Source organism: Giraffa tippelskirchi, chromosome 2, assembly GCF_054371585.1.
Source record: "Giraffa tippelskirchi isolate mGirTip1 chromosome 2, T2T-mGirTip1v1.2.pri, whole genome shotgun sequence".
Taxonomy (NCBI): domain Eukaryota; kingdom Metazoa; phylum Chordata; class Mammalia; order Artiodactyla; family Giraffidae; genus Giraffa; species Giraffa tippelskirchi.
In genome coordinates, this window is record NC_137276.1 from 13,554,853 (window position 1) to 13,626,941 (window position 72,089).

The 72,089-nt window shown below is 42.8% G+C and overlaps 2 long non-coding RNA genes across 2 annotated transcripts; one reads left to right on the forward strand and one right to left on the reverse strand.

The window, feature by feature from the left end:
* The first annotated feature begins 28,074 nt into the window (after window positions 1-28,074).
* On the forward strand, window positions 28,075-37,011 carry LOC145538591 (uncharacterized). Its single transcript, XR_014077066.1, has 2 exons — window positions 28,075-30,962; window positions 36,818-37,011. It is a non-coding gene; the product is annotated as an uncharacterized LOC145538591 (long non-coding RNA).
* LOC145538592 (uncharacterized) lies at window positions 36,478-38,926 on the reverse strand. Its single transcript, XR_014077067.1, has 2 exons — window positions 37,639-38,926; window positions 36,478-36,578 (listed from the first exon to the last, which is right to left on the reverse strand). It is a non-coding gene; the product is annotated as an uncharacterized LOC145538592 (long non-coding RNA).
* Between the last annotated feature and the right edge of the window lie 33,163 nt (window positions 38,927-72,089).

A 72,089-nucleotide genomic window follows, 5' to 3' on the forward strand; every position in this document is an offset into this window, starting at 1 on the left:
CCACGTCGGGGCAGTTAGTTTTCCATTTTCCTGGGAACAGTGACAGTGTAGACCATCTCTGAGTTGCCCCACCTGAGGAGAGAGGAAGTCTGGCATTTATCCTCTAACCCCACATCTGGATTTGCCTGAAGGTTATTCTCTAAACTTTGATCCCTTGGTCGTCTGGTTCAGAGAGAGCTCCCAAGAGCAGAGTCTTCGGTGAAAGTGAAAGTGTTAGTCATTCAGTCGTGTCTGACTCTTTGTGACTCCATGGACTGTAGCCCGCCAGGCTTCTCTGTCCATGTAATTGTCCAGGCAAGAATACTGGAGTAGGTAGCCATTCCCTTCTCCAGGGGATCTTCCCTACTCAGGGACTGAACCTGGGTCTCCTGCATTGCAGGCAGCCACCAGGGAAGCCCTAGAGTCTTCAGGACTTACAATCAAGTGCTATTGACAAGATTGGTAAGGGCTGAGGTCACAGGTGGGAATCTGGGTCTTCTACCATCCCATCTATGGTAGGCAAAACCCTCCAAAAATTGTCCACATCCTAATTCCTGGAATCTGTGAATGTTACCACATATGGCAAAAATGTTGCACATGTGATTAAATCAAGGCTCTTGAAGATATTATCCTAGATTGTCTGTGATGGTGGTGGTTTAGTCGCTAATACACGTCTGACTCTTTGCAACACTGTGGACTGTAGCCCACCAGGCTCCTCTGTTCATGGGATTCTTCAGGCAAGAATACTGGAGTGGGTTGGCCATTTCCTTCCCCAGGGGATCTTCCCAATCCAGGGATTGAACCCAAGTCTCTTGCATTGCAGACAGATTCTTTATTGACTAAGGACACTTCTGAGTGTCCTTATAAGGGAGGCAGAGGGAGATTTTGAACAGAAGAGGACAGGGCAATGTGACCTCAGAGGCAGAGCTTGGAGGGATGTGGTCACAAACCAAGGAGTGCTGGCAGTCAGAAGCTGAAAGAGTCAAAGAATGAACTCTTTCCCTGAGCCTCTATAGGGAGTGCTGAGGCTAGCTGGGACCTGGGACCTGGGAGCCTTTTTTGCAGTGCTTGTATCTAGAGAAACATCTCCTCCAGCTACAAATACAAAGAAACTATAAGGAGGCTAAAAATAACTACACACATTCTGTTGGGACAAATTACGGACAATAAGGTACAAAAAGGCCAAAAACCATCTGCCACTTCTGAGGTGCCAGGAGCAAAAGCAGGGTACTGGGCATGATCCCTGCACACAGCACCACAAGGGGGTGGGCAGACTGCTGAAGCCACCCCCTCTGGCCCAACCCACTGATCAGCCCCTACCCTCACCCTGTTCAGGAACCAGCTCATCCTCCCATGGGGAGTGAGCAAGGGCATCTTTACTAGTTCTCTCTCCCTCAGGCTGCAGCTAGGGCCTCACAAAGTCTTGCCAAAATTTCTCATCCGGCCTCTTCTCAATTACTGTTGGTGAAGAGTCCACAAACCCAGGTCAAATAACAGTTTGTCCAACATCTTGAGTTTGTCCCAGAAATACTGATTTTGAACTTGCAGCCTCCAGAACCAGAAGAGAATACATTTCTGCTGTTCTAAACCACCAAGTTTATGGTTATTTGTTACAGTGGCCACAGGGAACTCATGGAGGGTCCTCGGAAGAAAAGATTCTTTCAAAGAAGAGTGTCCTTTGGTAGACAGGGAAGAGACAGAGCCAGGGAGCTTGTGGGGGTGATTTCATCTGGAACTGGTGTCACTTCAACAGCACCCCCACTTCCTCTTTCCTTCCTCGGCCATCTCCCTATGTTCCATGAAATCTTCTGCAGATTTTTTTTTTCTCAGTAGTTTCATCTGCACCTGATGGTTGGACCTGCTCTGTCCTTAGCTAAAATTCTTGTTCTGCATTTTCCTGTATCTTGTACATGGAAGATTAGATTCAAGAGCGGTCTTTTGGTCTTTCTCTTGATTTTCTGGAAGCTTCCTACTGGTACACTTGAAAGTGCCCTCCATGTGCTCCCTTCCACCCCGGGCTCACTTGTAGTAGAATTTCACCTGGGGTCCAATTAGTATGATCACTTGGCTTTGAACATATCCATGACGTCTCTACTGACGTCTCTACTGTACAGAGAAAACACACTGTATTGCCTACAAAGAGGCCACAGTTAGACTTGGCTCTTGAAGTTGAAGAACTACCTCACCTCTGAAAATTCAAGGAGACGAAGGAAGGAAAAGGCATGAAGAAAATAAACTCTAAAACTTCTTGATTGCTTTGGACTTGGGACACAGATGGGAGTTCCTCTCATGCCAAAAAATCTATCAAATGGCACCAGCTGTGGGGTAAAGAAAGTCTAAAAGAATCACACATTGCCATTCACGGGAGGAGCTGTAGGAAGGAGGGAGGAAAAAGTTTTGCAGATCAGTCGATTTCTCAGTGAGTCATGTGGCCAGATGCGAAGCCCACGACTACATCTGCAGGCATATTGTAACTAGTATTAATATTCATGCGGAGACTATCAAGAAAGCTGTTTCCTCTGCATTTTTAGCAGTATGGTAGGTCTGGAGGAAAGTCATTTCTTTTGTGTTAAAGGAGTTTATGCTGCATTACTTTCAAGCTTCGTGAGGATTAATTTTAAAAGAGCACAGGGAGTGAAAATATTAGGCCTATGCAAGGGTAATATTCCAAATATTACACAATCAGCAAGGCCGGAACTGGCCAATCAGAGCAGGTGCTGTGCCCAGGTGTTAACCTTTTATTTGCTGGATCATGGGGAATCTGGGTATTTGTGTAGAATGCTGGGGTGGCTGGAGGTGGTGGCGGCTATTTGGGGACTCGGGGGGTGAGCTTGTAGCATGGCCATCCCTGTGTGTGCCAGCTAAATGTGGGCCCTCACCACACAACATGTAAAAATGTCAGTGTTAGTCACTCACTCTTTGCAACTCCGTGGACTATAGCCCACCAGGCTCCCAGTATTTTTGCCTGGAGAATTCCATGGATAGAGGGCCCTAGTGGGCTACAGTCCACAGGGTCGCAGAGTCTAACTTGACTGAACGACTTTCACTAAAAATGCCAAGCTTTCCTCTAACCTCTTCTTAACAAGGGAAGTAAAATCACATGCTAGAGATTCGTTAACCTAATGCATGTTCTTTGAACCCTACTGTGTGTCAGGCATCACGCTAAGAGCTAGAAACACAAAGATGTTTTCAACGAAGAACTAGTGGGAAAGTGTAATTATCTGTTTGCTATGTCCAAGTGCACATCCTATTTGGGTCTTGAGTAGTCTCAAGCAATGAAAAGTCTAATGCTAACTGCCTTGTGTAAAACAGAAAAAGGGAGATTTGTTGACTCAAATGACAGACATGTTGAGGAATGCGTATTACTGGGCACAGGGGACTGGGTGTGTGTCTGTGTGTCTGTGTGTGTTTTCCCACTTCACCTCCTTTGGCTGACATCTTGTTTGGGTGCCTGTGAAAGGAGACTCTGAGACAAGGACTGAAGTTCAAGTAATTTATCTGGAAGGGGACCCCAGAAGAGGAAGTGAGGGAGTGGGAAAGAGACGGATAGAGGAGGAGAGCCCGTGTGTATTTCGGTAAAGAGCTGAACACGTTCTGCTGGGGGCCATCTGAAGAACCACGTAAAATTCAGAAAAAAGTGAGTCGCTAAGTTGTGTCCAATTCTTTGCAACCCCCTGGACTGAAGCCCGCCAGCCCCCTCTGTCCATGGAATTCTCCAGATAAGAATACTGGAGTGGGTAGCCGTTCCCTTCTTCAGGGCATCCTCCCAACCCAGGGATAGAACCCATGTCTCCCTCATTGCAGGTACATTCTTTACTATCTGAGCCACCAGGGAAGCCCAAATTTTCCACCATGGAGGACGGGCGAGGCTAGGACACTTAGCCTTAGATCCCCACCTCCCACTGGTTGAGAGCTGCTCCAATGAGGCATTAGGAGCCCCTTGCTTCTGGATTGTGTCTGCTTGTGCCTGGATGGCCTTCCAGGACACACCTGACATGGGACCCCACCACAGGGTGTGAAGACCCACTCCTGCTCTCCTAGAAACAGGTGGGCCAAGGAGACATGGCACGTGCAGCACAAGTGTCCACTCACCTGGGCTTTCCTCGGTGGTGGCTCCAGTCCATGTGGCAGGGCGAGGTTCCCGTCACATTGTGACCTGGTAGGAACTGGACATCTGGAAATCAGCAGGAAGCCCAGGTGAGCCAAGCCCCCTCTCACTGGCATCCACAGAACTCAATTAGAGTAGAGAATGAATTCAGAGCTCCTACGTGATCATTTCAGAAGGTCACCTAGATCTTAAATTTAAAGTCATCCCCTAAACTAAGTTCAAGATTTGCTTTACTCTATCTTAAATGTGGGCAAAATTCCGTAGACCTTTACTGATTGTCTGTGTATACCTTGAGAGCACCAACGAATTCCCTCAAGCTTGAGGTGAGCCAAATTTGGGACTCAAGGAATAGTGGTTGGGGTCTCTTTCTGTAATCAGGTAACTATAAACCAACTTAACTTGAAAACTCTGAAGTCAACCTCCTGGTAGCCCCTTCACAAAATCCTTGCTGTGCTGCATTTGTATTCCCATAATATTGTATTGCAAGGTTTAAATGTCACATCAGGCTAGCACATTTGTTATATATCAGGAAAGAACAAAGTGAAAATTGCCAGGTTTTGCCTCTCATGGAAGTTTCATTTGTTCACTGGGGCTACCTGCCTGATATCAAGGTAAAATGTAACTCTTCCATACTGGTCCAATTTTAATGTCAACCTTCCTGGCGGTGAAGGTCCCTGTGGGACCTCAGCCACCTCCGCTGGACTGTATCCTAACCATTCAGCAACTCAGCTCTAGTAACCTTTAGATCCCTGGCTCAGGAATCCCCGAGGCTGTTTTTCCCTGGTGAAGTCAACCAATATACGTGGTGACAATCACGCTGATAGATATATTTTTTTCTTCACAAGTTTTTGCTTTTTTGTGAGGGGAAAGAGGATTGTTGGTCAGAATTCAAAGAGTGTTGCTTTTGGCTCGAGTGATCTTGACAGTTGTCTCAACTCCTCATTGTATTAGGTCTCTGTGGACAAAACCTGCTGATATTCTTCAGGCCTTTAAGGTCAAAAGAATTGCCTTCTGCCTCTTAGCCTGGTGGGCCCGATTATGTTTGAAAAATAGATTTTCCAGGTGGACTGCTAGTCACAGAGCCTCCCTGGTGGTATAAGGGACATTTAAGCTATGTTTTACCCACTGCCAAGAGCCAATAACAGAGCTCAGGGTTATTTTTTTTTCTCCTCCTGTGGGAGAAGGTGGTAAGGCCACAAGAGTGGTGGCTGATTATGCATTAGGGCATTCCTGCAACCTTATGTGGAATGACACTCTTCTTTCATTGCAAAGTCATTCAAGGTGGAGAGTACTTGCTCTAAAAACTCTCGAATTAATCTCTTGGTACCAATACCCTTTCAAATTTGTTTCTGGACTTTTATTAACTTTTACTTCAAACGTAATAGTCTAAGGGCTATGAAAACCCAGAGAGAAACTTGAGTGAACACCTACTATATCTTGAAGTGGTTATAATTTATATCCTGTGAGGAATGGCTTGCTGAAAGTGCATATTCATTTCCATTTCTAGGTTGGCTTTTTGGCTGATCTAATTCTTTATCACCATTTAGCTTATGAAACACCTATTGGTGCAGGCTGGAGTGACCTTTTGCATTCCTACTGACAGTTGATAGATAGATACGCATAAATTAGGATATGGAAGTTTCTTTTTTTGAAAATCAGTGGCTTTTAACCCTTCTGAGGGTTAAGAAACCAATTAAAATATATAATCTTTATTTAGAAAATTTTACCAAGTCTTAGTATGATATTTATTGACATTTTAGGTAGTACTTTAATACAATATAATATTGGTTAATGCATTCTCCTTTGTTATCTACTGCTTTCTACTAGTAAATAGAGCAGTCAATAACTATCTTATCCTTGTGCACTGATAAGCCTTAAGGATGATGTCACAGAAGAGATTATTTATGGCCATTTTATAAGTCATTCATTTATTAATACTTAAGTGGTTAATAGAATATGCTCTGAAATTATTCCACCGGATTTTGTATCCTGATGACTCTACTTACTATATATGTGGGCTTCTCTGATAACTCAGTTGGTAAAGAATCCACCTGCAATACAGGAGACCCTGGTTCGATTCCTGGGTCGGGAAGATCCGTTGGAGAAGGGATAGGCTACCCACTCCAGTATTCTTGGGCTTCTCTTGTGGCTCAGCTGGTAAAGAATCTGCCTGCAATGTGGGAGATCTGGGTTTGATCCCTGGGTTGGGAAGATCCCCTGGAGAATGGAAAGTCTACCCACTGCAGTATTCTGGCCTGGAGAATTCCATGGACTACACTGTCCATGGGGTCGCAAAAAGTCAGACACGACTGAGCGACTTTCACTTTCACCGTATATGTAACTTGGAGCAAGTTACTTCTCCTTTCTAAGCCTTGTTTTCTTAATCCGTGAACAATAATAATAGCAGTACCTGCCTTATAGTTATGAGGACTAAATGATAGCATGATTGAGAGCAGAGAACAGTGTCTGGCACACAGACAATGCTAGATAAGTCTTAGCTCTTCTAATTATTTGAAAGTTATTTTTAGTGTTGTTTGGCCTCCCTGGTGGCTCAGACGGTAAAGAATCTGACTGCAATGAGGAAGACCTGGATTTGATCCCTGGGTCAAGAAGATCCCCTGGAGAAAGGAATGGCTACCCACTCCTGTATTCTCCCCTGGAGAATTCCATGGACAGAGAGAGGATCCTGGCGGGCTACAGTCCATGGGGTCCACAAAGAGTCAGACACGACTGAGCAACTAACACTTTCACTTTCACTTTAGTGTTATTATTATTATTATAGTGTGCCACATGCTGTTTGAGGCTCTAGGGATACAATGATAAACAAGACACAAACTTATTAATTAAACAAATATGTTTTAAGCCCCTAATTGAGGTCCTAAGCTCTGGAGACACAGTACTGAGTCAAAGAGAGCCCCTCTTCCTCCCTGCAACCTAGCTGAGTAGACAGAAAATAAACACATCAGCAAAAATATGAGTGATGAAGGTAAGAGGGAGAAATAGGCTAACAGATGGAGAGTGAAGAGTGGAGGAACCTTAGGCTTCTCTGCTGTGGTAACATTTGAGCAGAAGTGGCGGGGGGCGGGCACTATGTGAGTATCTGGGGGAAGAGTTTCCTAGATGGGGGCACAGGACAAGCAAAGTGCAAAGCTCTAAACACCAAATGCAATGGTACTGGGAGCTCAGTAATAAAGGGAGGTGTCAGGGGAAGAGGCAAAAAAAGAGAGAAATCAAGGATGTCATCTAAATTTTTAACTTGAACCACTTGTGAATTGTGAAGTCATTTACCCACTGGGCAAGATGTGAGCTAGTGAGTAGATTTGAACTGGAAGTCTTCAAGAGTTTATTTTGTATATGTCCCATCTGAGATACCTGTTATATCCTCAAGTGCATATACCCATTAGGAGAATGACTGTATCCATCTAGAGCTTAGGGGAAAGGAAGAGGCAGGAAAGATAAATGTAGGAATAATCAGTATAGAGCCAGCATTTGAAGTCAGTGGCTAGATGAGATCAGTTTAGGTCATCGAACAGAACCTTGGGGTCCTTCAGCATCTACAGATTGAACAGAAGAGAAACCAGGGGAGGAGACAAAGGGGTTTAGAGAAGTGGGAGGAAAGCCTGGAGGATATGATATCTTGGAGCTCTGGAGAAGAAAATCTTTCAAGAAGAAAGGTGGAACATGTCACCTGTTTACTCCTGAGAGGTCAAGAAAGATGAGAACAAAAAAGTATTGGATTTGGAAAAATGGTAGCCCACTGGTGATCTTAGATGTTGGAAATGACAGAAGATAAAGGAGGGGAATGGAGATCCAATTTCGATCCCTTCTCGGAGAAGCTTAGCTGTAAAAAGGGGGAAAGATATGAAGAAATAATATTGAGAAATCTATGAAAATTGACAGAAGCTGGTAAGAGGGTAAAGAGACGTAACTTGTGATGCAGAAGAGATCAGAGCTGCCAGCCTAGGAAAACTGTGGACAGTTGCCACAGTGCTTAACGAAGGGACACAGTATTCCCAAGCACATCTTTAGGCTGAGAATATAGTTGGAACTCCAGACAGTGCTTGTGAAATTAAGGACATCTGGGATATGGACAGTCTTAAAGAGAATAGGATTCCTGTGGGATGGGCAAAAAATAGAAAAATGAAAATGAATATTTTAAGTATGTAGGACAAAGGTATATGGCATAGCACTCTTATTATTTCTGTATCACTAATGATTTTAAGACCCAGAAAAATAAGGAAAGTTATCAGATATTATAAGAGCAAAGCTGTTGTACATTAACAATAAAAATGACAATTTTTAAAATGCCTTCTTTGTGTGATTTCATAGCTTTATTTAATCATTAACCCTATATAGATCTTCCTTAACTTACAATGGAGTTTCAGTTACAAAGTCATGTCTGACTCTTTGCAACCCCATGGACTGCAGCCACCAGGCTCATCTGCCTCCACTCTCTCCCAGAGTTTACTCAAATTCATGTCCATTGAATCAGTGATGTTATCTAACCATCTCATCCTCTGACACCCCTTTATCCTTTTGCCTTCAATCTTTCCCAGCATCAGGGTCTTTTCCAAAGAGTCAGCTCTTCGCATTAGGTGGCTAAAGTATTGGAGCTTTAGCGTTAGCATCAGTCCTTCCAGTGAATATTCAGGGTTGATTTCCTTTAGGATTGACTGGTTTGATCTCCTTGCAGTTCAAGGATTTACTTCCCAATAAAACCATCTTAAATTGAAAATATTGTAAAAGAAAAATGTATTTAATACACGTAACCTACCAAACATCATAGATTAGCCCAGTCTACATTTAATGTGCTCACATTTACATTAGCCTACATGCATGCTCAGTCAACTTGTCTCTGACTCTTTGCAACCTCATGGACTGTATAGCCCACCAGGCTCCTCTGTCCACGGGATTTCTCAGGCAAGAATACTGGAGTTTATTGCCATTCTCTTCTCCAGGAGATCTTCCTGACTCAGGGATTGAACCCACGTCTCTCGTGTCTCCTGCATTGGCAGGCAGATTCTTTACCACTGTGCCAAGTGGGAAGCCCTTCCATTAGCCTACAATTGGGCAAAATCATCTAAATTATTTTATAATAAAGTGCTGAACATTTCACGTAATTTATGAAATACTGTGCAGGTACAGAATGGTAATAAGGGTATCAGTTTTTCGTCCTCACGACTGTGAGGCTGACAGGGAGCTGTGACTCGCTGACACAGCCCAACATCACGGGAGGGTATCATATAGCACATCACTAGAAAAAATTCAGCATTTGAAGTATGATTCCTACTGACTGTGTATAGCTTTATCACCATGATAAAGTGAAAAAATAGTTGTTGAACCACTTTAAGTCAAGGACTGTCTGTACCTTTGAAGTAGACTACCGTGGTAGAGTGTTAACAGCAGTGCTGTTGGAGCCAGAACATAGACCTGAGTATGAATCCTGGATCTGTCAGTGAGTATCCAGAGTTCTGGGCGCTTTTAAGCGCCTCAGTTTCCTCATCTGTACAATGGAAGTACCATTACTAGCTTACAGAGGGTGGCCAACAAGAAAAGGCCCAAACGACCTGTGTGTCAGACATTGGTATCTTATGTTGAGGGAGCCCATCAGAGGGTCAGCTAGCTTTCCAGTATAAGAAGCGAAGACAGTAGCAAATCAAGATGAATCTGACGCTAGTTTCCTTCTGCCACGCTTAAGGTAGCAAGATTTGTATTAGAGTCTGCCATTTTTATGTTCATGTACAGGAACTCTCAACTTCATAAATTTGTAAGGGTCCAAAACAAGGTAAGGGTCCTACTTTCCCCAGTAAAATCTCCCAAAAGATGCCCACAGCACCTTGAATTCTTATAGCTCAGACGAGTCACTATTAAGACCCCACATTTCTATTCCCACCAGTTGTGATGATCAAGAATCAACCATGCGTGTTCCCAAACCTATTTATGCTAGTTGTGCTGGCAACTGTTGATGCAAATATTATATGCTTATTATTTACATAACTATTTATGTAGCATGATGAAAGATTTGATGATGACAAGTTGCTACGATAAATTGCTATCAAATGAGGTGTATGTAAAAGATAAAAGACTGGAGGAAGAGCAAAAATGTAGAAAAATTGCTTTCTAAAAGGTCTCATTCTGCCTTAAAGAAACCAAAACTGGGACTTCTGGATGATGCATTATGGGTGGTTTTGAAAGAAAGACAGCTTAGAACTCTGATCAGCAGACCCTGACACAAAGAAAGGGTCTTGGCACAACATCAAAAGAGTGGCAAGTGAATGAACATCCATATGTTTTAGGTTAAAATTAAATCTTTAAGGTATGTATGTATCACATTTTATGATTCACTGCTTTAATTAACTTTTCCAGTTGACTTGCCAACTGGCAGTTCCAACTTCACTGGGTAACAGTAAAACTGTAATGTTTATTTTTCAGTTACTATGAATGTACACTCATTGTTTAAACCACTGTAAAAATTGAAAATGCATAAATAAAAAAATAAACCTTAACTAATCCAATCAAATACTAGCAATAATTTAATATAGTTCCTTCTAGTCATTTTTTTTCAAAAATATATTTTTTGAAATAAAATTATTACTGTTATATTTATTTTTTGTCTTCTGTTTTTTCATGAACTATTTTATCATAAGCATCCCCCATGTTAATATTCATCTGTACACTATTTTAGGGCTTCCCTGGTGGTTCAGTGGTAAAGAGTCTGCCTGCCAGTGCTAGAGGTGGTAGGTTCCATACCTGGGTCAAGAACGTCCCCTGGAGAAGGGAATGGCAACCCACTCCAATATTCTTGCCTGGAAAATCCCAAGGACAGAGGAGCCTGGCGGGCTATAGCACACACAGTTGTAAAGAGTCGGACTCGACTAAGCAACTGAGCACAGAGCACAACACTATTTTATTTTTTTTCTTTAAAAAATTTTGGAATATTAATAACATTTCTAATAAAAATGATATTCATCTGTTAACTTCAAACGATACAAAAATTATATAGAAAAAGCAAATCACCATGAAGCCAATGACTTAGAAACAGCCAATGTTAAATTTTTATTAACATTTTCCTAGATTTCATTTTTCATAAATATGTATATGAAAAAATATATGGATATGTTGCATATTATTTTTAAAGAAATGGTTTATATTGTAATTATTTTAAACTTACTGAGAAGTTGCAAAGATACCATACCCTCATCCAAACTCTCCTCCTATTAATATTTTATATTACCATGGTAGGTTTGTTACATCTAAGAAATTAACTTCAGTAAATTACTGTTATCTAAACTCCAAAATTTAGATTTTACCAGTTTTTCCACTATTGTCCTTTTTTTTTTTTTTTTACAATGCAAGGTACCATCTTGGGTTTAGCATACAATAGAAAATTTTTACCTCTTTTTAAGAGAAAAAAACTGAATAAACATAAAGCAATCTTAAACCACAGATTAATGTTTCTCTACTGTAAGAGTTTGTTTCCTAAATGATCACTCTAAATTTTAAATTGTGTTGTGTGCTAAACCACTTCAGTCTTGTCCGATTCTTTGCAAGCCTCATGGACTGTAGCGCGCCAGGCTCTTCTATCCATGGGATTCTTCAGGCAAGAATACTGGAGTGGGTTGCCATGCCTCCTCCAGGGGATTGTCCCAACCCAGGGATCGAACCCATGTCTCTTATGTCTTCTGCATTGGCAGCCAGGCTCTTTACCACTAGTGCCACCTGGGAAGCCCAAATTTTAAAATAAGTATTATGAAAAAATTAAGAGGTTGGAGTCATTAAGTTTTTAATTACACAATTTATTCATCTACTAAAAAGATAAAATTACTTCTTTTATATTTCTTACTATCTCTCTTCCCAACACCCACCCTTAGTTTCATTGCTTTTGTAGCTTTGCAGACTTTTTCCAGATGAATAATGTGTACATTCTGTTCTGCAATTAAATTCTCACGTTAGATCTTGGACCATATTTAGTTGGATTCATGACTCATCACTAGTCTTTTCAGCCACAACTTCCCCTTGCTTAAATTCTGTATTTCATTCACCTCTTGGTTGGCTGGTTCCCTCTGTTAGAAATTCTTTTGAAAATGGGTTATGGATGCTGTATTTCACCACTTTTTCATGCTTGAGAATATCTGCATGTGACTTTTTATATTCAAACAATCAATTGTCTTGTCTTAATGTTTTAGCAAATCATTTTGTTTTCCTTAGAATCTTGTAAAAATTCTACATCACCTTCTGACATGGAAAATTTATAGCACGTCCAAGACCAACCTCATGGTTTCCTTCGCTGGTGGCTTGTGTTTACTCCCTGACAGTTTGAAGAATTCTTTATTCCTTAGGGAATATAGTCAATAATATCGTAATAATTTTGTATGGTGACAGATAGCAACTAGACTTATTGTAGTGATCATTTTGTAATTTATGCAAATATCAGATCACTATGTCATATATCTGAAATGAATATAATCTTGTAAGTCAAGTATACCTCAATAAAAAATATATTCTAAAAAATTCCTTCCTCTTGAGTTTACTATTTGAACCAAGACACATCTCCATGAGGACTCCACTATCAATTTTTCTCTGGAACATAGTGAGTAGATCTACTTCTGCCTTTCAAAGATTTTTGGTTTTCACTATTATGCCTCAAAAGCACTTTTCCTGTTCTTTTGGAGTATCACTTCAGGGAAGCCAATTAATTATCCTTATATTGGATTATCCTCATCTTCCATCTTCTTTTACGTTGCTTTACTCTGCTTTTACTTTTGTGTTCACTATGATGATCTCAAGAATTTCTCCATTCCAGTCATCTAATTTTTATTTGCATCTATTCTTTTCCTTGCTAATTTAAATGTATTGTAATGTTCTTGTTTTAGTTATCAGTGTTTCAATTGTTGCACTATTCTTTTTCTTCTCACTCTGTTATTTTATTATTCATTTTGCTGTTTTGCCTTATTGATTTTCTAAGTTTTTCTACACTATAGAACAATCTCCTGGAATAATTCATTCTGTTTCTTAAATTGTTTTCATCCAGCCTGAATTTCTCATCTATGTTTTGCTTCCTCTTTCTCTTTCCATTTCCTTCTTTCTTTCATTCTTCCTTTCTTTCATTCTTCCCTCCTTTCTTTCTTTCAGTGTAAAAAGATTCCCACCTGAATTAACACATCCATCACTTCACATACTTAGCTTTTTTCTTTGATGATAACATTTAATTTCTACTCTCCTCAGTCAGTTCAGTTCAGTTGCTCAGTCATGTCTGACTCTTTGCGACTCCATGAACCGCAGCACTCCAGGCCTCCCTGTCCATCACCAACTCCCAGAGTCCATCCAAACCCATGTCCATTGAGTCAGTGATGCCATCCAACCATCACATCCTCTGTCGTCCCCTTCTCCTCCTGCCCTCAATCTTTCCCAGCATCAGGATCTTTTTCAATGAGTCAGCTCTTAGCATCAGGTGGCCAAAGTATTGGAGTTTCAGCTTCAACATCAGTCCTTCCAATGAACACCCAGGACTGATCTCCTTTAGGATGGACTGGTTGGATCTCCTTGCAGTCCAAGGGACTCTCAAGAGTCTTCTCCAACACCACAGTTCAAAAGCATCAATTCTTCGGCGCTGAGCTTTCTTTATAGTCCAACTCTCACATCCATACATAACCACTGCCACATTTAGTAGTTTATGATATGAATTTATAGGTTTTTCTCTGTTTAGTAACTACTGATGAACTTTTATCCTTTTACAGAAACTAATTGTGTACATTTCACTAGGTGCTGGGTTGAATATACTCAAACAATTTAACTTTAATTCTCTACTATTATCCTACAGCTTGTTAATGTTTTCTTGTGAATCATCAACATTTATTTAACAATCTTTCTTTTTTTTGGCCATTTAAGTTTTTCCTCAATTTTTTGCTATAATAAATAACACCACTATAAACATCCTTGATAATAAATTTTTCTTCACATATTAAATTATTCCCTTGTGATGGATTTCTAAAGAGAAGTTACTGAGTCAAAAGGCATAGACCTATTTTTTAAGATTCTTCATCCAAGTTGCCAATTTGCTTTCTATATTTGTTATATTTCAAAATATAGTGCAAACAGCTAACATTCAAAGTCTCAAAAACAAATTTCTTGCAATGGGTTTCAGAAGAAGTAGAAACAAATTAACAAGAAATAAAGATAACTGTTCATTTGAAAACGTACGTTAACAAGGATGAGTATGGTTTTGCAGCCAAAACGGTATGAAAGCTGTGATCAACGAGGACAGCTGAGAGCAGATCTAAAACCTGATGAGAAGAAGATGAATCCCCATTCAGCAAGGTGGAATGTGGACCAGAGTCACCAAGAAGGAAATTGGGTTGGGAGGGTGGTGTCAAAAATCACTCCAAGTTTACATGTTAATTGCATCTATAAAAAGTACTTAGGGATAGCACTTTTTTTTTTGGCATCTGCTGCAACAACAAAATAGTTTATTTTCACTCAATTTTTCTCTCCCATAAAGAAAAATCAACAAAGTATTATCATGTTTCTTAAATACAACTGAACTCATCTTATTAGGGAAAAGTGAAGAAGGATGTGTCATCTTATTAGAAATGACATGATGTATATGCAGCCATATGTTTTCAAAGGGTTTTCTGTCAGTGTTAATCAAAACTCCTCCAAATTTATGAACCTCCAGAGCAGCATGTCAACCATATGGGACCATATGGGAAATATCTCCCCTTCAATATTGCAAATTTGAATTAATAATAAACATAACATAGTGAACCTAAATGAGAAAAACATATCAATGTTGAATCTCAGAAAAGTAGAAACTTATAAAAAAATTCCCCTGGGTGTTAATTTTGTTAGCATTCTGTCTAATATCTCTTTCACACTGCTCTAGTTTTTTCACTCTGCCTGCTCATTTATTGGACAGAGAATTGGTTGCAACCTATTTCATGATCGCTACTAAAGTATCAAATAATCAGTAACTCATATTTCCCCCCTTTGCTTTGCATTTTGTGGGAAAACAGAAAACTTGGACTGTAAAGAAACCAGGAAGAATATCCCTGTTATAATTTAGTGTCTAAAATCTGACCATTGAGATCTTTCCCAATCTGCATCCATGGCCTTCCCACATCAAATTACTATTATTTATATATTACTACATTATTAATTCTTCACTACATTACTCTATTAATTACTACCTTCCTACATTAATTGCTATATTGTTAATTTAATATTATATATTACAAATCACTATTATTATAATACTATTATCTTATTTGCCTAGCAGTCACCATCTCCTTTCTGTTATTTCAGGAAATAATATTGTTTTAGGGTCTGTGTTATGTAACTTAGACTGATTTCTAACATTGACTGGATATGGGCATGTGTTAGGGTATCATCAGGCAAGCAAGTTCTTTTTAGTTGGAGGAAACAATTTTGATTCTCACACATGGATCTTAAATATGAACTTTCAGAAGACTGGGGGGAGGTGGTGGTCATAATTGGGAACAGGCTGAAAATGAGCCAGAAATGTACAGCTGTTGACCATAAACTTACTACAATGGGCAGGGGCTAGGAACTAGAACAGGGGCAGGGAAAGAGGGGCTAATCTCTCTTTATAGTATTTTCTCTATTGTTCAGAGAAGGATTTGGGTGAGGACAGAGATGTTGATAGTGATGATGATTTTGCTGATGATGATACTGTCTATTTTGAGTCATCATAATACTAAGAAAATACACAAATATTATAATGATTTTAGAAACAGTGTGGCATAACATGCTAATCATGGAATCAAGATTGCCGGGAGAAAAATCAATAACCTCAGATATGCAGATGACACCACCCTTATGGCAGAAAGTGAAGAGGAACTAAAGGGCCTCTTAATGAAAGTGAAAGAGAAGAGTGAAAAAGCTGGCTTAAAATTCAACATTCAAAAAACGAAGATCATGGCATCTGGTCCCATCACTTCATGGCAGATAGATGGGGAAACAATGGAAACAGTGACAGACTTTATTTTCTTGGGCTCCAAAATCACCACAGATGGTGACTGCAGCCATGAAATTAAAAGACAGTTGCTCCTTGGAAGAAAAGCTATGACCACCCCAGACAGCATATTAAAAAGCAGAGACATGACTTTGCCAACAAAGGTCTGTCTCGTCAAGGCTATGGCTTTTCCAATGGTCATGTATGGATGTGAGAGTTGGACCATAAAGAAAGCTGAGCACCAAAGAATTGATGCTATTGAACTGTGGTGTTGGAGAAGACTCTTGTGAGTCCCTTGGACTGCAAAGAGATCCAACCAGTCCATCCTAAAGGAGATCAGTCCTGGGTGTTCATTGGAAGGACTGATGTTGAAGCTGAAACTCCAATACTTTGGCCATGTGATGCAAAGAACTGACTCATTGGAAAAGACCCTGATGCTGGGAAAGACTGAAGGCAGGAGGAGAAGAGGATGACAGAGCATGAGATGGTTGGATGGCATCACTGACTTGATGGGGATAGTTTGAGCAAGCTCTGGGAATTGATAATGGACAGGAAAGCCCTCCATGCTACAGTCCATGGGGTCAAAAAGAGTTGGACACGACTGAACAACTGAACTGATACACATGCTAAAATGATACCTGGTGAGCCAGCCCTTCTATAATCCCTTCACATTGAATTTGGTTGGATCTGTCATTTGCTCCTGGTCCACAGAATATGGCATAGGTGAAAGGACTTACCAGATGTAATGAAAGTTCAAAAACAGACTGATTTTAAGTTAATGACAAACAAGGTTGTCCTGGGTGGGCCTGACTTCATCAGGTGAAAGGCTCAGAAGAGATTCTCCTCCTGGCCATGAAGAAGTCAGCTGCCATATTGTGGAAGGTTCTGTGAAGAGGCCATATGGCAAGACACTGCCATGGCCTCTAGGAACTGAGAGCAGCCTTGGGATGAGAGCCAACAAGAAATGAGGACATCAGTCTTACAGTAGCAAGGAACCTAACTCTGCCAACAGCACATGGGCTTCGAGGAGGTCTCTGAGGTCCACCAAGGAAAACAGCTTAGTCAACATTTTGATCACATTTTTTTGAAATCCTGAGCACAAGACCCAGATGGTTGAGCCACAGAAACCATGAAATAATAAATGTATGTTGTTTTAAGCCTCTACATTGGTAGCAATTTGTAACATAGCAATAGATACCTTCCCTTGTTAGCTTAGTTGGCAAAGAGGCTGCCTGCAATGCAGCAGACCCGGGTTAGATTCCTGGGTCAGGAAGATTCCCTGGAGAAGGAAATGGCAACCCACTCCAGCATTCTTGCCTAGAGAATCCCATGGACAGAGGAGCCTGGCAGGTTACAGTCTATGGGGTCACAAGAGTCAGACACGACTGAGTGACTTAGCACACAGCACACAAAGGACCAAATAATATAAAAGTCTTATCTGGGGATTTGATCATGGATTTGGGATTACTCATTAGAAAGCTGGGGTATAATTCTTTCTTCAACATTACTTATACACATAAAACTTTTATAGGAAGAGAATTAGTTATTTTCCAAGACCACAGATGATAAAACAAAAAGATATCTTCATTAATTTTTTTTTCAAGGACTCATCTCAGAGACTCTGGTTTAACTGATTTCAGGTACTATTTGGGCATCAGTGTTTGTCAAATTTGCTCAGAAGATTCTAATGTGCTGTGCTGGGTTGTCAGCTTCTTCACGGGAAGAAATATGCTCCTCCACAGTTGATTGCAAACAGTATTAAAGTCTGTACTCTGCAGGCAAAGTGTCTTAAGTCAAAGTGGACTTCAGAAATGCTGATTCAATAGCTAAGTGAATGGGGAGAGAATGCCAGGCTTGCCAGGATAGATCTGGTATGATATGTGAAAGGAAGCAACCTAGAGAAATTCTGATGGGAGGTCCAGGGGCTATTGAATAAACTTGAAGGAATGGGGTTGCTCAGTTCCTTCTTGGTAAAGTCTTGATTCCACATCAAGCTACTCTCCTCAAGCCTACCTGAGTCCCATCTAAGTAGTTAGGGTATTCTTGTCCTTCCTTTGGCCTCCATATTTGGCCTAGCATGTTTTATTTTTTGTTGTTAATCATTTCTTCTCCATATTCTTTCTGTTCCTTAGAAAAATTTACTTAGCCAAAAGCCTTCCTGGCTAAAATAAATGATATCTAAAGAGAAAAAAAAATCCTGAACCATAGGAGATGTCAGTTCAGTAGCTGGAAGTATATTTGGGAATCGTCTCTGAGTTTGTAGAAGGTTGCAAGGAAGATCTTAGACTAACTGGCAATACATAATTTGTAATAAGTGATTGGCACAGTGGACTAGAAGATCTGCCCATAACGAACAAGTAAGTCTCCATCTTAAAGAGCCGGGTAAGTCAGGATAAGCCAGGTTTTGCTGCAGTAACAAACAGTTCTAACATCTCAATGACTTAAAAAAATAAAGACAGGTTTATTTCTAGCTAATGTTCCATAGTTCTCTTAGTATGAGTGGTTGGGGCCTTTCCTGTGTGTCATTCTCAGTCAAAGACTGGTTGATGGAAACTCAGCCATGCTGGGTTTTGCCGATCAGTGTCAGATGAAAAGGGGAGGGGCAGACCACTGGCTCTTGAAGGCTTCTGCCAGGAAATTACACATGTCACTTCCACTCACATTTGATTGGCCAAGGCAAGTCATGAGACTTCAAAGGTCAAAAAGTACAATTCTATCCTATACCTATACTGAGGAAGAGAATCAAGTGTTTTGGGGAAGTAGCACTAATAAATACCACAAGGATTTAGCCCAGAGTTTCTCTGAGGCCCCAGACTTCTACAATACTTCCAGAGGTCTATGAATCCACACTGGCTAAAAGCACTGTCTAAAGATCCCCAATTACTATATATTGGACAAATGTTGTTCTATTTAGAATAGCTATAGAAGTGTTTTACTGAATTTCAAATTACTGTTGAACTCTAATTTTTACTCTTGATGTATTACTTTTCAAAGAACTTGCATTAAAATTACAACTAAAGTTATGATTAGGGAGGTTTTGAAGTTAAAAAAAAAAGTCCTGGTGTTTGAGAAGGTCAGGAGTCATGAAATTAACTATTTACCTGACTCATTGCCATAAGTCAGCCAGATGGTTTTCTCAGGTAATTTCTTTCACAATTCAGGTTGCATGATTATGCTGAAATAAGTGTTTCATGAATATGGAAGGGGTTGATTGAGACATACACTCTACCTCTAATCCATCTATTACTGTTGCTACTATATAAACTATGCATGGTAGTTTCATTCGTCAAATTCTTCACAGATTCCAGGATATATCTGAATATACAGTTGCCTGTGAGATGGCAATGTAGTAGAGGCACTAAAACTCTAGATTTTGAATAAATAGGTAATTTTCCATGTATTTTTAAGCTGAAATCAGTTGTAGACATGTAGCTAATATTCATACATTTTTGTGATCAACTTGGTAAAAATTCATTTGAATTAAGAAGTTAACTACCTTCTGAATGTCCATCTGTAATTCATGGTTCCTGCTAGGCAGGAGTGGGAATCAAAAATCTTTGTTCTTAAATCTTTTGAGAAATATTCTATCATGTTATTTTCTTTCTGCTTTTGAATTCACCCTGCTGCCAGTCCCTTTCACTGGTGCTGGTTGAAAAGATGTGGAATAAAACCAGCATATTTTGAGGGGACACTCCCTCTGCACCTGTTCTTTTCTTCTGATAAAGACTGGCCACAAAGGAACCAAGTGTGAGGAGAATTCTCAGTGCTCTCCCCTACTTACCCTTTCCTCGGTCTCTGGAATTTTCTTACACTATTGGTTATGCCATATGATATCCTGCAGAACTCCTTCACTCACGAGAATTTTCCCTAGGCTTGGAACCCAGCATCCACCTGCAAACTGCCCAATGATTCAAAAACAGCGTTCTTCTCTCGGATGGCTATGTACAGTTTTGAAAAATTCTGCCCTGGATCTAGAAAGAGAGAGCAATCCCATGAAATTGGCATCTTTTAATAATTTCTTCATCAGACGAAAATGAACAGTTTCCAGATACAACTGGATACGCCACAAAGAGAAAAATAAACTGGAAAACATCTTAAGCCCTCCACTGCAGGTGTGTTGGCAAAAATTTCCACACAACTTTTGCATGATTCCTGGTACTGAAAGAAAAAAATGTTTACACTGACAGCTCTTGAATTGAGAAGAGTGATATTAAGGAATATCCTCTGGTTTTTTTTTCACTTAGTTTTTGTTTTATTGTAAAAATGACCTAAAAGTTGTAAAAATACTCTACAAATACAAAAAATAATAAAAGGAAAGTGCATCCCCCAGTAATCTCATTACTCAAAGATAACTATTAACATTTGCTGTATATTTTTCAACACTTTTTCTATGCATTAAAAAAACATGCATTGTAACTGAAACTTTAGTATGCTGAATTCTGTGTTTAAGGTGTAAGCTTTATAGCTGTTGATTCAGCTTTAGTTTATTATTCTCATACTCTATTGACTTTTAATGAACTTCATCAGACAAGGACCAAGAATGGGATGTTAAAAATATCCAATTCAAAAATCAGTCTATCAATTTTGTATTGTATTCTAATAGGGTGTGTTCTGTGTATTTTAATTTTTAATACTTAAATGTACACAAACTGATATACTTTAATTGTACATTGTAGATTTTTAAAAATCTTGAGGGTATTTTGCATAATATGACCACTTTAAAATTATTTTTCTTGTCTCTCTAGTACAAGAAGATTATTTGGAGGAAAAAATAGAATTCAGAAGATATTAAGATATTAAGAACTGTGACTTTTGCCAACATACAATGACCTCTTTCAGCTCAACTGAAATTTTATTGTTGTTGCTTGAATTGGACTTTGAGGCTAAAACTTCTACCCTTGATTTATTTTATTTATAATTTCTTGCTAGCTTTGCTCCTTTGCTCATTTTTAAACAAACTGTAGGATGTTTTGGTTTTGTTTCACGGTAGAGAGGATAATAGGAAGAGAGATGGATTTTGTTTTTTTAACCCAATTAAGGGCTTCATCTTTCATAAAGGTGTTAAGCATTCATTTTTACTGATTTGAGTTGCATAATATGCTACCTACATCTCTGATTATGCTTGTTTTAAAACTTATTTTTGCTCTAACTTTGCTCTGTGGACCAGATCTGGCTAGTCTTTTTTTCTCTAGGCAGGGATTGTTAGTCTTGGTTCTCAGACCCCCTTGAACATCAGGTTTCTGAAGATTTCCTGAGATAGGGCAAAACTCATGTGTGTGTGTGTTTGTGGGGAGAAGATCTACATTTCTCCTTACCTTTTCCTCCCCTCAAACCACCAATACATTCCCCTCTTGACTTTGACCTGCTGAGAAAATAGAAGTCATCAGAAGAGAATGTACCCCACCCTCACCACCTAATCTGCCAAGCTACCTGTTCGGGTCCCACTGATCTGAAGGTTGTGGAAGAGGAAGGAGCCTCTGTTTGAGAAGCTCCGGGAGAATGGATCCTCAGGGTGAGAAAGCGGAGGATGTCTGGGAAGACGTGGTGGATGCAGAAGGCTGTGGAGGCTGGCCCACTCTGAGTCGGGGGGGCACACAGAAAAGTGGGTGGGGGCGGAGGGGGCGGGAGGGGATGATGTCAGCCAGGGTGGGTACTGGACCCTCCAGGATGAGGTTTTAGGGGATGAAGGGAAACCTGGGAGCCAGAGAGGTGAAAAAGGCCCCGGGGAAGATGATCCCTAAAGCTTCCAGGGCAGATCGGCAGCCCAGCTGAGATGCTGGCATGGGAGGAGGAGCAGTGTGGGCAGCAGCTCACTGCCAACTCAATTATGAAGGCCAACAGAGGGGGGTCTTTTAAATAAGTTTTTTAAATTAAAAACACAGCCCCTCTCCTAACTCTACCATCTCAAGAGAGCTAATCCCTTGATTTGGAAGAAAGCAAAACAAAACCTTTCACAGGTGTACAGTTTCCATGTTACAGGGAAGTACACTGATTGTTCTAAAATATTTAAACATTAGATCTATCACTTGAAGCACCTCTTCCACACCTCTATGTAGCTTTCGAAATTCAGTACAGCATGAAACCTCAGTTAGGTGGATGGGCCATAGTTTCCTGAAATGTTCCCAAACACAGGACACTTGTCTTGTTTGGCATCATGAGATGGAGCTGACCAAACCTGTCTGAGCGCACAGTCTCTCAGCGGTCAGGAATGATCCCCAAAAGCAACCACTTCAGCTACATCCTGCTGCTGCCCTCCGAGTGCCAGCTCTGCTCCAAGGCTGACCTGACACTGTCACCCCCTCACCGGACACATAGACATGCAGGGCAGTCTGCTCAGTTGCTCAGGACCCATTTGAACATCTGTGGTGGAGCTGGGGTGAGACAGGGCTCAAAGGTCTGGCGTCTGCTGGGGAAAGCAGGTCCCATGAGCTGAGATGTTCCCAAATCCAGCAATAACGTACGCAGAGTGCCAGGCAGACAGGAACACATAGAGGCTACCCTGGTGTGTGATGCAGCTGAAAATGAAAGCACACAAAGTGCCACTTGGACCATGTCATTTGGGAAAAAAAAGTTTTATGTTTTCATTTATTTTATTTTATTTTTTGGTCGTACCATGCGCCTTGTGGGATCTTAGTTCCCTGACCAGGGATGGAATCCAGTCTCTTGGCAGTGAAAGCTGAGAATCTTAACCACTGGACCACCAGGGAACTCCCTGGAAAAATTTTAAAAGCATTTAGAAAATAGTGTCTCCAGATTAATTCATTTTGTTCTTTTTTAATCACTAGTGAGAGAAACCATTTCTCTCATTTACTTTTTCTGGATGTCCATTAAGTTTCATGGAAATTCATTCATTCTTCATCTTGGAATCCCTGGTAGCTAGTAGAATGCCTGGTACATACCGGATGCTGGAGAAATATCTGCTGAATGGGTTGAATGAAGGCCAAGGAGACACTGATGGAGTGGCAGAGCCTGTCCCTGCCAAGTTCCAGAACTATGTGCCCCTGCTCGCTGGGCAAGGGTTCCTTGATCCCCTTTGGGCAGATGAACCTCATTTTGCCCCAGGTTCTAACTTATCAAGTCCCCATCTCCACTCCAGTCTCTCCCTACCTACTTCCTAGTATAGTAGTTGGATGATAGGAGTAGCCTCCAAGTGTGCCCAACTGCCCCAGCCCCTCCTTACTCCGCATCCTCCCCTTTTCTGTGTCATCTTCCTAAAGCGCTATTGCATTGTTCCAAAGTCTTTCCTGATTCTCCATCAGCTGCAGGAAAGACCCTAAATCCATAGTTTTTCATAAAGGGCTCTTTACAACCCATCTTACTTCCTTTCTTGGGTTTCTTACCAAATCACTGCCCTGGTCCCTCACCCCCAGTTCTTTGCCCCATGGACCCCCAACATGAGAAAAGCTCCATGGTGCCTGAACACCATGCGCTTGCACTGTTTTGCCTTGTTCAGGGATCTCTTCTGCGTGGAATGTTTCTGCTGGCCTTGCCCAGTGACATAAAGATAGAATATTTCTCTGAACTGTTTTTTTTTATCTCCTCAATTCCATTCCAGCCTCAGCCCCATAGAATGAATGGGTTCTTCATACAAATCTCCTGAGCCTTTATATGTCCTTTCTCCCCTACCACCCTCCCCTCTGTGTGTGTGTCTGTCTGAGAACTAGAAGTAAATAGGTAAAGAATTCCTCTTTGCAGCACTAGGGCCATGTTCAGCACTTGGAACACAGTTGTCACTGAGGCTGGTGTGATTTTGTAGTTAAATGTCATCTCTCTGGGTCACGATTTCACCTGTTGCAATACTTACTGGCATTTTTCATCAATGTCTGTGTTCTCTTCTTCCACCTACTTCAGGTTGAGCAAAAAAAACAAATGCCAAGTCAAGCCTTTCCCACATATTAGGCCTAACTCGTACTTTCACAAAGAAGAAAATCTCTCGATTCTGTCTTTGAGTGCCACATGACCTCTCAGGAAAAACGAGGCCATTGTGTGGCAGAAGTCAGGAAGGCTTAACGCGGTCTGAATGCCAACCAGGCTATCTGTGTTCACAATCAGACCTACCATCCCCACACACAGGACGATGTTGGTTTGACCTCAGCAGAAATCAGATCTGCTCTACATGGTGATGATGATAGCAAACATATGGAATTGATTAAATGAATAAATAACCCTACTTAGTTTTGCATAAGAATATGTGGTACCCAGGTCAAAGATAATCCTTAATTTTTCTATGCATAATAGATTCCAAAGTGTAAACATCACCAGTAGCCTGAACCAAACTAGATGCTTTAAGTCAACAGTCAAAGGTGTGATTGTAAACTCAGAAATATTGACAGTGTTTGTGAATATCACTTCTCTAAATTAGGTGAGAGGTCCGCAGCTGATGTGGGTGCCTAATTTATCTGAAATCTCAGTGTCGAGTCTTGGTCAGCCTCAGAAATTTGATCACAGCCTGCTTTCTACTTCTCAGCTGTAGATAATTTTCTAGATTTTTCATCTGCTCTCTTTCGATTTAAAAATGTCACACAACATTGAAATCCACCAGAAACTAGTCATTCCCTGCTAAAATGTCTTATTTTTCTCCTTTGAAGCCACAAACGTTTAAAGTTTGTCAACGTCTCAAGGTGATACCTGCGTATAGAAGTCTTATCAATTTTATTTCATTCTTTAATTTTGAAAAGTTTTAAGAGGCATTCACTCAGTGACTGCTGGCTGTGAGTCATTGGGTCCTTTCTTTCTGTCTGAACTGGCTAGTTCTGGGCCTTAGGAACCAGAGCCAGGGTGGTTGGGGTGTGCGCCGTTGAGAAGTTCTGAGTAACAAGCCGTGAAAGGCAGGTGACCAGGGAAGGCATGGTGTCAAAACAGGTAGAGAGTCACTGGCCAGAGGGGTCAGCATTAGGAGGGCAGGTGGTGAGATTCAGCAAGATTCCCTATGGTGGTTGAATAGTGTCCCCTCTCCCTCCCAAAAGATACACCCTGGTCCTAATCCCAGGTCCCTGTGAGTGGGACCTTATTTGGAAATAGGATCTTTACAGATGTAATTATGTGAAGGATCTCAGAATGAGATCACCCTGGATCTGGGTGGACCCTAAATCCAATGACTGGTGTCATTAAGAGGAAGAAGAGGCAGATCAGAGACACAGAGACTTGGGACTTCCCTGGTGGTCCAGTGGTTAAAATTCCACACTTCCAATACAGAGGGGCGTGTTTCATCCTTGATCAGCTAGCTAAGATCCCACATGCCTCTTGGTCAAAAAACCAAAAAGCATAAAACAGAAACAATGTTGTAACAAATTCAATAAAGACTTTTAAAATGGTCCACATCAAAAATATCTTTAAAAAGAGAGAGAGAGACAGAGACTCAGAAGGGAAGGCTACTGAAGACAGAAGCAAAGATTGGAATGATATGTCTACAAGCCAAGGGACATCAGGATTGCTCACAGCCGCCAGAAACTAGAGGAGAGGCATGAAACAGATTATCCCTCAGAGGGTCCAGAGAGAATAACCCTGCTGACACCTTCATTTCCAACTTCTGGCTTCCAGGACAGTGAGAGAATAAAGTCACCAAGTTTTTGATAATTTGTCACAGCAGTCGTGGGACTCTAAGACACTCCCCCACATACATACACACTTTCCATGCACAGAATTCTCCAAAATTGTAAGCTACATGAGGGCAAGGGTTTGGTCTTGCTCCCTCTGCATGTCTAGTCCTAGAGTAGTGGCCAGCATTTAGCAAGTACCCAGTCAATATCAGCTGAATGAATGAATCAAATCTCTTGTTCCTGCCTCTCTCTAAGACAGATCAGAACCTTAGTAGTAGACAATGGTAGGTCAATCATTTAGCACAGACTCTGATCATCTTGAGTACAATGAGCCTTTAGAAAAAGTTAAGTAAGCTTTTATCATATTTATTTATGTAAATCAGTAAAAGAAAACTATTCTGCTTTATTTCAGCTCAGGTACAATGCTAGAGGCAGATAAAATAGGTTCATGATTTGAATCATTCAATTTTCTTTCCATCAACAAGTATTTCTTAAGCACTCAAACAGTGGTAAGCTTCATCCTGAAAGTAAGGATCCAAGGTACAAATAGGAATCTAGGGAATTTTCAGCCTAATGGAAGAGGAAATAGCAGTTAATCAAACAGCATACTAATCAGTCATTGCAAATACAGTAAGAGTGATGGAAGAAAGTACTATATACTCTGTCCACAGGTTGCTTGATGAATATGTGTCCCTGAAAATAGCCCTCAAGGTCTATGGGGCAAGGGCCATTTCTCCTTTTGCTCACCTCTGTTTTCCTCATGCTTAGCTCAGTTCAGGGTCCAGATAGGTTTTGTTAATTAAGTAAATAAGTAGTATTGCTCTATCATCTAGAATCCCAGTCACAGTACTTTTACCCCCCTTCCAACTGACTTGCACTACAGGAAAAAGAATGCATCTTTCTACCATGACCAGAGATACAGAATAAATCAGCATCCCACATGGCCAAAAGTCAATGCAAAGCCACAGACAGTTTGTTCTCAAGGACATGGAAGACTTCATGTAGTAAAAGGAAACTTCACCCGAGGAGTTGGACCATAAAGAAGGCTGAGGGCTAAAGAAGTGATACTTTTGAATTGTGGTGCTGGAGAAGACTCCTGAGAGTCCCTTGGACTACCAAGAGATCAAACCAGTCAATCCTAAAGGAAATCAACCCTGAATATTCATCAAAAGGACTGATGTTGAGCCTGAAGCTCCAATAGTTTGGCCACCTGATGTGAAGAGCAGACTCATTGGAAAAGACCCTGATGCTGGGAAAGATTGAGGGCAGGAAGAGAAGGGGGTGGCAGAAGATGAGATAGTTAGATAGTATCACTGACTCAGTGGACGTGAATTTGAGCAAACTCTGGGAGATAGTGAAGAACAGGGGAGCCTGGCATTCTGCAATCCATGTAGTCGCAAAGAGTCGGACACAACTTAGTGACTGGACAACAACAACAACATCTGAGGAACCACCAGCATCCTGCCAGGCCATCTGCTTTGGCAGCTTCAGGCACCTGTCCAAACATGTGGCAACTAAACAGAGCTTATGTCTACTGTCACCATCACTGTGGGCTGGATGGCATTTGCCAGCCAAAAGACAAGAGCTATCAAGGCAAAGTTTTGATTAGGTACACTTTTTAAAGTGTTTATTATTTCTGGTTTTGGTACTATTAGTCCAAGACTGTATGTAGGTAGTTATCAATCAACTGATGTCCTCACAAGGCACCTACTAAATGTAGGGTGTGGCACTCAAGTCTGAGGAAAACACAGAAGCAGGAGCTGAGATTTCTGTCTTCAGGTTAGCTTCTACCTGGGACACATTTACAACTCTGCTCATAGTATCCATTCTCTCTTCTCCTTTCATGATGTCACTCCTCCCCCACCCTTCGGTGGATCCGACTCCACCCCCTGCTCAGGATTGGAACACGTGGCTTAGATCAACCTGATGAGTGCAGCATATTGTCCTATCCATGATCAAGGAGCTTTTGAGTGAGAGTGAAGTACCCAGATCTTTCTGTCTCCTACTCACAGGAAACTGAAAGATTGGAGCCCTGGGAATCACTGGCAGTCACCTTACATCCATGTGGGACTACAGAAAGAAATCAACACCAAAGATATTGAACTAAGGAATATATACTATATACTTAGTTGCTCAGTCGTATCTGACTCTTAGAGACCCCATGGACTGTAGCCCATCAGGATCCTCTGTCCACGGGATTTCTCAGGCAAGAACACTGGACTGGGTTGCCATTTCCTTCCCCAAGGGATCTTCCTGGCCAAGGGATCTAACCTGCTGCTCCTGCCACGTCTCCTGCATTGCAAGCAGATTCTTTAACCGCTGAGCCACTGAGGAAGCCCCGAACTCAGGAACAGAAAGAGAGAAACTGGATCTCAGGCACAGCATTTGAACTCTGGATTAAGACTTGCCTAAAATCAGAACCCCCCCGCCCAGATTCTTTCAGTGACAAGAACCAACAAATTATTTCCTTCTTTTCTTTTTTCTTAAGTCAGTTTGGTTTGCATTTTCTGTCACTTGCCATCAAAAGAATCTTACCTGACACAGAGACAATATGAAAAGGGCGTTAGCAATAAATGCCAAAGGTCAGATAGTATGTCCACTGTGGGCTACAGATGGAGGTGGCAGAAAAAGAATGTCCTGAGCTCAGTGGGGTGAGCTCGTGAGAGTAGAAGAGCGTGGCTGAGAGACTCCTAGAGGGCAGAGGTGGGGAACAATCTGAGGGAGGCTGATGTCAGTCCATTGACTAGCTGAGCAATGAGTTTGGAATTTAACCTGTGGCCCTTGGATCTTTTGTGCTGAGTAATGACCTATGAGGAGGAAATTGATCCTAAGGATCATCAATTTTGTCAATCAGTTCTCCACACAATTAGGAGAGAGAGACAGATTGGCTTGAAAGGCAACTTAATGCTTTGTTTGTTTACCCGTCCTTCATGGAGGCTTTTAGCACATTAGCGGATACTTTACATTGTGGTGTTCTCTTTGGTGACGGAATACAAACACAACAAGCGGCCCTCACCTTGCCCAGGAGGGCAGAGAGTCAGGTGACTCTACCATTAGCTCTCAGGAAGACCGCGGCAGCCTGTCAATAACCGTCTAGGCCACTTTGGGGGAGGTTGGGCCTGATGGCCAACCACCAGGCTGGCTCTGGATAAACCTTAGTCTTGAAAATGCATCCGAGACAAAGTGATGGCAATCTGGGAAGCCATCCAGGTCAGAGTGTCCTAAGTCTGGTAACTAAAGAATCCTTAAATAAGAGCTCAATTTCACTTTCCTAGAAGAGCACAGAGGGTGTACTTTAGGCATTTGACTATGGCTCGAATACATTCTATTAAAACCAGGCCTGCAACTGATTTCTAGAATATTCCTAAGTGAGTCCACTATCACTGTGGAGTCCTGCTCATAAATTGGGGACAGAAGTGGAAAAGTCAAAAGGAATGTTTTTATTCCTTTTTAGTAGATGTGTAGACTCTCTGACTCCAGCCTTGGGGTGATTATCTTTAAACAGTAATTAATTCCAAAGGTATAAAACATATAGCAAACAACTCCTTTTCTACATAGCTTTCATTTTAATATACCATTACAAATAGTGAGAAAAAGGCCTTCTCGAAGATAAAATTCCAAAGGAGGACGAAATTATTTCAGAGGGACTGTCTAAAATTTTGTAGGGTTTTAAGGATAACATGAGACTCAAAGTGGTATTATGTGAAAAAAAATGCCGGAACATCTGTTATGTTAAGTATAACAACAACAAAACCAAAATAAATCTCTAGTGAAGAAAAAGCTCATAATAGATCATTGTGGGGCTTCTGCCTTCTTGCAAGAGAAACTGACAAAAGCACTGCAGTGGGAACAAGATGGGCAAAAGTAACAATATATGAATGAAGCAATGCCAGCTTATAAAGTCTGCTAGCTTAGTCCTCTTGTGCTTGGCATATTTGTGCAAAGTTCTAAGTCACAAAAGCCACCTCCCAAGGAAACCAGCTGTCAGTCACATACAACTTTGTTCTGTCTTGTTTTCTTCATTGTTTTCAATGTAAGTGTTTTTCTATTAATAAGAAAAGTGTGATCTGATTGGTGACAAAAAGTCACACACACACACGCGCGCGTGTTGTCAAGTCAGTTTCTTTCCATTCATTTTAATGCGTAGCCATGCCATTCGAGATGAAAAGACTTTAGTCTAATCTGGCTTGATATTAAGAAATAAACAGATGAAACGCTAAAATCATAGCAAGTGTTCAAAAATCCAGATTGGCTCAGTCTGACTTAGAAAGTTTTTGAATAATTTTCTAACTACAGCTAATACAAGCAAACTTCCATATCCTCAGGAAATAAAATGCCCCTGTTCTGGTTGAATCTGAAAAATCTTAGCAGCATGTAATGCATTTAGAATTTTTGTGCAAATTTAAAAGATTGGAGGTCTAAATTGGTCTAAACAGTAACAGCCTGGTGGAGTCTTTACATCTTGAAATCAAAAGCTTCTTAAATAGTTGGTTAGCTAGCATCAAACATCTCCAAGTCAAATGTGATGATGTGTTGTTTTGCCACTTTTAAGGTAGTCTGTCCCTTTTGGAACAGAGTAGCTAAAATGTCAAAAATCTAGTAAATTTAAATAAGAGATTTTTCTACAAGATCTTCAAACAACTCTGTCGTACATTATGAAAAGGAAGAGTCATAATGGGTTCTATGCCCTTGGCCTCAAATATTCTAAAGATCTAATCCTTGCTGATCTCTCCAAACTCATCTCAAGTTACTGTTGCCCTGACTCACTACCCTTCAGACAGAATGACCTTTTGTTAGTTTCTTTTAAGCATCAATTTTTCCTACCACTCCTTCTGTCTGGAATGTTCCTTCTCATTCCACTCTTTGCAAGGCTAGATTCCTCTCATCAGATTTCAGGTTGTCATCTCCTTTGGTGGACCTCTGTTGCATATGCCTCCTGAGCATTTCTCTCCACTTCCTTTCACAGCAAAGTTCAAATTTTCCTTTGAAATCAGCCTGTCCCACCTTTAGTCAGTGAGATTCTGGATGAAGAGGGCAAACCCTTTCCAGGAGGTTTCAAGGTATTAAACTTAGCTCTGGCCACAGTGATTGGTTCTGACATGTGACTCAAGATTGACCAATGAGGATCAACCTCTGAAGTCTTTATAGAGCCAATGAGATAGAGGTGGCTCAGCTGGTAAAGAATCCCCCTTCAATGTGGAAGACCTGGGCTCGATCCCTAGGTTGGGAAGATCCCCTGGAGAAAGGAAAGCCTACCCACTCATATTCTGGCCTGGAGAATTCCATGAACTGTATAGTCCATGAGGTCACAAAGAGTCAGACACGGCTGAGCATCTTCCTTCCTTCCTTCCATCCACTGGGTCTGGTAAGTGGGTGCCTGAACTTGCGATGGCTATCTCTGACGGTACAAAAGATACTGTCTCGGGGCAGGAAACTGACGAAGGATGAGGCGAGAAACAGAAAGGAGTAGAAAAGCCAGGTCCCGCCCAGTGACATGGATTAAGGGCTCAAGTACAGCATGATTTCTTTCTTTTTTATCTTCATTCCTTCTTCCTTTTTTTGCTTTAAATGGCTTGAGTTCATTATTTCTCACTTACAAACCAAAACGTATGGACTATGATCTTCCTCAAGGAGGAAACTCCTAGTTTCAGGATACAGAGCAACTGCTTGCCCGCTTCTCATTTTTTTTTCATTACTGGGCTTTTAAATCACAATTTGCTCTTATTTTGTAGTTTATGACTTTTTCGATCTGCTGCCATTTTCTTTCAATCTTCTGCATTAGTCTGAAATGCAAAACTGAGGAAGGCATTTTATCTCTAGGCACTAGGAAGAACATGAGCAGGGTCGTGGTCAGATATATGCTTTGTGCAGAAAAAAAAGTACAAAAACAATAAGATTATTAAAAGCAAGATATTAATAAGTCTTAGAAGTCTGTATCTGCTGCTTCTATAAATGAAGACACTAACATAAGTTAATAACCAATATCTTTATCACAGAAGGGGAACCTTGAATTTCAAACCTTTTTGTGGAGCTCAAACACTCTATCAGTGGTGAACAGTTTCAGTGGTGGCAGTTATACTGGATAGTCCAACAAATGAGCCTTAGGAATTGGTGTATAAATGGATTTCTAATAATTCTCTGGTGGTCTACTGAATTGCAGGCCTTATTTAGTTTGGTATTTGGTTAGATAACTCATTGAGTGAGTCAGGAGGCAGGGAGGATCCCATGAAAACAGCCATGAGTTTTCCATGTCATCAAGTTGGGAATATTTAGGGGGGAGCTGAGATTTTAGAAACCATATAAATGCTGTTGTTGGTAGAGCTCTTACAGGGTGCCAAGTGGGACTGGGGAATTCTCAGCCTCCAGTGCTCTCTTAGGGGCTTCCCCAGTGGCTCAGTGGTAAAGAATTCACTTGCAATGCAGGAGACACAGGAGACCCAGGTTCAATCCCTGGGTCAGAAAGATCCCCTGGAGAAGGGAATGGCTACCCACTTCAGTACTCTTGTCTGGAGAATCCCATGGACAGAGGAATATGGAGGGCTACAGTCCATGGAGTCACAAAGAGCTGGATACAACTGAAGTGACTTAGCAGACACATAGTTCTCTGTTAGAGGGGGTTGGGAATTTGCTTGACATTGACCTATCTCCATCCCCACCCTCACCACTTGGGAGGGATGGATTAACTGAATAGTCTCACTTCTCTCTTTCTGGGTGAAGCACTAATTCAGGATTCTAACACTTTGGTACACATCAGAATAATTTGGGAACAGGCCAGCTTCCTCTTAGAAGCCTGCCCCCACTCCCTACCTGGTTTAATGCTCTGTTGACACTGTTTTTAAATTTTAATAATTTTTTGAATAAGAGGCTCCAATTTTTCATTTTGTATTGGGTCACACAAATTATGTATTTGGTCCTGCCTGGGGGAGGAGAAAGAAAGCTGAGCGCCAACGAATTGATGCTTTTGAACTGTGGTGTTGGAGAAGACTCTTGAGAGTCCCTTGGGCTACAAGGAGATCCAACCCAGTCAATCCTAAAGGAAAGCAGTCCTGAATATTGATTGGAAAGACTGATGCTGAAGCTGAAGCTCCAATACTTTGGCCATCTGATGCAAAGAACTGACTCATTGGAAAAGATCCTGATGCTGGGAAAGATTGAAGGCAGGAGCAGAAGGGGAAGACAGCGGATGAGATGGTTGGATGGCATCACCGACTCAATGTACATGAGTTTGAGAAAGCTCCAGGAGTTGGTGATGGACAGGGAGGCCTGGCGTGCCACAGTCCATGGGATCACAAGGAGTCAGACATGACTGAGAGACTGAACTGAATTGAACTGAGGGAGGAGAACATATGGAAATGCAGATTCCCAGGCCTTCCCCTCAAACATCTGACTCAGAGGGTCTTGGATCGGCCTTAGAATCATCATTGCTAGCACGGAGTGTAAGTGGAACATTGCTAACTATACCCAGGGAATTTCAAAATGTTTTTCGAAGAAAACCTAAGATTTGAGAGTGCAGAAAAGGCAGGCTTCAGCATTTTCAAAAAACAGGCCAGGCCTTCATTTCCAGGGTCCCCTGAACACACCTTCTTTCTGCCTCAGCTCTGTCATTTCTCTAAGGATCAATGCAGTGCTTAGAAATCCTTAGATCTCTAGATTTTCAAGAGGTCCCTTCTAGAGAAACTCAAAAATGCCAAGATTGCTGTCATCTGTTGTCCAAAATGAAGGGCTTAAGTGTGCCTAAATCCTTGGGCTAAATGAATCCCATGGTGACTAAGAGCAATAGCTAATACAAAAGAACAGTCCTTTCCAGACCCCTTCTTTAGCAGGCTTCACTAATCATGGCCCCAGACACCACTAATCAATCAACCATGCATTTCCACACAGCCCCGGTGTGGCCCTAGACCACACTCTCATCCCAGACAGCCCCCACCAATGAACTAGACTTGACAATGCTGGTGAAAACCATTTCCCAGGTATATCAATTGGGACCAAGAATAGGGAACTAAGGCTAAGTGAGTATAAATGAGTTACTTTTTTTTTCCCCAGGTAAATGAGAACCATTAAAAGGGTCACTCCTTTTGAGGATAAATTTACTTACCAGCTGCCTGTGTTGAAAATAAACAGAAACCCAACACTTTCAGGGGAATGATACTATCACTGTCCCTCCTTCCCTTGGGGTAGGTAAAACTGGGGGCCTCTAAGTAACTTGACCACATTAGATAGGAAAAGTACTGGGTAATTTTCATTAACATAGTTAGCTGAGTTTAACCAATTGTATGAGGGAACCTCTCTGCATTTGGATGGGTTTGGGGGGCTTCTTCTTTTAGCTAAATTCATTAACTACCATGCTTCTAGAGGGAAGTGAGAAATTTGCATCCTTATTAAGCCTGCGGTAGTACTGCCTCACCTCTGAGATCAGGATCTCATTAAGACACAACAGCACATCTTGAGAACTGTCTCACCAAACTGCCATTCCTCTGAACTTGGCTTTTGGTTCAAAAATGTCACACGTACTAAAACTCGCTTGAAAGTATATTAAATTCCAAGACCCTGCAGTTGGTTAGAGAGGGGGATGTATACGAGCTGGCCGATTCTGGGATCCAGAGTTCAGCTTCCAACCACGGAGTTATTGAGCACTTCATCAGGGTACAAGCGATTTCTCTCAAACACAAGCGGATCCAGTCACTTCTTTACAACATGTTGGGAGATGGGGGCAGGGGTAGGGGGCGAGGCTGCTGTCAACCCAGCCTTTCCAGAGGCATCCTTGGAGCTTTATAGCTTTTGCAGTGATGGTGTTTGAAACGGAAAAGCCGTTCCTCCAAACAAGCAAACAATGGCAAAAGTCCCTTTGTTACTTTCTATAATGTCCTACATATGTCTACAATGTTCTAAAGATTACAAAGCTTTGCATCCAATATGTGCATTGTGTTAAGGGCAAAGTTGGAGGGATGGTCACAGGGACAAAGACACATGAGCAACAGAGTATGGTAAGTTTCAGGCAGGAAGTTGCTCAAGCTGTGAAATCCATCACCTAGACAGTGTTTAACTTTAGAAGAAAGAGGAGGTATTTCCCCCAAACAGCTGCACCAAAAACCCCTGTGATATATGCATATGCAAATGTATAGAGGAAGGTCTGGAAGGGAACAGAGTACCCCTTACCCCCACCCCCACTAACACACAAATATAAAAGTGGCCATCTTGAGCGTGGGGACCCGGGTTAGGAATGACACTCAATGAGAGTTTAGGCCTTTTCATGCTTCCATTTTTCTCAAGGACTCAGGTATGAGTTAAGGAGAAGGGGGTGGCAGAGGATGAGATGGTTAGATATCATCACCAACTTCATGGACATGAATTTGAGCAAACTCCAGGAGATAGCAAAGGACAGGGAAGCCTGACATGCTGCAGTCCACGGGGTCGCAAGGAGTGGAACACGACTTAGCGACTGAACAAAGAGTTGTGAAATTAAAAAATCACTTTCAAAAAACATTTACTGTGATCTTCAGATGGACATTTCATATCAAAAGCTTTCCTTTACCCAGTGTCATGCTGGGTTTTACAGAAAATTTTAAAAGATATAGTGCCTACAATTTACAACATGTGACAAAGATGAGCCAGTGTGCTGGACTCCAGATGGTTGGATGTTATAAAGGCAGCTTGCCAACCAAGCAGTCACTTGAACTCTGGTCTCTTAAGCTGTGCAGGTGCCTGGTGGAGAAGGAGAGAGAAGGAGGCTGATGGAGCTGGTGGAGGGGTTTAGGGGTTCTAGATGCAGCTGTGGCAGCAGCTGGAATCAAAGACCCCACCCTGAGGGTCTTGGCACAACTTGATGAGAGTCTGTGTCTGGTGGCAGGAGAGAACCGAGGAAATGATAGATGGAAAGATGGGAGAGATGTGTCCACAGAGCTGTCTGAGAGTGACTCAGGGATGATACTCTGGCTTTAAGTTGAGGACACCTGGAAACCTGGTAATGCCATCAATATCACCATGTGAGAAAGGAGCTTTGGGGAGTTGAAGGGAAGGAGAAGCCAGTGAGAAAACCAAGAGGTAACAGCAAGGATGTTTTCAAATTGTGGTGTTGCTGACGACTTGAGAGTCCCTTGGGCTGCAAGGAGATCAAACCAGTCCATCCTAAAGGAAATCAGTCTTGAATATTCATTGGAAGGACTGATGCTGAAGCTGAAGCTCCAATATTTGGCCACCTGATGTGAAGAGCTGACTCATTGGAAAAGACCCTGATGCCGGGAAAGACAGAGGGTAAGAGGAGAAGGGGGCAACAGAGGATGAGATGGTTGGATGGCATCACTGACTCAATGGACATGACTTTGAGCAAGCTCCGGGAGATGGTGATGGACAAGGAAGCCTGGCGTGCTGCAGTACATGGGGTCGCAGAGTCAGACACGACCGAGCGACTTTCCTTTCACTTTCAAACCCATGCTAAGTGTCTGCTGCAGTAACTCAGAGTGAAGAATACTGATACTGACTTGATTCCCCACAGCTTATGGTGTGCTGTGCTATGCTTGGTCACTCAGCTGTGTCCGATTCTTTGCGACCCCATGGACTGTGCCCCTCCTGGCTCCTCTGTCCATGGGGATTCTCCAGGCAAGAATACTGGAATGGGTTGCCATTCGCTCCTCCGGGGGATCTTCCCGACTCAGGGATAGAACCCAGGTCCCCCATATTGCAGGCAGAGCAGTTTATGGTGTTTATTCCTCAAAACCATGATGGTATTAGCCTTCTCAAAAGTCAACAGAATTTCCTACTAGAGCGGGGCTTCAGTCTAGTGTGAAAATAAGCTGTCGATTGGCTGGGGGTGGATAGGAATATAAATATTATACTTGAACATGCATATATAATATTTTTATCAGCACCAAACAGGTTAATCATATGTAGCCATAAGAAATCTATGTAATTTCCTCTCCATGAAGTAATACAATCGCATTATCTTCAGAATTACTCAGATTTCCTCATTAGATGCCATTTCCAGCTAGGAAAGGAAAATAGGAGAAATAAGTAAAATGCAGATATCTGACATTTTTGCTCATTCAACAGACCAGTGAAATCTCTGTGAGCTCATTCAGATATTTTACTCTCATGAAATCAATGGAACTCATTGCTTAGGCTGTCATGTCTGCAGGTTATGTCTGTATTTAAGAGGCTTAAATATTTATCAGTATTTTTATTGAGTCATTTAAACATTGGCTTCTGCTGTTGTATATCTTTCAGAGGAGAGCTGCCCATCCTCCCAAAAATGGGGATATGCTCCCATTTCATCCTTTGCCCCCTCTCCACCTTGGCCCTCACCGAGGAGTATGTGTTCCTGAAGAAAAAGCCTCAAGGATGTAAAATATGCAATTGTATTATCTCTGAAGATAAACATGAGGGGGCATGCAATAAAAACTGTGCTCAAAACCCTAAAAGAGGATTACTCTTTCTCTTTTTTCTCTCAGGCAGAATGATTCTAATTGTGAAGATAGCTCTGTTTTCTTATACATTTATGTTTTGTAAGCCTTTGGTAAATAGGATATTATTAGAAATAATTTAATGTACATGAGGCAATGAAAATAGATTAGCACCTCTATTACTCAGCCATCACTGCATTTAATGTAAAGATCATGGTGATATTGTAGATCTGCATCTTTGTGTGTGAGCACATATGTGCTCTTAAGGTTGAAATATTAATAAAAATTCTAGAGCAAAATAATATAGCATAATAAAAAGAGCTGACAGCTCTTCAATGCCTACTATGTTCCAGGTGCTGTATGAGATTTTAAAATCCATTATCTTGTTATATATCACAGTTGTTTGAAAGTATGTGTTATCCCTCTCTCTCGCTAACAGATGAGTCAACCAGACTTAGTATGGTTAACTGACCTGCCCAAGATCACCCAGCTGTTAAGTGTCAAAGCTGAGATTCAATTCTAGGTCTAGGTACCAAAGGTCAAAGTCCATGCTCTTTCTATTCCATTTCCCAGTGCCTTTCCATTGTAAAGAGGAATTTCCAAAGCACCCATGGGCTTCTTACCCCTTGCATTTGATTATCTTACATTTCCAGATGTTTCCAGTAGGAATATCCTCAAAACACACATGTCCTTTGATCAATGCTTTTGGACCACCCTCCCCAGAGTTTGTTCAACAAGGCGCCTTCACCATCAAAATGTTCTCAATCTTGAGCTGACTGAAGAGGCCAAGTCATCACTGGGTAGGGAAGGGTAGAGATGTCATCCTCACAGCTGTTCCCAGATGCTCTTTACCCAGTTCTACTCAGCTGTCATGGTCACCTCCATCAATAGTGACCTCTGATTCTTTCTGCTTACTCCAGAAGGAATAGAATGTATCCAATTTCAATTGCTGTTCATTTTTCCTAGACTTGAGCACATTTGTAAATAAATGCACTTAAGAATGTACAGATAGGCAACAAACAAAAAAATCTGTCTTTTGCTACCTTTGCGTAGTGATCAAAAATGCCTAACTAGACCTTCACTCTTGCCAAGCCAGTTTTGAATATACTTACAAGGATATGAATGCCCATTATTTCACTTAAATATAGATTATGAATACTGACAAATACTTTTATTCAAAGATTTTGATCACTTGGAGATTATATTTCATCCTAGGACTCAACCTTCTTCGACTTCCACAACTTTCAAACATACGTTCCCACAAAACCAGAGTTTCATAAAAATGTACTAAATAACCTTAAAGCCCTTTATGAATAATTATGAGTTTTTACGTTTTTGTGAATCTGCATATTAATTCTGTCCCATAAATAAAACATGAAGCAAAAATCCAGCATGCTGAGTGTCAGGGGGATAGAAGATGAGAAGGAAGGATAATTATCAGTTTAATGTGGGAATATACTTAACCTAAAAGATTACCTCCAAAACTGGTGACATCCTAAGTATATATAACACACAAGGATGTTTTCATTTAAATAAAAAGGGGGAAAGATTTACACTGAGTGTCTGCCACGTTCACAGCTCTCTCGGCAGCCTGTGGTTGAAAAGGCAATTGTCAGAATTTTTATTTGCTTGGGATTAGTCATTCTCACGTATTTAGCTTTTTTCTTCCCTGAACACTGTGGGTTTCAATGCCATATAATCCACATTCTTGTATTTGGTGTGTATTCCTTTTCATTCATCTGTAACTATAGATTTTCTTAGGGGACTAATAATGAAAGGCCACTGGCAACTAAACTGACTACACTTTATCCACTCTCAGACCTTGTGCATCTAAAGGGCAGGAGGAAACAGAGCTGGTGCCCAGATGACTCCAAATCACTTGTGCTCAAAGTTCCTGGGTGGTGGTAGCCTATGGGCAAATATTGTGGAATCCATGAATATCTCTTCAAGAATAAGATGCTCCTGGATGCCATGATCATACCTTTAGCCAGTTTTCAAATAAGAAAGAAGATGACTAACCCAAGGTCTGTGGGCATGCCAGGCCTCTCTGATCGTGAAAACTTGTCTGTTTAAGGTACCCGGCTCTGAAATGCACTTCCCTGAAGCTCCAAAATCTGCCATGTTCATAAATGTCATCTGAGAAGACCTCAAAATTTTCAACAACTTTTACCAATCACATTGCCTCCATGCTTCAGACTAGCTTATCAGCTTATCAGATTGTCACCAGAGGAGACATCTCTCTCCAGACTCCAAGCCCCCTTCCCCAGGATGTCTGATTGCCAGACTCATGTGGGATGGGAATGGACTTTGCCAGGGGAATTTTGTGGCTCACTTGGTTAAAAACAGTGTCAAAGACTTGGTGAAAGCTTTAGAAGGTCAAGCTGAGTCATGATAATGGTACCACTAGTGTGGGTTACTCAGTCATGTCGAACTCTTTGCAGCCCCGTGGACTGTAGCCCACCAGGCCCCTCTGTCCACGGAATTCTCCAGGCCACAGAATTCTCCAGGCAAGAATACTGGAGTGGGTAGCCATTCCCTTCTCCAGGGGATCTTCCTGACCCAGGGGTTGAACCCTGATCTCCTGCGTTGCAGGCAGATTCTTTACCACAGAACCACCAGGGAAGATCCCATAATGGTACTATGGATCCCCATCTTTATTTTTAAAATGTTCTTTTCTAAAACAACTTCTACTTAAATCATCCTTTCCCCCCATTTCCTGACTTCTGCAGAGCTGTCTGAAGCAGATGCTAGGAATGCCTTATTACAGATGGAGGCACTGAGGCAGGTTTCCCCAAAGCCATAGAAGCTGATTGAGTTTCAAGGGCTCAAATGGTGTGCAATTACTAACACTCTACAACTAGCCTAGCCACCTTTCTTCTCTCTTTCAATTTTTCCTCTCTCTTCCTCTCCTATTTCTTCTGTCCCATTTGCCCAATTTTAAGGAGTTGGGATGCATAAAGGATTGTGGAAATAATAGTTTAAAATATAACACAAACTAGTAACTCAATCCCACTAACTCTGCCTACTCCTAGCAGTAAAACCTGCTCTTTGCTTGGTTGCACAACCAACACAGAATCAATACAGCAATCAGTATCCATAGGGAACTTCTCTCAAGAAGCCAACAGATTGGTGAGCTAGTGTTAATGTTCAATAAAATATACTTAAGTTTGGCAAAAGGAGCCTAGGATTTGACCTCATTTCCAAATGGATTCTAATCCCACCACAGTTCTATATTTCCTGAGCACTGAGGGCTTGTTCTTTAATCTCTTGGAACCCCAGTTTCCTTATCTGTAAAATGGGGATGCCTGGAAGAGAGTTACAGGGATTAGAAATGAAGTAAGCCATGACCTATGAGTAGCTGTATCTCTCTGATGGTTACTTATGCTAGAGTTTCCTGGTGAAAGATCTTCTCCTGGAAATAGGGGTAGCTTCATCGTTCAACTCATTTCTTTTTGAAGACCTTCAAGTTCCCGGCCCTGTGCTTGGTGCGAGAGGTTCAAAGTAAGATTAGGTAAGATTCCCAGCCTCTATGAGCTCAGAGGGCAGCCAAGGAGACAGAGAGACATGTAACCATCAGAAGTCAATGCCGTGCTGGTTTAATCCCAGTAAGGATGGGGATCTGAATTCTTCTTTAGGGACATGGGACAAGCTGTGAAGAAGACAGTACCTTAAACAGAGTCTTGAAGCCTGAGCAGGGCTTTCCCAGGAGGGAGAAGAGGAGAGGACAATCTGGCAGAGAAAACAGACAATTGAGGTCATGGAAGTGCAAAGGTCCCTGCTTTCGGGAAGGAGCACCCAGCACCCTGCCATTCACTAGACATGTACCAAGGCTCTGTCGAGTACCAAGCACTCTCCATCTTCTGGGAATGGCAGTGACAGCAAGGGCCCTGCTCTCCAGGAGCTTACAGGCCGGTGGGGATGCAGACACTGAACAACAACCAGAAAACAGAAGAAGACAGGTCATGAACTGATGCTGGCAGATGGGGTGGAGGTGATCAGGGGCTGCTTCAAGTGTCCGTCCAATCTGTAAAGATGACATTTAAGCTGAGACCCACCTGAAAGAGCAGCAGGGGCCACGAGAAGATCCAAAATAGAAGATTCCAGGAAGAAGGAGCAGCTACTCCAAAGGCCTGAATCCCGTCTACAGAATGCAAAGAAAGGTAAATATATTCCCCTCTTTTGAGACTGGGTTCAGGGAAAATTCCATAAAGAAGAAGAAGAAAAGGTACCACTAACTGATCCTGAAATTTAAAAGAGCTTAGAAGTTTTCGATTTTGGAAAACCACCTTTCCAGAAACTCCTTACAAATGTCAAGCAACAACTAATAATTTTGACTACCAAGATTTCCTCTTTTTCACGGGTCCTCTCACCTTAAAAAACAAGAAACTGCTTGTCATTAAACTTGAAAGTTCATAGAAGGCATAAATTCGAACTACTCATATGTCCAATAGGTTCTAGTCATTGAAAAAATAAACAGGTACCAGTGAGATGGGTCTAGATACTGTCCAAACTCAGAGAATTGATTTTATAGAGTGATAATTCTTTTGAATTTCATGATAACCATTCTCTACTTTTTGTTCTTAAGCCAGACTTTAGAGTGGATTGATCATGGCAATGCTAGGTCTCTTCAATGAGTGAGCCGCCAACTCAGTGCATTAGTAAAAAGGAAGGTTCTTAAAGATCTGAGCTGAAAGAATTTAGAATTTTAATGGAGAGTCTTCCTCATCCAGGTTAAGAGGATGGTACCAAGTAAAGAAGAATGTGTCTTTATTAAAACTTTTTAAACATTTATGCTCTTGCTTATAAGTCTGTCACTTAATTATGATTAATAAATGATACAATAAGTAGTAAAATTCGTTCTTTGGTCTACATCGTTGACCTCGTTGCTCAAACCCCCTTATTGAATCCACATTTTATTGACAACGCACAAATCAGATTTGGGATGATTTCTCTACTTGTATTCTAAACCAAATCTTTGAGGATGAGACTTTTGGTTTCTGCAGCCAACATTTGAAAAATCTAATAGATTGCCAAGGGTATCTATGTCAGGACGAACAAAAAAGCAAAATTTTGGTAATACGCTTGCCACTGTCACATTAAAACAAAATCCAAAAGGCATCACAGAACTTAACAGAATCAGCAGATATTGTGCTTCATTTGGAAGGGCCTGGGTCTGTATTATTTTTCCCCTCCTAAGTCACGGTATTTTCTGTTAAACCTTGTAGTTAACAGCTTAAGATAATTCTGCCATGTGTAGGACTTACATGAATGCCTGGACTTTATGTCACAAACTCAGCTGCAGTTTAAATTATTAGGTAAACTCTTTTCACGGAGCTCCCACTCTTGAAAATCCACAACAAAAACAGTAGGCCAGCTGCCCACACTACAAGGAGAGAGCCTCATTCGATGTCATTTGCATCCCATTAACCACCAAGCAGTGGTCAGTCATTGCCTGTCAGGCATTCAACTCATTCTTTTTGTGTTAATTAGCAAAGAACTAAGGAGTTAATGAAGATCTTTATGATCTGCAGTGACTCATCTGGTTGTTTTGGAGGAATTGCGGGGATGGACCACTTGGGCTCACCCTTCTTGGATCCTCTGAGCAGAGCTGGAGGGAGGCTGCCAAGCGAACCTTTGGAGGGGCGCTCTCAGGGGCCTTTGGCATGGTGGGCTTTGTTAGCTCAAGATTAGAAGGAGTTAATTGCTTCAAGATTGCTGGGAGATTAGGTTACTGGGTGGGATGTATCTATGTAAGCATATGTCAGCGCTAGTTAGAAGATAGGAGACGCTTATTTTAATAAACTTATGAAAAGAAGAATTAATTTGTCATTACATTGGAAATCTTATTTTATTAACTTAATTTGAAAATGTAAAGCTGCCTGAAACGCTGGTTTTTCACTCACTTTCCTTCTGAATATGTATGAATCACAGATTCGCTGATGTGCAACACTGTTCATTCAGAATTTTTTTTTCTGGAGGATTTTTTTTTTTTTTTTTTTTTGCTGATGGCATCTGGCTCTGGGGGAGTGGGATGGTTACAGTGACCTCTGGGTTCTCTTCTTGTGGTGGGTGGAACATGGCCTCTCAGCCCATTGGCAGTCCTGTCAAGGGAAGAGAATCTGCTTCTATCTATCCTGCTTCTTCCCCTCTGAGCGCTGGTTGTATACAAATGATCTCCGTGCTCTGTGACCACAAAAGACAGTGGGGAAGAGGGTGTAGGCAGAAACTGTAGGGATCAATCTCTGAACTAAAGCCATCAAAGATGTTTCCTTTTTTAAACTTTCTATTTTGTATTGGGAGATAATTTTGGTAAAGAATTTGCCTGCAATGCAGGAGACCCAAGTTCGATTGCTGGGTCGGGAAGATCCCCTGGAGAAAGAAATGGCAACCCACTCTAGCATTCTTGCTTGGAAAATTCCATGGACAGAGGAGCCTGGTGGGCGACAGTAGTCTGGTGGGTGACAGTAGCCTGGTGAGCCACTGGTGGGCAAGTGAGCTGACTGTAGCTCTCCAGGCTCCTCTGTCCATGCGATTCCCCAGGCAAGAATACTGGAGTGGATTGCCGTGCCCTTATCCAGGAGGTCTTCCAGACCCAGGGATCAAACCTGGGTCTCTTACATCTCCTACATTGGTGGGTGGGTTCTTTACCATTAGCGCCACCTGGGAAGTCCCAAACAGCTCCTACCCAGACGCTAGTACCATGAACCACCCACCTCTCTGCATTCAGGGAAGCTCAGAAGTTTCAGTCAAGTCCAAGAGAGATGGCACTTTGCAGAGGGCACTGTACTTGGACTAGATCTTGCATCCCTCTCCCCTTGGGTTAACGCTGCTCTGGGTGAGCTACATGGGGTTGCTGAAACCTACATGACTGGTGTGTTACAACTCAGACCAAAACTGGGCATTGACTAATGTCAAAACTGCCTTTTCTTATACTTCATATTGGTCGTATATTTAAAAATTCCAATTATCTGTTTAGCCTGCAGTCAGAAGGTTAGCAGAAGCAAGATACAAGTTTTATATATTAAATAAAAATGTAAACAGGAAAGGAAAAGTAATAAGACAGCTGCACATCAACTGACAGCAGCTCACTGGAGGCTCTGCGGCAAGACAATGCTGGCTCCTCACTTGAAAATGAATCCACTCTGGGAAGCAAGTGTGGAAATTGTGAACCATCCTCTTTTTTTTAGTTAGAATGTTCTGGTTATATTTAATCACTTTTCTGTGCAACAACTGGACCTAGATGTGGTTCATGAGATTCACTGACTTGTGAGGATACACAAAGCAATCAGTGAGAGGTTAGGAGCCAGAGGCTAAAGGCAGGTAGGATGCTATTCACCACCTGAGCTCTCCTAGGAAAGAGAATTGACTTCCAAAATATCATTTATTTCCTTATTTCTTGACCTTTGCTGAAAAGGCAGAGCCCAAAGGAGATTATAAAAGGCTAAAAATAAATGATGCATGTGTTTATTTATAACAAACAATCATCGCTGAAATGTGAGGCAGGTCCAGGCAAAGTTACATTCCCTCCCAAGGTATATCTATTTTTTTTAACTGTACTCTTTTGCTAAAATTGCGGTGGAAATATTGTTCTCAATTTTCTCAGGAAAAATTTGCTGTTTCCCAATTCTCTCCCCTAAAAATAAACCTTTTAGTCCAAATATGCTATGGATGACCATTTTCTGAGAATTATGTCTACCATCTTAAGAGAACTCACTCAGTTATTCAGAAACATATTTTCTGCCCAAAACACATGCAGGGTTCTGGGGACATAGAGATGGCTAAGGTGATCTGTGCTGTTGAGGAATCACAGCCCCAAGGGGCATGGAAGACAAGCAGAAAAATTCATCCATCAATTCAATAAGTGTTTGTTAAATGACTTCTATGTGCCCAGGACTGGATGAGCAATTACAGGAGTGTGGTGGATAGAGCGTGCTGGCAGGTCTGGTCACTGTTAAGAGCAGCCCAGAGAAGAAAGGAAGGGAGGGAGTGAGATGCAGGTGGCGACTGACACATGTTCATGACAAGTGGAAATTGACCAGGTGAAGAGGAGAGACAGGAATTCTGGCTAGCAGAAACAAAAGGACAAAACTGAGAAGCAGTTTAGATTCAAGGCAACTTTTTATCTGATTCAGACAGAGACCAAGCTTTGTACCTCCGATTTCTCAAACACTCTATTGTCATTCTGTATACCATCCTTGGGGCTTCCCAGGTAGCAAAAAGAACCCGCCTACCGATGCAGGAGACAGACACGACTGAGCGACTGAGCACACAAACCATCCTTTGGCCATGGCTGTAGGAACGGGGAGGCTCCCTTCATCCCCACAAAGTGTTGCACGTGAAGGCTGCCTGCCTGCCTTCTGGCTCCTGAGGGCAGCAGCTGTCCTTTGCTGTAGCCCTGATCCAATGGCCCAGGGTCCCCTGTCCTTATGTGATGAGCGGGACCATTCTGCATTTCTCTTAGGGTCTGAGCTAAAAGTAGATGTTCTTTCCATTTAAAAAAGTATGGATATTGTGTTGTTTTCCATGGAGAACAAGTAGCTATGCCCTGAGCTGCCCACCCTCCACCCCACCGCAGGAACTCGGGGTGGGTTGGAAATTGCTTTGTGAATAGCTCAAATGATGGTGATGTGACTTTCTAAAAAAGTCTATTAAGTGCTTATTCTAATAGAGATACAATCTACATTCAAATTGTTTCTGTCTATAACCCAGTTTACACAAAAACTGTTAGATTTTCTCCAAATTTGGATGATATATAAAGGATAGACTGGCTGAAAATACAGGCCATGAGGTATACAAAAAATTTTTCTGAGTTCCGGAGGGCAGAGTTATCTTCCAGGCCCCTGAAACTGACATAAAAGTCAGGGCACCTGGACATGTCAGACACCCACAGATGTCATGGTCAGAAAATCAACAGGATTTCCAAATGTGAGCTACAAAAGGAAGGCCAGAAAGACACATGCTCCATGAGTGTTGTTTCATTGCTTCTCATAAGGGCAACCCTACGTAGCAGGATCCAGGGTGCTGGATTCATGTATATATTTAGTGGTGGTCGATGGTTCTCATAAGCAACACAGGGAAGTGGGGAAGACAGCTGGTGCTGATTATAAGTTTTTACTGTGAAGATGACATTTTCAGCTTCCACTGCAAAAAGCAATGTTGGCTCTTGTAGGTGCACAGCTGAATGTTCTGGATTTTGAGATGCGATCACCGGAAAATTGTGTCAGGTCTTCCCCTAACCCCCATTTTCTTGTCTTACTACCATGACCGCAAACAGCGATCCCTACCACCCTCGGCCATCTTCGATTCTTAAGGCTCGCAATATTAAATACATCTCTCCCATCCCAAAATCAGATACAAAGTCATGGAAATGAGATAAAAATCTCACCTCCCATTGAAGCAACATGCCAGAAACTCAGAACGGATGGTCCAGATTTAGGGGTAGGCTTATTATTCATGACAACTGCCTAGCAGCACCATGAATGGGTAATGAGGGCACCATTATCAGGAGGGTTAAAGCCCGAAGCCCTGGGACAGTTATCATATACAGTATTATGTTTATGACACTGTAACCTCACCCACCTCTCAGAAGAGGACGAAAAATCAGGGCTTCCAATGTTGCTTCAGTTGCGATTTCGTCTCTCTCAGCAATACTTTGGCCACCTGATGCAGAGAGCTGACTCCTTGGAAAAAACCCTGATGCTGGGAAAGATTGAGGACAGGAGGAGAAGGGGGCGGCAAAGGATGAGATGGTTGGATGGCATCACTGACTCAATGGACATGAGTATGAGCAAACTCTGGGAGATAGTGAAGGCAGGGAAGCCTGGTGTGCTGCAGTCCATGGGGTCACAAAGAGTCGGACACGACTGAGTGACTGAGCAACAACAACAACATCAACAGCAACACCCTGGCCTGAGCTGGTCATTGAAGAAGCAATGAAATGCAGCAAGAAGGAAATAAAGACCAAAGCCACCAAGACACTGCCAAGCAAGCTTTAGTAAAACCAGACTGTTCATGTTTTATGAACTTAATGGCATAAAGAACATGCAGTAAAAATAATTTGCATTCTCTGATTATATATGTTAGATCCCTAAATATCTTGATCATGTAATTTCACTAAAGATATCCTGATGTGGATCTGTGTATGATTTACATAAATGAGGCATTTGCATAAATTAAATTAACAAATATAAATGCACGCTTACAAAATGCTGATACCACTTAACTATTCTCATAAAAATAAATTATGAGGAATGACATATGATAGGCTGTGTGGTTTCTGGGCAATCATCGCGTGCCCCTGATACATTCTTGGCACTTCGATACCAGAGGAAGGAAAAAACTCCAATTCTAGCATTTCTAAGGGCGGGGTTCTCCCAGAGAATCTACATAACAGACGTTTGGAAGGAGATGTTGTCTAAAGTGATTGAAAAACCTGGTTTAGTGCCGTGACAAAGCACATGGGCACTGGAGGCAGACAGCCTCAGTTTAATCCTGACTCTACTGTTACCTCCCAGGTAGTTTAGGACAAGTCACCTAATACACACCTCAGCTTTCTCATCTGTAAACTTGGGATGGTACCAGTGCTGACCTCAAAAGGAGGTCATGAGTTAATGAACATGGAGGGACTTAGAACAGTACCTGGCGTGTGGAAAGTGCACAGTGAATATTAGCTCTATTAGTATTATTGTGATGCCAACACTCAGCATGTTGGAAGAATAATTTCCCAAGGTGACATATCTACTCTATCTCTTGACCAGTGATGCTCACAAATTTTCCCGGTCTTTGGAGCCATGGGATGAGAGAAGAAAAATTGCCAAGGATCATCCCTTTGACCGATATTCAAATCATCCTGAATTGGGCTGCTGGAGTGACTCTGCAGGATGGGTTCTCCTGAGGCAACTGCAGATTTGTACTTGCTCTAAGATATGACCCCCAAATGATTGGCATTGTATTCAGAAACCCCAGTAGACTGGTGGGTGTGGCTGGTGGATCGCACAGGAAGGACCATTGCTCGTGGTGGGTACCACATCCCACCCCAGTTCTGATCAGACCAGGGAGGGGGTGAGAGGAAACAAGAGAACTTAATTCCATTTAAATTTCTGCTCCTTGTGCACAGTCTAGCTCAGCCATTGTCACAACAGCAACCACAGGTGCTACATTTTCATCCAGTGGCCGCTAATGATGTCAATGTCAGGAGCTGGACAGTGAACCCCACAGGCTTTTCTAGAATTACAGCCAATTGCACCTATGAATTACCTCTTCCTCCTTTGCTGATACCCATGGGAATGATTTAATGATTACTTAAGTGAAAGTCGCTCAGTAGTGTCCAACTCTTTGCAACCCCGTGGACTAGTCCACGGCATTCTCCAGGCCAGAATACTGGAGTGGGTAGCCATTCTCTTCTCCAGGGCATCTTCCCATTCCAGAAATCAAACCTAGGTCTCCCACAATGCAAGTGGATTCTTTATCAGCTCAGCCACCAAGGAAGCCCAGTGATTACTAAGTCAGAGGGAATTATTATATTTTTCATCTCTAACTTAAGCTATATTTTATTTAATTTTTAAAAACTGATTATCAGAAATCAAATTATTCAGTGTCTTTGTTTTTGAGGTCACTGGAGAAAATAGTCTATTTTCCAGTGAAATTCAGATTTTTCCTATGAGCCTGCATGCGTATGCCTGCTAAGTCACTTTAGTCATTTCCGACTCTGTGTGACCCCCATGGACTGTAGCCTGCCAGGCTCTTCTGTCCATGGAATTCTCCAGGCAAGAAGACTGGAGTGGTTTGCCATGCCCCCCTACAGGGGCTCTTACCCACCCATGGGGATTGAATCTATGTCTCTTATATCTACCTGCAATAGCAGTTGGATTCTTTACGACTAGTGCCACCCTATGAGCCTAGACCAAGCCAAATAAATGTTCTGTTCATTAGACACTCTCCAATCCAATAGCATCTCCAGAAGTTTATAAAGTAACCTCCAACCTCTCTCTAGGAATTTTCTCCCTGTTTGAGACCAGTTCCCACAGTGGCCTCGCTGGTGATTAGAGCAGGGTTTGGTGCAGCTTTGTGGGGCCATAATGCCAGCTGTGGGGTCTTAGGGCACCAGAAAGCCTCTGCCCTGGGATGATCACACCTGCTTTGCAATTTTGCCTCACACTGGGTCTGGCTGACTACCCCGGAGGGCAGTGTACATGTTTCTGAGGTCAGGGCAATAATTACAATAATAGCAGCTATCAGTAACCCAGCCCCTTCTGCAGGTCAGGCCACATGCTTTACATATGCTGTCTCAACCACCCTGAGAGGCAGCTTTGCAAATTTAGCAGTAGTAGTGATGAGATCTCAATGCTGGGATGTCAGAGTGAGGTCCCATTCCTGGAAACACACCATTAGTGTAGATGGTAAAGTTTCCAACTCAGTGGGCCTACTGATGTCCATCCACACTGATGCTTAGTGTCTGGGAAGGGATCTCATCACTTCCATCCTTCCCAAGGCCATCCTGATAACCTGATGCCCTGCTGCTACTGCTGCTGCTAAGTTGCTTCAGTCGTGTCCGACTCTGTGCGACCCCATAGACGGCAGCCCACCAGGCTCCGTCGTCCCCAGGATTCTCCAGGCAAGAACACTGGAGTGGGTTGCCATTGCCTTCTCTGAACCTGATGCCCTATCTGCCCTGTAATCTCCATCTGACTCTATCATGGCACTCTTGACTAAGAACTCCTTCTGCAGCTTCTCATCCAGCCGCTCTGGGCCTCAGCTCTCACATCTGTTGGATGGGAAAACTGAACTCTGATCGCATCTTCAGAGGGTCATTGCACAGATCAAATGAGATGATGAGTGTGAAACACACTAGCACCCATGTTGGTCACTGGTAGTATGTTTCCACTGGGATGGATGTGCTACAGACTTGTGAATCTGAGCAACCGTTTATTTGAAACTTATACTTTGGAAGTAAGTACCAAATTATTGAGACTATTGATTGAACTCTAATTCTGGATTTCCAGTCCTAACATTGCTCTTAAGTGCCGGACTCACCTGCAAGCTGGACTGGTCCATGGATGAAATGAACAACATCAGGTGAAGACTCATTATGAAGGTGCACTGGCTGAAGTGGCCCCTGGGGCCAGGGTGGGAGATGACAGCTCCCTCTTTCCCCTCCTCCAGTCCAGGACCAAGCTCAGGGGCCTTTTCGAAGATGTAAACCTTTTGCTCATAGCATATGCAAGTCCCAGCCTAATAAGAAGCTCTAGGTGACTCCCAAATATGCTAAGCTCCCATCAGGTGTCCATCAACCACTTACATCGGAATCTCCTTATTACAGTAGCAGATGCCTAAGTCCATGGTATCCAAACCTAAGAGTGGACCTGAGGATCTACATATAATAAGCTTCCTAGATGACCTTTGCATTATAAAGATTGGTAAACACAACATGAGAATCAGCACTCTCTGCTCCTTTATACTGTTTGGTAATAAACAGTGATTGTTTTACTAAGCATTTAAGAGAAAAGGTAAATGATGTTTCAATTCATTTTTGCAGTTTGCAGCATAAACTGTGGGACTTGAGCTGTGGGTATTAGGAAATCTAAGGGCTTTGAGAAAAGAAGCTCATTATAAAAATTTTTTCTTTACAGCTATTGTTCTAATAGTTTTGCTGCCTTTGCTCCTAAGAGGAAATTTTCTTAAAGGAGCCCACAATGTTTACATTCATTCATTCATTCATTCACTTTGTTACGTATTACACGGTAATGAAATAGACGAGCAAGACATAAACCCTTTAAAAAAAAGTTGTGATCTAGTCAAGAAGATAGATGATTAAATTAAGAAAACCAATGCAATATCCTGAGTATAGGCTCAGATTCTTTCTTTCAATTCCCTGCCACTTAGCTGAGTCATTCTAATTTTGACGTGGGACTCTGGAGGTGCGGCTGCTTTTTACCAATAATGACTTGAAATAGATTCCTTCAATTTGTCTGATTCAACACAATGCTGCAAACAGAGTCTGTCCCTTATCCAAATAGTTTCCTTGAATTATTCAACGTAGTGTGTGCCAACTATTTTGGCACTGGGCACTCCAGTTGAAAGCAGACCTTGTGTTGTGAAGATTACAACAGAGAAGCAGTAAGAGGACTCGGTGGATGGGCTGCTGGGTGTGTGGCTGAGCTGACAAGCGGAGATGAAGATTCTTGAAAGAACTCAGAGGGTAGGACCGGGGAGGAAGGAGAAATCTAATGGAAGGGAGAAAAAAAGACAAGAACAGGGGGAAAGTTGTGGGGGGAGGGTGGAGTGCAGAGATATTCAAGAAGTAGAAAGCGGTTCCTAAAGATGGGCCAAGCTGGTCACCCACAGGTGGGGCTGTCCCTCCTGCCACCTCTCCCCCACCCCTCACTGTGGTCCATCCCCGTGTTCCCAGGATAGTCTGTCCATGACAATGACAGCGGTTGCCAGCAAGCCGGAATGGGATGGGATGGATGCTCCCCTTCCCTCTCCCTGTGACACCTATCAGAAAGGGCTAGCTTTTGAGCACTGAGAGAGGGGGGGGAAATAAGCAGAAGTAATTTATTCGGGATCTTTGAGAGGATAATAGCCAATTATTTGTTTATAACACTGGTTAAATTTTCATTAGGCAGATTAATGGAATATCATGTACTGTCAACATTGGACTGAGGGGTGGTCTGTAAGAGATAAACGGGCAAACAGGCTCTGTGTCTCTCTGAGTAAATTAGTTTTTGCTTTCCTGTTTTTCATATGAAAATGGGAAAGGTGGGCAAGGTGGTGCATTTTAAAACAGGTCTTGAGATGGGCCAAATTGGTTAAATATGAAAGCAATCCTGGTAATAAATACATTATAATAACTTAGCATCATGGCCATCATTTTTGATTTCATGAAAGTCTGGGATAATGTCGATTTTTAACCTGCTCTCTTAATACACATTTTTCTCTCCCTGAACTGAAACGCTCCTTGCTGTGAGGTGAAAGCATATTACTTGGGGGGCCTGATTTGTCTGTATAACATGCTCAGAATTACAGCTGGTAAGTGCAAGAGTTCCCGCATTGTCATCTGAGTGCTGTTATCAGGATCATGATTCCCTGGGCTCCACAAGCCAGGAGAGTTGCTAATCACCCTGCAAGTAGACTGAGAGGTCTACTCCGCGGGTTATTGGACGCTGAATCTCTGGTCCGCAGATGGGATGGCTTCTTAATCTTTATATTATTCTATGTAAGAATCAGTGGATCCAACTTCAGAATCAAATTTCTTAGCAAATTTGGAAGTCACACACACACACACACTGAATTGGACCGTTTCATTAACAATTGATGTTCTGCAATTAAAAAGAAAAAGTACTTGGCAATTGTTTAGTTGAATTAACATTGGAGAATCATTTAAGTTCTCTTACGGAGAACGCAACAAAGAATTTTCATTTGCAGCTCAACTCTGGATTTTAAAATAATGTCATTACTTAGAAAGAAGACTATAGGGTGCAATTTCTTTCTTAAAAAATAAGAGAGGGTGGTAAGGAAAGTTATAGAAAGAGGTGGAAGGAAAGAAGAAAGGAAGGAAGGAGGGGAGGAAAGAAATAAAGAAGGAAGAAGGGAGGGAAGGAGGGAAGGGAGGGAGGGGGAGAGGGAGGAAGGGAGGGAGGGGGAAGGGAAAGGAGGGAGGGAGAGAGGAGGGGGGAGAGGGAAGAGGGAGGGGGAGAGGAGGAAGGGAGGGGGAGAGGGAGGAAGGGAGGGGAGAGGGGAAAGGAGGGAGGGGGAAGGAGAGAGGGAGAGGGAGGGGGAGAGGGAGGGGGAGAGGAGGAAGGGAGAGGGAGGAAGGGAGGGAGGGGGAGGGGGAAGGAGAGAGGGAGGGGGAGAGGAGGAAGGGAGGGGGAAAGGGAGGAAGGAGGGAGGGGGAAGGAGGGAGGGGGAAGGAGGGAGGGGGAAGGAGGGAGGGGGAGAGGAGGAAGGGAGGGGGAGAGGGAGAGAGGGGGAGGGGAAGGAGGAAGGGGGAGAGGAGGGAGGGGGAGGGGGGAGGAGGGGGGAGAGGAGGAAGGGAGGGGGAGAGGGAGGAAGGGATGGGGGAGGGGAAAGGAGGGAGGGGAGAGGGGGGAGGAGAGAGGGAGGGGAGGGGGAGAGGAGGGGGAAGGAGAGAGGGAGGAAGGGAGGGAGGGGGAGAGGGAAGGAGGGAGGGGGAGAGGAAGGAAGGAGGGGGAGAGAAGGGGAGAGGAAGAAGAGGGGGAGAGGAGGAAGGGGGGAGATGGAGGGAGGAGAGGGAGAAGAGGGAGGGGGAGAGGGAGGAAGGGAGGGAGGAGGAGGGGGAAGGAGGGAGGGGGGAGAGGAAGGAGGGAGGGGGAGAGAAGGGGAGAGGAAGAAGGGAGGGGGAGAGGAGGAAGGGGGGAGATGGAGGGAGGAGAGGGAGAAGAGGGAGGGGGAGCGGGAGGAAGGGAGGGAGGGGGAGGGGAAGGAGGGAGGGAGAGAGGGAGGGGGAGAGGGAAGAGGGAGGGGGAGGGGGGAAGGGAGGGGGGAGGGAGGAAGGGGGAGGGGAAAGGAGGGAGGGGGAGAGGAGGGGGAAGGAGAGAGGGAGAGGGAGGGGGAGAGGAGGAAGGGAGGGGGAGAGGGAGGAAGGGAGGGAGGGGGAGGGGGAAGGAGAGAGGGAGGAAGATAAAATGGGGGGAGAGAGGGAGGAAAGGGCATTTGCAGGGCTGTGGAAAATCAAATAAATGAAACTTGTTGTTCTTTTCATAAAATGCCAAAATTTGCCGCAAATATGTCTAGTAAAATTTCTTTCAAACATTGAGGCACTACTGCTAGTTTCTGCAAACCATTTTACTGGTTTATATATTGATTTCTCTTTGAAGTAATTCTACGCCACAAACGAATTCCCAGCATGAACTGTTTATATAAATACTTTTGCTTTCTCAAAAAAGCTTTCCGGGCCAAAGACACGTGGCTGTAGCTCACCCTGGTCAGTAGTCTGAGAGGCCCATTCCCAGGTCCCATGACTGGGTCGTCCTTACTGGACATGACAGTGGTGGGGGAGGGGGTGCTGGGAGTGGGGGTGGGGAGGCAGAAAATATGGAGGACAAGGGCCGCCGGCTCTGCCTTCCCTTCTTCTGACTCACGCATCTCTGCATCTTCAGGACAGTAACAGAGCGAGGATTGGATGAGCAGTTGTCAGGCTGACAGAGAGCTGGGGTGGCTGGTGTGCTTGGGTAACCAGGGCCCTCTAGGGAAAGCTGGGGCTCCCACCCATGCTTCTGAGCCATTTGAGCCTTTTCTAAGCCATGGGTTCCAGCTCAGAGAACAGCAAGGGCATGTGTGTTGCTTGTGGGTAAATTGCTCTGAGATGGGGAGAGGAATGGATGGAAGGTCACATTTGTGAACAGACTCTGAAGTGGCCTGAGCCCTTTCATGACTGCCAGCCAGGGTAATGGCCTTTCAAAGTCTTTAGGGACAACTTATTTCTTTAATATCCAGCATGGATGTATTGCCTGTTAACCTCCTTGCCGGGGCATCGAGGACATAAATGCCTCCACAGTTGGGCAGCTTTGGGCAGGAATATTACAGCCTTCAGGAGGAGTTCAGTCGGAGGGGAAGGTGGACAGGGGACCATTTCAAATCTCTGGGCACTTAGCACAAGCCTAGGACAACTGCCTTTGGCTACAGCATCCCTGAATCTCTGTTCTCTCGGTCAGCTCTGCAAGGGGCCCTGTAGGAAGGCCCTTTGGCCATCCAAGAACTAAAATCCCTTTTGCTGGAGGATCTGGAGGTGATGGTAGTAGTTTAGACTCTACGTCATGTCCAACTCTTGCGACCCCATGGACCCACCAGGCTCCTCTGTCCATGGGATTTCCCAGGCAAGAGTATTGGAGTGGGTTGCCTTGACCTTCTCCAGAAGATCCAGAGACCCACCCAATGCAGACCTTGGCTGCTGTGACTAGTGTTCAAGGGATAGTTGCAGAGAGGAAAGCAATGCTGGATTTCCTGAATTTGAAATATGAAAGATATTCTCCAGGTTATTACATCCTTTTAGTGAAGGCAATTCACATTCTTTTGGTGGTTTATCCTACTTATAATGATCAAATCCTAGAATCAGAACTGCTAATGCAAACCACTTTTATAGCTGTAATTGGATCTGAGGCCAATGCAACCACCAAGTGGCCTAAGACTCTCTGGCAATGCTCAATCAGGATATGATATCGCTTATGAAAGTGATCTCTCACTATTGATACTTCTCCCGAGAGCAACACAAATTAGAGACATACTTGAGTAGTTCCGAGGCCTTGCCGCCAGCCAGCATGAGAGCGGGCCCTGTTAAAGTGGGGATTCTCAAGCATGGCATGAGGCACATTTCACTGTGGTCATTTAATGGAAACCCTCTGAAAGTCCTCTGCTGGGTCTGGGGGTAAAAGAAGTCCTAACATTTAGGGAACCACATGAAATGTGCTTCTTAAGAAAATTCGAGAACTGATAATGCTAATGACATCTGAAAGCAGACTTTGGGGGACTCTGGGATACTTGGTCACAAAGTGAAAACACATGGACTTCCCCATTGCTCAAAGCCTATATGCGCGCGTGCGCGCACACACATACACCCACACACCCACACGTACTCCACACCCAGGGACTGGCGGATGATCTCTGAGTGGGCAGAGATCTGAGTCCTATCCATGGATGGCTTCAGCTCCTAAATGCCAATCTAAGTAGCAGGTGTGAATCTCAGTCCACACATTTGAGAGTGCAAAGAAACAAAATTATTATATTGACTGTCTTTGTATTTCATATATTTTTAAATACACCTCTTGTGGCTTCTAGATTCATCATAATTTCTGACTTTAGCACACTCCTGACTGACCTCTGCCCTCCCTCATGTCTGGAACTTGGTGTCCCTGCTGGGCTGAGTCTGTAGGTTCCTGGGGGCCCAGCCATCTCCTTGCAGAAGTCTCTGCTCACAGGGATGGCTGGGGGCATGGGGAAGCCCTGGTGAGCTGTCAAGTTCCTTGACACTTGACAAGTGAAAGTGTATCATTTCCAGCCCTCCCGATGTGTCTCTGAGCGTGCAGAGGGCCTCGAGGAATCTTGGCGAGGGCACAAACCAGCCCGGCAGCTTTGATGAAGGCCCCAGAACACAAGGCTGAACAAAGGACACTGACTTTTATGTGATGCCTGGGAGGTGACACATGGGCTCTGTGAGCTTACATGTGTTCCCACATTCAGCCTCACAAAATCCTGTGCCGTGAGGAACCATTTCGCTTTCTTTTAACTCGTGTATTGTCTACTACCAGGTGTCTACATGTCAACCACACATCGTCCATGCTCGCAGAGCTTACTGTTGCATGAATGAGACACAGGGATAAAAAGCCCATCTCGATGAGGCAGACAAGTGCTGGCGAGGCATGAGCAAGGGAGATGGGGAAAGATCTAGAAGGACAGTGGGCTCAGAAAAGGATTCTGGTGGAAGTGACACTCTTCTTCCCACTCTCATTCTCACCTGTGGCCAGGAGAAGCTAAGCAGCATGTCCAAGGGCACAGATTAAAGAAGTCTGGAACAGAAAGTGAAAACCTCCCCACAGTGGCCTCTGCCAATCCCTTCTATGTGTATCTCCTAACTCCTAGAAAAAGTCCTCTTCCAGCTTGTTTCAACGCATGGACAGAGTCCGGGGGCAGGACCCAGGGAGGAGAAAGAGGTTCTATGAGGGAAGAACACAAAGCCTTGATGAGGAGAGGGAGCCAAAGAAGGACTGAAGCAGGGAAGGAACCCCAGGGTTTTAGAGACAGGCTCACTTCTCAATTTGAAAATCAGGAAGAGGCTCAGGCTCCTAAAAACCGATTATTGGAACTGAAGTTCCACATGACACTTTAGACAAAATTGTAGAAACAACAATGGCAAATCCTCTATACTGTTTAGAAGTGGAACTGGAAAAAGGGAAAGATTAGCTTTAGACAGGATCGGCCTACACATGTATACGCTACATTTTTTTTTTTAAACTTCTTATTTTATATTAGAGTAGTGCAGGAGGTCTGAGTTCAATCCCCGGGTCAGGAAGATCCCATGGAGGAGGAAATGGCAACCCACTCCAGTAATCTTGCCTGAAAAATCCCAAGGACAGTGGAGCCTGGCAGGCTACAGTTCAAATGGCCGCAAAGAGTCAGTGGACAGCAAAGGGACTCAGTCATACATATAAATGTATCTATTCTCCCCCAAACTCCCCTCCCATCCAGGCTGCCACATAACCTGGAGCAGAGTTCCCAGCGCTATACAGTAGGACCTCACTGGATATCTGTTTTAAATACAGCAGTGTGTACACGTCCATCCCCAATTCCCTAACTATCCCCTCCCCTCAGCAACCATAAGTTCATTCTCTAAGTCTGTGAGTCTGCTTTTCTTTTGTAAGTAAGTTCATTTGTATTATTTCTTTTTAGATTCCCTGTATAAGGGATGTCATACAATTTCTCCTTCTCTGATGATAATCTCTAGGTCCTTCTCTGTATGATAATCTCTAGGTCCATCTATGTTCTGCATTGGTTTTATATTTTCTTAATTTAGGAATAATGCTGTGCTTATCAGAAAAATGTCAAGCAACAATGTGCTGTAAAGTCATCCAGATTCTCCTATATATATCGTATCTTGGGCAACAGAGCATAAAACTTGACTTACACATATTTCAAACCCTGTCATCTGAATCACAGACAGCATGGACCTGCCAGTCTCAACCCCCATAGGTGATATCATGGGGCTGATAATCTCCAAATTGCCTCTAATCCTATAATGGCTTCCAAACCACATTATTTTGCCACACATAGCAACCCAATTACTAATACCACCATTTTCATGTATGCAAAGGACAGCTAGCTTTTCAGCCATTAGATGAATGCACAGCTACAAGTTAACTGGCAGTTTCAGTGCAATATGAGGAAACTGCCATTCTTACTACATTCCAAAAAAAACCATAACCAAACAGCTATACTCAAAGCCCAGTGTCATCCAAGCCTGCTTGTCAGTCAGCAAGACAGGCCTGTCTCCAGGGCCCCTGGCTATTTTCTGAAGTGAGAAAACCCTTCGTGGTGCTTTATTTTGTGAAGAGGCTAACGTGGACACACCCAGAGACATCAGAATTCTAAAGTGCACCCAGACTTTCTGCACCAAGTTTTCCCAACTCTGCATTAGAATAAAGAGTAGAGGAGGGGAAACAAGGACCTACTGTGTAGCACCTGGAACACTGCTCAATGTTATGTGGCAGCCTGGAGGGGAGTGGGGTTTGGGGGAAAATAGATACATGGCTGTGTGTGGCTGAGTCCCTTCGCTATTCACCTGAAATATCACAGCATTGTTAATCAGCTGTGTGTGTGTGTGCGCTAAGTTGTTTCAATTGTGTCCGATTCTGTGCGAGCCCATGGTCTGTAGTCCGCCAGGCTCCTCTGTCCATGGGATTCTCCAAGGAAGAATACTGGAGTGGATTGCCATGCTCTTCTCCAGGGGATCTTCCTGACCCAGGGATCAAACCTGAGTTTCTTAGGACTCTAGCATTGACAGAGGTTCTTTACCACTAGCACCAACTGGGAAGCTCAAAAAAACGGGTGTGGAAAATGCATGCGTGCTCAGTCGTGTTCAACTCTTTCGATCCCATGGACTGTAGCCCGCCAGGCTCCTCTATCCATGGGATTTCCCAGGCAAGAACACTGAAGTGGATTGCCATTTCCTTCTCTAGAGGATCTTCCACTCGCAGGGATCAAACCTTCGTCTCCTGTGTCTCCTGTATTAGCAGGCAGGTTCTTTACCACTGAGCAACCTGTACTCCAATAAAAAATAAAGAGTTAAAAAAAAAATGGGGAGGGGGAATCTACAATTTGTGTCATTTTGAGAACAGGACTATGTAATTATTCTCTGATGGGCCTTACAGATCATCTAGTCTGGTCAAGACCCAGAGAGAAGGGAGGGCCCACGTGTGCCCAGGTGGATCTCGGCCTCAACTCATGACTCTGACTTACAGCATCAACCAGAAAGCTGCCAAGACAGGTGGAGAGCCAGCAACCAAATTTTGAAAAGAAAGGAAAGGATCTTCAATAGGGGAATAGCTTCTCCAAATCCTCCTCCACCCCAGTGAGCATCCACTTGGCTTTCCCCAACCTCTCCTTGGTCTACCTGTTAGAATGAATAATATCCCAACTAATGTTCTGATATACTCTTGCTTTAGGCTTCATGGTTTTCCAACCACTCTCCACTTTTCATCTTCATCTTGTCTCACCTTTTGTGTTTCTTCCATGCAGTTTTTCCTCTCGTTATTCCCAGGCTGGTCTGTCTGCTCCTCTTGTCTCTGTGTGCGTCTAAGTCTCTCAGTTGTGTCCGACTCTGTGTGACCCGACGGACTGTGGGAGCCCCACCAGGCTCCTCTGTCCATGGGATGCTCCAGGCAAGAATACAGGAGTAGGTTGCAGTGCCCTCCTCCAGGCGATCTTCCCGACCCAGGGATCAAACCCATGTCTCTTACTTCTCATGCATTGGCAGGTGGATTCTTTACCACTAGCACCCTACTCTGCCCCAAATATGGCACCTTTCACACATTACACTTCAAAAATATCCCTGGAAGATGGTCTCTCCCTAGGGTCAGGGGCAATATTTTACTTCCCTTTGTATTCCTACAATCCCTGGCACATAGGAGGCACTCAATAATACTTGTTGAATGAATGAATGGTTGAATATAAGAATGAATAGATAGATGATAGACACATAAGCAAAGGAACTGTTCTCACATTCCTGCCATGATTCATAGTCTAGGAGTTACTGCCTTTTCACGGCCATCTACTCTAGAACTTTCATCTTCTGAAAAGACTATCATAAGCCTAACACGAGACCTAAGGCTGTATATCTACTTTTTACCAACACATTCTTCTCCATTAGAAAAATCTGGTGGCCCTCTGGCTGCAATAAGTAGGTATGTTCTTTGCATAGCGAATGGACAGAAATAGATTTAAAGAAATAGATTTAAACTAGAGATGGATGGCCCCAGATGGATTTGGTTGGGGTGTGGAAGAACATCTTGAACTATTTTTCAAACATTCAGTTTCGGCAAAAACCAAAACATGTTTTGCCAATCACTTTCCCTTAATTTTAAGACCCATGGATTTCAAAGGAAATTTAATCTGAATGTTTCTACTTCATTTACCCCATCTCTTCAAAATGTTCTCCTGAAAAAGTGAACTGATGTCCTAGAAGTTTAAAGGACCCTTTAATAGTTTGCTGGTTTCTTTGAAAAGACGAGCCACTTAACAATTTAGGATGGAATCAAAAACTCCTAAATCTTGAAATAAAAGAAAAAAACAGTACAGGTCAGTTGAAGTTTGGATCAAGGAAGTGGGCAGTGTGTTTCCCATGCTAAAACGAAGAAATGGCTAAAGTTAAAAATTAATGGAAATATAATTGCTTAAAAAGTAGATAAATTCTACATGATCAATGGACAAAAATATAGCTAGAGATCATTACAGATATTGATTCATGTGTAATAGACTGAGTCATCTGTTCACTTTGGTTTATTTGTGATAGAGTTTGAGTGTGTTGCGGAGAAGGCAATGGCACCCCACTCCAATACTCTTGCCTGGAAAATCCCATGGACGGAGGAGCCTGGTAGGCTACGGTCCATGGGGTCGCTAAGAGTTGGACACGACTGAGCGACTTCACTTTCACTTTTCCCTTTCATGCACTGGAGAAGGAAATGGCAACCCACTCCAGTATTCTTGCCCGGAGAATCCCAGGGATGGCGGAGCCTGGTGGGCTGCGGTCTATGGGATCTCACAGAGTCGGACACGACTGAAGCGACTTAGCAGTCGAGTGTGTTGTCAGTAACTCCTTAATCATAAGTGCACAAGACCATGGCAGAAATTTCATGATGAAGCTTGAAAAGAAAGGAAATAGCAGAACTGTGGGTGCCAGCTCCCTCTAAGCTCCTCCTGAAGTGTCAGTTACCCTCCTGCACATTATGCCATAACCCAATCATTAGTGACACTTGGGTGGGATTTGTAAACTATTTGCTTCCTGGTGTGTTTACGCAGGCTCAGATGGTCCCTGCAGACCTTACCTGACATCCTTTTGTTCCACCAGATCCTTCCACTGTGTCAGTTACAAGCCAGAAATAGCCCGGGCCCCTGGGGCATGTATCTAATTCATGGCAGTCACTAGGGGACATTTAGTTCACAGCAGAAATCCAGTCAACACCCTTGTTCCCCATAGTTAATATACTGTTTTAACACCACTGTGGCCAACAGAAGAATTAGTCCATCTCTCGCAGACCACCCACACCACTAATAGCTAATAACTAACACATGGGGAGACCATAGCTAATGATAGCCTTGGGTTCGGTGGTTCATTGTGTTTTTATTTCTTTTCCCCTTTCTTTATTAGCATGCACTCATTCAATTAACCATTGTTGAGCACCCATTGAATGCCAAGTGTTGTGCTGGACATTTCAAAGGAGACACAAAAATGAGAGAACTGTAGCCACTGCTATCAAGAAGCACATAGGCTCATAGGATTAACTGTCATATTGGTGCATCCATTCATGCACTGCTGCGGCTTTTTGTTCACGCACGCTATGGTCAATGCAATTCATATTAAGGAAGGGTACATTTTAAATTAGGCACTTAAACATTTGGAGAGAAACCCAAATGGGGAGGCCATTGTGCCTCCCAAAGGAGTGAATTATTGTGAATTATCCTCCCAGAATCAATCAACATTGACATATTAGTGCACACAGGAGGCCTCAGCAGCAGATTCATGGCATAGATTTCACTTGGGGTTGAAATGAAAAACTGGAGACTACTCATGAATACCTTCTGAAATACCGTGAGAGTTGGCAATCTGAAAAAGGCCAATAAAGAAAAGCATGAATTATAAACTCCTAAAGAAGCTGACTGAGGATACTGCCAAATGAGAACCAATAATAGAACGTTCCCCATCAATCAGCACATCTGTCCTTAGACCAGAAGTCTTTGACTTCTAAGTTTGCTGATCCCAGTCCCGCCACATCAACTTGCCTCCCAAACAAAGATTCTAAGAACCACACGTTTTTAATTATACAAAGTAAAGGTTGATGAATGATTCATACAACTAATCTAAACTTGGGCCAGGTTAAAATAATACTGTGTAATAACTTATATTTATATAGCTCGTAAGAGCACTTTTCTCCAGAGCTCAAAGTGGTTTTCAGATACTATCTCGTCTCTTCTCATAACATCCTTGTGAAGTGGACACGGTAAGGGTACCCTCACTTTCCTTCCATGGACAGGGCAATAAAGGGCCAGAAAATGTTAGTTCCAAGTCCAAGATCACACAGGATGATAGACCAGAATCCACAACCGTATCTGTACTTAGAAAAGATGTCATCTCAAAAGTTTGGAAATGAAGGGACAGTGGCATTGATAAAGCGGGCTTCCTTCATGATGACAGATGACCATATTGATGGTGGAAGTTGGGATACCGACAGCTTGAGGCCATAGTGTTCCCTTTGTCTTGGTGGCTTTGGGGGACATTGGAGGTACTCAGGGGTTTGAGGAACTAAAGATGTAAATTCTGAGTTAGAATCATGGCCCATCAGCTCCAAGATTCATCCTCTTGATGAGGTCGTGAGTCAGCATTGCTGTTGTGGGCGACATCAGTGTCCTACCAAGTTCCCTAGGACCTTAACCCTTGAGTGTGCCAATGTCTGTACTTCTGCTTAGGGGCCCACTCATAGATCTTAGAAGAGAGGGGTCTTGGCCACTTTAGGCAGGCTAGAAGTGCCTGCATATTAACTTCCCCCTGAATGGAGTAGGGTGTGAATGTCTAAGCTCCTTATCCTTTGAGTGAAATAACTGAGGCAGGACCCTAATGCTTCCCAGAGTCTCCTCTTGGGATTAAGCTTTGAATACTCACAGTGGTCATTGGCTGGGTAATATCGACTTGAAAGTTGCCTTCCCATCCCTGTCTCATCTCTCAACAGACAAGTTGCCCAGCATACTCATATCAGGGTCTGCTTCTGGGGAACTCAAGCCATGACAATGATCCTCCCTCTCACCATGCTGGACATACTGGTGACTCACTGTGGAGCATCCATGGACCACGCATCCATGACAAACTGTATCCATCCTTCTCCGAGGGTGTCAGCTCCCCAAGTTCCCTGCACACGTTGGGAAGAAGAGCACACTGCTAAGCCTAGGGCAGGACTTGAGTAAAGAGGAGTAAAAGTAGAAGTGTGCTCCAAAAAATCTGAAATTCATCTCAGACTCTTTTCTTTGATGTCTGGTCAGACTGTATCAGAAAGTTAGAAATGAGTGAACTTTTGAAAGCCATATTCTCATTCTTTAACATAATTTAAAATTTTCTCATTCCACTTATTGTATGGCCAATGGCACATGTGAGAAGTATAATACTGCTTGAATTTATTATCTTGGTTATGTCAACCGTATGCTGTACGTTTGCATCCATCTATAAGTGTGGTGAATATACTTGCCCCCTAGTGGCTTAGTTGGTATTTGCAGAATGTAAATTTCATTCATTCACTTAGTAAATCAGTCAATCTGTCGGTCAGTCTGATAGCTTTCCCAAGAGCTTGATTGGTAAAGAATCCACCTACAATGCAGGAGACCCCGGTGGGATTCCTGGGTTGGGAAGTTCCCCTGGAGAAGGGAGAGGTTACCCAGTCCAGTATTCTTGAGCTTTCCTTGTGGCTCAGCTGGTAAAGAATCCATCTGCAATGCACGAGACTTGGGTTCGATTCCTGGGTTGGGAAGATCTCCTGGAGAAGGGAAAGGCTACCCACTCCAGTAGTCTAGCCTGGAGAATTCCACGGACTGTATAGTAGTGCATAGGGCTGCAAAGATTCGGACACGACTGAGCAACTTTTACACTCACACTCACATCAGCCAATCTGATAACGAGACAGGCTATACTGGACGTAGTGCTAGTACAGTCATTGTACTAGACATGGCACTGGGGGCTGGTGAAATAAACAGTTCCCAGCTTCATAGAGCTTACAATTTTGTGAAATAAATAGGTATAAAAGCAAATTAACACCAATAATCAAATAATTGAAAATTGTGAGAAATTTTCAATTCTCATGAGGGAAATAAATGCTATGTAAAAAAGCAGAAAGCAGGGATTGTTTAATTTGAGGACAAAGTCAGATAAAGCCTCACTAAGAAGTGACATATCAGCTGAAATCTCAAGGATAAGCAGTCAGGCAAAATGTGGGGAAGGGCAATCTTAGCAGAAGGAACAGCATATGCAAAGGTCCTGAGGATGGAAAGAGTTCAAAACACATCTTCAGAGGAAGGATAGCCTTGTGATTTAGAGCATGCAATACAGATTCTGGCAGACTGGGCCCCCAAAGTCCTTCTTCTGTTGTTAGCTCTGAGACCTTAGCAAGAAACTTAACTTCTCTGTGCTCATCTGTAAACTGGGGATTGCAATAACAGTAAGGATCTGGATAACAGTAATATACTGAAATAACAATAAGAAACCCAGAATTTCACAAGGACTCAAAAATATTTTGGTTACTCATCAGAGCAAGTGGGCTGCATTGGCTGGCATAAAACTGGTCAAGTCTTAGGAGGCCAATTCCAACACACACACACTTTTCTTCATCTCTCAGTTCTTCATTCAAGATAGTGTTCTTTAGAACTTCCCTGTTCAGGGTGTGGTCTGAGGATCAATAGCATCGCCATCACCTGGGAGCGTGTTAGAAATGCCGAACTTCAGGTGCCACCCTAGACCTCCTGAATCAGAGTCTGCATTTAACAAGCACCCTGGTGACTCTTCTGCACATTCAAGTTTGAGAAGAGCTACTCTAGAGGCTTCAACTGCCATGGTTGCTCAAGGTCAAAATGTCAATATTTCACGGCATTATAGAAACTGCTACCAGGTGACATCTCCTTCCTATTTTGGTCTCGACACTATCCCTTTGGACATACTTGGAGGCCAAGTGCCAAAGGAGAGATTCTCCTCCCTTTTATACAGGGATTGGAAGGCTGGAGACATACTATCAGTTGGAAGATTTGGACCCAAAGTTGTAGAGTGGGCCAGGGAAAGATGGTGATGTAGGGAGAGAAAGGGGAATAGAATAGAGATTTTCTTTTTTTTTTAAACCTCCAACTTTTATTCCACCTCTCTCTAAAAATGTTTTTATAAAAAGTGACTCATTAAAACCTAATAATAATGAAATAAGTCACAGGAATGTAATGCACAGCACTGGGAATATAGCCAATATTTTATAATAACTTTCTGTGGTTTGTGAGCTGTGCTGTACACCTGAAACAAATATCTTGTAAGTCAATAATAAATAAATACATAAAAATTTTTAAAGTGATCCAAGTGTCTCCCATCTCTCATCTTTGGTCACCACCAAAATGAAAATTCTCCCTACCCTCAACCATGTAAAACTTGTGATTGGCATCACTGTGTTGAAATGTAATCATATATTTGACTATGTCATTATGAAAAATTAAAATATTGATAAAAACTGGTAAGCATGTACACAAGCAAGACAGCTGTATGGAACAAGACTGAAAAATATAACTTTATTTTTTTTTAAATCAGATTTTTTTTCTATGTTTTATAAATAACCCATGATTTTGGGCTGCTTCTGATATTATTTACAACACAGAGAACAAAGCACAAAGGCTTATAAGCTGCTCGTATTATCTGAACATCAAGCAAGAGTTTTTAGCACCATTTCCTTCCTAAACATACAATTTAGATTTTGTCACATTTGTAATTACTTTGAACGTTTCACACACACAACACAAAAGATTCTGATGTGATGTTTCCTTTGATAGCCTATTATGTTCAACGTGAATTCTAAACCCAATCATGTTACCAAATAATACTGCACATTAGAGGTTTTCGTAGTTTATTTGCAAAATAAATAAATAAGCCCACAATAATCTCAAATGAAAACAAATCAAGGATGCATTCCTCATAAATTTACATTATGTTTGATCACTTTTGAGATAAGATTTAGGTACCCTAACTAGGGAGGATTGTCTGAAAAATAATTTATCAGTTGGACAGGCCAGTTTCTTCTTCAATTTTTTTTTTAAGAAAATATATGTATTTATTTGATTTTGACTGCACTGGGTCTTTGCTGCTGAGAAAGTCCACGCTCAGCAGCAAAGACCCAGTGCAGTCAAAATAAAATAAATAAATTTAAAAAAATTGAAGAAACTGGTTGTGGTGCACAGGCTTAGTTGCCCGCAGCACATGGGATCTTCCAGGACCAGGGATAGAACCCGGGTACCCTGCATTGGCAGGTGAACTCTTAACCACTAGACCACCAGGGAAGTCCTCTTCAGTTTTTTAGGCACACATTTAAATAACATCTATGTGATGATGAATCTCTATCTGTGATTAAAGGACACTCATAGGAGGTGACTTAAAGGCTTCTATGAGGAGCTCTTGAGAAAGGATCCCTTCATTTCTCTAGGAGATAAATTCACATCTTGTTTCAGCAGAAGATAACAGGGGTTTTCAAGTTGTTTAAATACTGACCACACTCTTCTCCCCTGACTTCAGGCTGGAGTCTTTTGAGGGTGGTACAAAGAATGTGTGCATGGGGAGGAGGTCTGAAGTTTGAGAATTCATTCCTTCATTCAAACATGCATCATCATTCTGTTTAGGAGATTTATGGAAAAGGTGGGAACTCTATTAAAACTTAAAATATAATCTATACAATATTTTAAGAAACCTTTAAGAAATGATACACAGAAATAAGTATTAAGAAATTTCCTCCAAAGTCACACCACCCCATTCACATGACTACCTTTCTAATTGTTCATTCCTAAAAAGTAGTAACTGTTTGGCTGGGTTTGCAGTTTGGGGGGTGTGCCCATAACTCTTCAAGGAGCAGGAGCGCATTCATCTTTGTTCCTTCACATCTGGTTCTAAATGAATGTTCAGTGGATGTTTGTTGAATGAATGAATAAGTGAAAGGAGGAATGGATGGATGGGAGGAAAGAAGAATGGATGCCTAGATACTACACTATCTCAGATTAGGTTTGAATTGTGAAAGACAAAAGTAAAGGGGAAATAAAGTAGGATGTTATTTTAGAATTATTTTTTGAAGAAGATTTTTTTTTTTTGCAAGGTGCCCAACTTGGGTCCAAGCAAGGAGAATAGGCAGCTAGCTCATACTCAAAAGTCCTGAACTCCCAAATGGTTTTCAGGAAGGGTTTTTAAAGGCAACCTTAGAGGTGAAGTTGTAGAATGTGAAATCAGCTTGTGAACATCCTTCTGACTGGTTGATGGTGAAGTAACAGGGTGATGTTTCAGGAATCTCGATTATCAACCTGGTTCCAACTGGTCCGGAGACTACACATTGGCGGTCAGCATGCAGTTAACTTAAAATTCCTGTAGATTGAATTTTTTATTTCATGTAATAGAAACAGTTCAAACTAGCCAGGGAAGGGTGGTAATTATGGGCCACAGAAGTGAAGTCATGTAACTGTAGGTACATGACTGGATCAAGGTGTTAGGATGATATATTTGGGGGCTTGGTTTTTTTTGAGGGGGAGGGGTTGCTATTTCTCTTTCTTACCTCTGTTTCTCTCCATCTTGGCTTCGCTCTCAGGCAACTTCAGGTTTATGTAATCTTAGCAGCACTTGCTTTCAAAAGGAAAAAATACCATCTTGCTTTTGGTTCCTCTCTCCTTCCATTCCCCACATTCACTCCTCATTTCCATGCTGGGCGTACACACAGATACACCATGATCCGTTAGAGGTGTGTCATAATGTTCAGAGAACAGGAAAACCTAAACTCATGTGCAATAACTTGCAGAAGAATTTTAAAATGTATTTCATAATCAGAATATAAGATTCTCTTGTTTAATTAAAAGAAAATTTTTTATCTCAAGAACCTTTAACTTCACACTGTTATTCCAATTTTGGAGAAATAAAAACCAATAATTTCACACTGTTATCCCCATCTTAGAGAAATAATGTTTTAATGGCAGTTGAAGCACAGAAATCCTAAGTAACTTACTTGCCTGAGGTCACATAGCTGTTACCTAGCAGAGTTAAGATGCTATCTAGTAGCTTTGAGACCTGCCTGGTTGAGCTGAGATGCAAACTGGGGAGGTCTGTCAGAAAAGCCAGTTTCTAGTATTTCTGCTTGGCTGCTAAGCTTATTTCCTTCTCAGTAGAAATGGAAATAATAATAGCACCTACTTCTAGGGTTGTTAAGAGGATTTTATGTATTAATACACAGAAAGTGCTTACACTGTTTCCTAGCACACAGTAAAAGAAAGAAAGAAAGTCGCTTAGTCATGTCCGACTCTTTGCGACCCCAGGGACTATACAGTCCATGGAATTCTCCAGGCCAGAATACTGGAGTGGGTAGCCTTTCCCTTCTCCAGAGGATCTTTCCAACCCAGGGATCGAACCCAGGTCTCCCGCATTGCAGGATTCTTTACCAGCTGAGCCAGAAGGGAAGCCCACAGCTAGCACTCAGTAAAGGCCAGGAGTTCTTACTCTTAAAAATATTTCTGAGCTGAAGGCTTGAGGGGTTGGGGGTGGGGGTGGAGGAGAAAGCAGGAAACCAAGACTTAACTAATCAAGGGTTCCAGGTAGTAGGGTTAAAGCTTACTGATATTAGACTATGTAGAGCTGACAAATGTCAAACTTTCCTCTCTATGGTTTAATTATGCACAAGTTTAAGGCAGCTTTGGTGTTTATGATTTTTTACCCAGAGACTGAACCTCTGAGAGCAGACACGCATAATTGGGGATTGCCTTTGCCAGCCAATCATGATGGCGATTTCCCTACAGCTGAGTATAATTTTAATTCTGTTATGGAAATTGTATTTCTTACAACAGAATTCCAAATGTTCTACTTGGTAGTTTAATAACTACAGAAAATAGACATGTAGGCTTCTTCAAGAAAACTTCAGATGCCTAAAGAATGTAGAATATTTGAACTTTGGACAAGTAACAGGATCGCACACAGATTCCTCCTGGAAGCAGTGCACCGCACTCTCTTTCCTGGCCCTGAGAAACGTGCTTGGGGGATTAACACCTGTCGCTTCTGTCTAGTGAGAAACTTGCTTGATAGCTAGCAGTTAACTATCCACACAGCGAAAGAAAGTATTAGTCACTCAGTTGTGTCCAACTCTTCACAACCCCATAGACTGTAGCCCGCGAGGCTCCTCTATCCAAGGAATTCTCCAGACAAGAATACTGGAGTGGGTTGCCACGCCCTTCTCTGGGGGGTTTTCCTGAGCCAGGGAACAAACCTGGGGTCCTGCATTGCAGGCAGATTCTTTACCATCTGAGCCACCAGGGAAGCCCCATGCAATGCACACCCACAACTAAAGCAAACCTTCACCAGAGCCTCCAGTTTTACTTCCACCAGAGAATGTATTTCTAATGTCACCAAGTATCCTACTGGAAATGATAAATTAATTCCTGAGATGGAGACATAGAGGTCCCTGGCAATGCCAGGATTACAAAAAACTTTGGGGCATCCTTCTAAAGAGGGATACAAGCTGTTAACTGACACTGACATGTATTAGCAAAAAGGCCAAAGCAGGTGTCTTGCTTTGCCGATTCAGCACAAAGGAGAGGATATAAGCATTATGATAACAGGGCCATTCATGTTGCTATGGGCTATAGTTGTGTGTTCACACTTCCATAATAAACCTATTTTCAGGGGCTTATAATTCAACCGTAAAAATCGGCTCCATGCTCAAACTTGGCAGAACAAAATCTTAGACTCTGAGCAAAAATCCCTCCCTGACTTAAAATATTTTTTAAAGATCTGTTTTGGACGGAGTTTAAATTTACAAAGTGCCAAAAATATAAGGGATTTGAACAGCTCTTTTTCTTTAGTTGATACCTAGAGACAAATAATCCATTCTTATGTAAAGGATGCTCCGGGTTTTTTTTTTTCATCAGTTTTGCCTGAAAGGTTGTCAAGTTGGAAAGAAGTTAAACACCAATCTGAAATGAATTAGAGAGCATTAGACAATAATTAAACTGAAATTAGGGCATCATTTATTCATCAAGTCACCACTAAGAAAAGAATGCAATCCTCGTAGATACCTTTAAAATATTTAGATATCTTAAACACCTTTGCAAGTCGGAGAGAACGATGGGATTGTTTCTGCTCAGAGGGGTTTGCTGATGACAGTGACTGAATTTTAAATGCGGCTGGCCCTGGGGGAGGTCGGGGGATGGAAGACAAAGCTAAGCTGCACTCCAGAAGCTGCCTTCCACTGGTGTGGACAAACGGAAGTGAGGCTGATTCCTGGGAAACTCTCCCATCTCTGTAGGACAGCTTTGCTCCCAGAGTCCCCCAGGTCATGTGGGGCAAATTCAGCAGGTTGGTGAAATATCCCCTTACCTTTCTCCTAAGAAGTTACTGCCACAGGCAACTGGGGCTTGCCCCACTGCAGCCCTCTGAGAAATCACATAGAATGTACCTCAGCACAGTCTCTCCAAAGAAGGAAAGCCTGGACCATTCAGTCATTCAAAGAATTAACTTCCTCACTTTGATGCTGGGAAAGATTGAAGTCAAAAGGAGAAGGGGGTGGCAGAGGATGAGACAGTTAGATAGCATCACCGACTCAATGGACATGGATTTGAGCAAACTCTTGGAGACAGTGAAGAATAGGGGAACCTGGTGTGCTGCAGTCCATGGGGTTGCAAAGAGTCGGACAAGACTTAGGGACTGAACAATAACAACCCTTCTAGACTTCTGGGGCTTTAGAGAAGGCCTAATGACAGAAAGGAGAGGTGCAACAGCCTTTGAGGTTGTATAGGAACTGTCCACCACAGCTGCAGCTGAAGTCAGAGGTGGTCCAAGGGGCTGTGGCGAAGAGGGTGACTGGCTTGTCCCGGGCTGTCAGGACTTACCCAATTTTAGCACTGAAAGTGTCAAATCCTAAAACCCCTCAATTGCAAGAAAACTGGGAAACTTGGCACCCTAGTGATAAAGAAACCAACAGCAATCTGCTAAAGGGGGAGTAGAGCCCCAGGGCCATGCTCTGGGACCATAAACACTTCTGCAACAGTTTTCCAACAAGGATGTGTCCACTTAGCTGCTGAGGCTTTTGTGAGCTGGGGAGAGCTCTGAATTGCTAGGATAAAAGGTGATTCCACTGGAGGTGGGGAGAGGGCTCTTTTCTCATTCTCTCCTCTCTCCCCTACAACACTCAACCTCTAATGGAGATGAATGTCTGGTAGATACTAAGGACTATTGATTCAGAAGCAAAGCAAATTTCATTTTGCCCACATGTCTCCATTGGTCCTGCTCCTATCTTTCCATGGGGCTCAACGGCTTCTCTCGTGGTGTCCCCTTGACCCCCACCCAAAGGCTTCAAGCTGCCACCAGGGCTCACACTGATCCTCACTCTGACCCAGGTCTGCACCCTCATCTTTCAGCCCTGCTTCTTCCTCCTTGCAGCCTTCCCGACTTGATCCCTCTGGAGGAACAGTACAGATCAATGAAGGACAAGGGCACAGGGACAACTCGGGAGCCCAAGAGACCTCCCAACCTACCCTGTAAGCAGTCTTCTCTGTGGCGTTCAAGAAACTGTGGGCCTCCCCGCTCCCAGAGTCCCAGAGAGTGAGAGCTGGAGGAGGCCCTGGAGTACTTCCCAAGCCCCTTCTCTGTTCAGAAGGAGAAACCGAGGCTTCGGAGAAAAACAGCTTGCCCTCAGCTTGAAGCCACCCTACCTAACCACTGTGCCCTGTTTCTTTCCCCAATCTGATGCTGAATCCCGGAGAAACTCAGGGTTGATGAGGACTTGAGTCATCAGGGACCCGCTGCTCCAACTGTGCTTCCCAGACCAGCAGGTGGGGCCTCACCGGAAAATGGTTAGAAAAGCCAGACTCTCCCTGAGACTCACCCCACTAAGAATCTGCATTTCAACAGCATGCCCAGGTAGCCTGTGTGCAGGGAAGTTTTCAGAAACACTTGTCTGCTGGGGCTCTTGAGCTTTGACTCCGCCCCTGGGTGATTCCGTCATCTAGGAACCTTAAGAGAATATAGTTGCCTGAGTTTCATACAGGGTAGATGCAGCCATTGGTAGGAATGGCTTTAAAGCTCCCCCAGCAATTCTGTGTGCAGCAAAGTTAGAGAACTACTGGTTTGGTCC